Source organism: Pelophylax lessonae (genome assembly GCF_965119305.1).
Source record: "Pelophylax lessonae genome assembly, chromosome: 2".
NCBI classification, from domain to species: domain Eukaryota; kingdom Metazoa; phylum Chordata; class Amphibia; order Anura; family Ranidae; genus Pelophylax; species Pelophylax lessonae.
The window spans coordinates 24,996,403-25,068,491 of NC_138769.1; positions in this window are offsets into that span (position 1 = coordinate 24,996,403).

Here is a 72,089-nt window from a genome sequence, read left to right on the forward strand (position 1 = left end):
TTCTGGTAAATAGAAGTAAAAAGTCCCCACCGCTGACCTAGTCCCCACCGCTGAGTGTTGTACTGTTTTAAATTGTATTTTAAATTGTATCTTAAACTGTATTTTTAATATATGTTTTTTAAAAGTGGATAGCCCCTTGCTTCTCCCGTCCCAGCCAAGGTGGATAAGGATTATCGGTTACTGGCCCCTTTAAGAATACACAACTATATAATTAGGGCCGATGGTATCCCGGGTATATAGGGAAGGGCGTTAGCAGGAAGCAAGGTGGGACCTGAGGAAGGAGGCTCAGCCTCCGAAACGCGTTGTCCATAGTAACAGCAGAGGCAGTGCACCCGTGTCTTGAATCCCCCACCTCGCAGCTCCGTACAACTTGTGGCTCCGGCTTTGGCTGAGGCTCTCCTGAGGCGCTGTAGATCACGTTGGTATAGTGTGCAGGCGCACTAGAACCGGCATCCGGTGACCAGGCAACACAGGAAGTGAAGGAGAGCGGGGATACAGCGGTGGCAGCCGCGGATGAGGAGACCGCAGAGTCACCATCTGGAGGGACGGGAGGAGCGAGTAGCTCCTGTTGGAATGCTGTAAAGCGATTGTCTTAAAGGAAAAGTGTGAGTGCAATTCCAATGTACTGTTTTATTGTCCTTTATTAAAGCGTTATTGCCCGAGGTTGCGTGCGCTTTTCTTTACAGATTTGAATTGTTTTGACCCACCGCTGAGTGCAGGTTGAAAACAAGGACAGAGTGCAGGACCCTCCAGCATGGATGGTGTAAACTGTGTCTGAGCATAGGCCGGTTCCATGCCCAACTAGAAACTCTCCTCCCTCGTCCCAGCTACCCCCAACTGCCCTCTGCAGGCCACGTCAGGAACCCAGGTTTGGCAGGTGAGTAGAGAGTACCTGGAGCTGAGCTTCAGCCTGGAATGGGGGTAAGGCGGAGGCAAGAAGAGGGGGAGTGGGAGGGGGGCCGAGTAGCTGCACCATGGGCCTCTGGTTTGTACTTGCCCCTGGGCCGAAAGTTGCCAGTCAGCCCCTGGCCACGGCTGTGTTTCAGCCAATCAGGAGGGAGACTCCTGGATGGCCGAGAGACTCGTGGACATCACTGGATAGAAAGATGGCTCAGGTAAGTATTAGGGGGTGCTGGGGAGGCTGATGCACCCAGAAGGATTTTTATCCTAAAGCGTTCCGGCCTCAAAACCGAAAAAAATCAATTTTGGGCCATCCGCTTGCTAGGGGCCAACTGAAAAAGAAATGGATGCTTCCAATTTTTTTTTTTGGTCACTTACCTTGATATAGAAGAAAATATACTCACCTTCCTTCCATTTCCTTCCTCGGCGGCCACGGCCCGCGCCATCACTTCCAGCTTGCGATGACTCCTGGGAGCTGAACGTCATCGCTCCTAGGAGTCAATGCTCCTGCACCAGCCCCGCTCGTCACTTCCGGTGCAGGCGCGTCATTCCCTGCTAAACAGCTTCTGGGCATGCCAAGAAGCTGTGCAGGGATGTCGCGCTTGCACCGGAAGTGACGAGCGGGTCCGGTGCAGTGCATTGTGGGACTCTGACGTCACCGAAGAGGCCGCAGAAGAGGACGCCCTGGCTTCAGCTGCCCACACCTGAGATGGCAGCGCTGGAGAAGAACTTTTCAAGGTAAGTATTTCTTCTTACAGGTAAGTGCCACCCGGGACAGTTCAGAGGCTATCCATTGTGGAATGCACTAGCCCTGACTGTCCCGGGGGTATTTTTATCTAAATTTGACCCCCGAGGCCGGAACTCCGCTTTAATGCATAGAATGCACCTTCTGCCTTTACAACTTCTTTAAGGGGAGTACTGAGGCAGGATGCTGTGATGTTTTCAGGAAGCCATGTTCAGCACCCTGCTGGCCTCTCCCACTAGACATGTGTGGCTCGTTTAGGTTCAAATCAAAATTCGGACAGAATTTAGGTTATTTGGAGATTTGGATGTTTCCAAGTTACAATAGTAACAAATTTTAACAAATCTGAAGCAACTAAACAAAATTTCATCCCACGAAATAAAAGTCAAATTAAAGTCGAAACAAATTTGATAACACATTTGCAAAGGAATTATATTGCTGACTATTGCTGATTTCCTTCAAAGAATGTGTATATTAGAATATAGACATGATCCCAAATTTAATTTTCAAAAAGAATAGAATAAACCAGAATAGAATAGAATATAAAAGTATATAATAGAATAGAAAACAGAAGAATAGAATAGAAAAAAAAAGTAATTGTAATGGAACCATGACCCCATAATATGCTTGTGGGTTTCCGTCAGAATACCGCTTCCTCCAGTTTGAACATAGATATCAGATATTACAGCCGCCCTACATACAAAACTAGCCAGAAGATCTGGAAGCAACAACAACTTTTATTGAACAGCCCAGACTCACACACAATATATACCACACAGGAAGACATCCCCCTCCTGATCAAATTACCCCACCCTGTCAGGTGCCTGATTACATTATCCTATGCAGATGAAATTTGTGTACAGAAATATAATTAACCTGAACTAATTACCTAGCCATCTGGACAGGAACAATAGGTGAATGGAAATCTACATCTAGGCAATGTTATAATTAACATGTTAATTAACTCAGCACTGCAACAAGGCTAAAATAAAATATATCACACATTATCGTAAGTATAAACACAGAACACGCAGTAGACAATAGGTGAGTAAATCAGCATAATCACAATGTGTGGAAGACAGGTGGTTGAACTGATGACATTAGCATCTGCTATGAGTCTGACTGTGTAAAGCAGTCTCTTATTGGCAATAGGCAGCTAGGCCTTTAACATGGATCATAGGCCTAGAGTCCAAGAATCTTCATATATTCCTTGAGATATATTGTTGACAAATATTACTGTCCCGTTTGAGTAATCCAAACCACATTCTCAGTGTCCATTAAGTAGTTGTCCATCCTTTCCTTGGTCACCCTGTGTCCCTAATAGACACAGGATGACTTACACATAAGAGGGGCCTAGGGAGCTGAGAGAGGGATTTCCCAACCTCTCGAAGGTAAGCTGGGTTCCACAGGCCCTCCAACCAAAGTGACTCCCATCACAGTAATAGAATAGAATATAAAAGAATGGAATATAAAATAAAAGAATAGAAAAAAATGTAATAAAAAAATAATAGAATAGAACAAAATAGGATGAATATAACCGCCTTTCGAAACTCAAATTTTCAAAATTCGAATTTCGAATAGAAAAAAATAAAATAGAATAAAATAGAAAGAATATAGCCCTCTTGCCAAATTCAAATTTTGAATTTCAAATAGAATAGAATCAGCTATTCTTCCCAAGGAATTTGGATCGAATCGATATTTTCAATTTGAATTTGATTCAACTATTTCTAGTCCATTAGAAAAATGTGAATGCGGTCGAAAATAAATTTGAAATGTAAACAAATTTGCTGACTATTGCTGATGTCCTTCAAAGACTGTGTTATATTAGAATATAGCTGTGTTCCAAAATTCTAATTTAGAAAAGAACAGAATAAAACAAAAGAGAATAGAATATAAAAGAATATAATAGAAATAATAATAAAAGAATTTAAAATTTCAAAATTCGAATTTTTAATAGAATTAAATAAAATAGAATAAAATAGAAAGAATATAGCCGTCTTCCGAAATTCAATTTTTGAATTTCAAAAAGAATAGAACCAGCTATTCTTCCCAATCAATTTGGATCAATTTGATGTTTTCAATTCAAATTCACTTTAACTATTTCAAGTCCATTGGAAACAATCTGGTCAAAAACAAATCTGAAACAAATTTAAAAACAAACTTAAAATGTAAACATATCGCTGACTATCACTAATTTCCATCAAAGACTGTGTATATTAGAAAACAGCTGTGTTCCAAAATTAAAATTTTGAAAAGAATAGAATAAAACAGAATAGAATAGATAAATAAAAAAATAGAATAGAAAATAAAGTAATGACATAGAACAGAATGGAATAGAAAATAAAAGAATGGAATAGAAAATAATAGAACAAAAAAAAAAAATAGAATAAAATAGAAAGAATAAATATCTTAAAAAATTCAAATTTAAAAATTTTAATTTCAAATGGAATAGAATAAAATAAAAAAGAATATAGCTGTCTTCCGAAATTCGATTTTCGAATTTCAAATAGAATAGAACCATCTTTTCTTCACAATTAATTTCGATATTTTCAATACAAATTTAATTTAACTATTTAAATTCATTGAAAAAATTTCAATCCAGTCAAAAACATATAAATATGAAACAACAAAACTATATGAAAAATGAAACAAATTTAATGAATTGGTCCGAAACAAAACACATTTTTTCATTCTGCATACGTCTACCTCCCACCAGCCATGATCCACCTGCATTGCATAGGAAAAACACAGAGACCCAATGATGATGCCAATGGGTCTAAAGGTACAGTTTCTCACATTTTTGTAAATATTTTATTATATCTTTTCATGTGACAACACTGAAGAAATGATACTTTGATACAATGTAAAGTAGTGAGTGTACAGCTTGTATAACAGTGTAAAATTGCTGTCCCCTCAAAATAACTCAACACACAGCCATTAATGTCTAAACCTCTTCCTAAGTGGAAATGTCCAAATTGGGCCCAAAGTGTCAATATTTTGTGTGGCCACCATTATTTTCCAGCACTGCCTTAACCCTCTTGGGCATGGAGTTGACTAGAGCTTCACAGGTTACCACTGGAGTCCTCTTCCACTCCTCCATGATGAAATCATGGAGATGGTGGATGTTAGAGACCTTGCGCTCCTCCACCTTCTGTTTGAGGATGTCCCACAGATGGTCAATAGAGTTTAGGTCTGGAGACATGCTTGGCCAGTCCATCACCTTTACCCTCAGCTTCTTTAGCAAGGCAGTGGTCATCTTGGAGGTGTGTTTGGGGTCATTATCATGTTGAAATACTACCCTGCGGCCCAGTCTCCGAAGAGAGGGGATCATGCTCTGCTTCAGTATGTCACAGTACATGTTGGCATTCATGGTTCCCTCAATGAACTGTAGGCTCCACAGTGCTGGCAGCACTCATGCAGCCCCAGACCATGACACTGCCACCACCATGCTTAACTGTAGGCAAAACACACTTGTCTTTGTACTCCTTACCTGGTTGCCGCCACACACACTTGACACCATCTGAACCAAATATGTTTATCTTTATCTTCATCTTTATCTCATCAGACCACAGGACATGGTTCCAGATTGGGCTTTCTTGTGCATCATCTTTAGAAGAGGCTTCTTTCTGGGACAACAGCCATGCAGACCAATTTGATGCAGTGTGCGGCGTATGATCTGAGCACTGACAGGCTGACCCCCCACCCCTTCAACCTCTGCAGCAATGCTGGCATCACTCCTACGTCTATTTCCCAAAGACAACTTCTGGATATGACGCTGAGCACGTGCACTCAACTTCTTTGGTGGACCTTGGCAAGGCCTGTTCTGAGTGGAACCTGTCCTGTTAAACTGCTGTATGGTCTTGGCCACCATGCTGCAGCTCAGTTTCAGGATCTTGGCAATCTTCTTATAGCCTAGGCCATCTTTATATAGAACAACAATTCCTTACTTCAGATCTTCAGAGAGTTCTTTGCCATGAGGTGTCATGTTGAACTTCAAGTGACCAGTATGAGAGAGTGAGAGCGATAACACCAAATTTAACACACCCGCTCCCCATTTACACCTGAGACCTTGTAACACTAATGAATCACATGACACGGGGGGGGAGGTTAATTGGGCCCAATTAGTATATCTTCGCTTTGGGGTGTACTCACTTTTGTTGCCAGTGGTTTAGACATTAATGGCTGTGTGTTGAGTTATTTTGAGGGGACAGCAAATTTACACTGTTATACAAGCTGTACACCCACTACTTTACATTGTAGCAAAGTGTCATTTCTTCAGTGTTGTCACATGAAAAGATATAATAAAATATTTACAAATATGTGAGGGGTGTACTCACTTTTGTGAGATACTGTATGTCTACATACTACAAGCTTCTAAAACGCATTTGGCACCCATGTATTGGCCAACCGGTCAATTGATGTTTCAGGAATTTGTCACGGGAAATTCATGTCTCGTTAACATTTTGTGGTATTTATAATACTTTGTCTCTTTTATATTCATATAGTGCTTAGTGAAGTCTTCTGCAGCTGGCAGACAGCAGACGCCGGCCCCTCCCGCGGTATTTTCCGCACGTTGGGTGTATACATTAAATCACACTGCCATTATACACCGTGGGTGTAATATTTTCCCTGACACCGGCAGGCTCTCCAAAACCGGAGACCCGTGATTACACCGACAGTTCAATAATAAATCTGCGGCACCGCCACCCTACGCGGGAATATAAATGAGGCTTAATCCTTTAAAGTGTGTTTATATTCACACATACGAGGCCAGGTCTGCCTGATTTATCCTTATCCATTAGGAAAAATGTCAAATTCCGCTTTAAAATATATCCCACCGCAGCTCAACTGCTCAGGGCTGATTATACCATCTTCTTTGCGTCTCTTCTTGTCACCTTCAAAGTCACCTTCTTAAATTAGCAGGAGGCTTTCCGTCTCTGACACCGCCGCTCTGCAGATCGCCAGGTTCAGTATCAGCCGCTTCATCCGCAGCGGAATCGCCTACACTGATGTGTGAACACTTGCTGTATTAAAGCAGAACTTTTAAAAAAATGGGCTACGTTCGGCATGGTTTACACACAACCCAACAACATAAAATTCCCGGGGGTGATAGGAGAATTTATACACGAAGAATTCTATTTATGTGTCTGTCGTGGCACTAACAGTCGCGGAGTTGTGCACAGCCATGCATCCTCATAGCAGTTATCTTTGAACAGGTTGGGCATAGAAAACACCTTATATCCACATACACTATATCGCCAAAAGTATTGGGACGCCTGCCTTTACACGCACATGAACTTCAATGCATGGGCGTCCGCAGGTAGGGGCAAATGCCCCCCCCGGAATCTCAACTTCCCCTTTTAAGTGGTTGTTAAGCCACTTTATACCATCCTGTCTGGTCTGTTTAATAATCCTGTGCACGTGTGTCTGCGTATGTGTATTAAAAAAATAAGCCATTCTTCAGGGCTCCTTACGCCTTGACTTCCTCCATGCAGACGACTATTAAGGCCTGGTGCTGGAAGCATACCTGAACACCACTGTCTCCCCCAATGCACCTTATGGATCAACCCCACTCTGCCGCATTTGTATTCCCTTCCTGACCCAGAGGCTTGGACCAAATTTGGCATAAAAAAGATATCAGATTTGTCCTCGGACCTTTCCCTCCCCACGTTCAATTAACTCCTTGACTCCCACGGGGTGCCCCCTTCCCATCTCTTTCGCTATTTAGAGTTGTCCCATGCCTTCAGAGCCCAGTTCCCACAAGGGGGGGGGGGGGGGCGCAGGCGGATCTGGAGCGGGTGCTCCGTTATGACTGCTCCGAGCGCGCCGCCTCTGTCCTGCACGCCCATCTCCTCCAGGTGTTCTCCCCAGAGCTCTCGGGTCTCCACAACTGGTGGGCTCGGGATGTCCCGGACATGGACTCGGAGGACTGGCAGCAGGTGTGGGATTCTCCTTTCAAGACCCTGGTCTCTCTCAGAGACCGTCTGGTCCAATACAAAATTGCTCACAGGGCACACAAGATTCACAGCTCCCACTCCCCGGACTGTTGGCGGTGTGGCCGCACTTCAGATGACTTCATCCACATCTTCTGGACCTGCCCGGAACTTTCTGTTTATTGGTCGCGGGTATTTGCAGTTGTGAACGGCGTCCTTTAGGTCTCAGTTGACCCCTCGCCCAAAATAGCCCTGTTGGGCCTGCTTGATGACCTGCTGCCCAGGGTGGCGGATCGTACCCTTATGGGCTGAGCCGGTGCTAGACTATTTTGCACCCTAGGCAAGACCAGCTCCTTGCACCCCCCCCCCAAAAAAACTGTACACATCGCCCCCCTTCCTGTACATAATGCCTCCCCTTTCCTCCTTTTCTCCCCTTCCTGTATACACTGCCCCCTTTAATCCTACACCCCCCTTCCTGCGCACACTACCCTTCTTTAATGCTACACCCCCCTTCCTGCACACACTGCCCCCCTTTAAACCTACACCCCCTTAATTTACACACTGCCCGCCCTTAACCCTACACATCCCTTCATATACAAAGTGCCCCCCCTTTAACCCTTCTTGTACACACTGCCCCTTCCTTCACACACTGCCCTTCTTTAATGCTACACCCCCTTCCTGCACACACTGCCCCCTTTAACCCTACAACCCCCTTCCTGCACACACTGCCCCCCTTTAACCCTGCACACCCCTTCATATACAAAGTGCCCCCTCTCTAGAGGTGACCTCCACTGGGGATTTGGAGATGGCAAGAGAGGAATGGGGTACTGGCCATGGCTGTGCCCTATGGGGGCAGTGCGCCCTAGGCGGCCGCCTAGTTTGCCTAGTGGTAGCACCAGCCCTGCTTATGGGTCTCCTCCTTTTCTACGCCAGAAAGAATATTGTGCTTCACTGGAGGCAGCGGTCCCCCCCTTCACTCCAGCGGTGGAGGGCACTGGTAGACTCGGTGATACCACTGTACCGGAACACTTACCATCACAGGGGGTGCCCTAAAAAACATGACAGAGTCTGGGCCAGGTGGTTGTCGGACTCTTCCTTATCTCTTGCCGAATGCTTGAGTACCGGAGGTTCGGGGGATGGGTGATTGATGGATTGAACTAAAGTGATGTGCCGCCTGTCTCCCCCCCCCCCCTCTGTCTGCCCTATCTGTTGTTATACTTGCCCCATGCGAATTATTGCAGTATTGCTATGTTCTGATGCCTTCACTTTCTCACCCCTGCGAGGGTACTCTGTCTTTTTTTTTGATCAGCGCATGTTGTACAGCTGTTGAGTGAACCTTATGCACATGTTGTTTTTGTTGTTGTTTGGTTATGTTTAAAACAAATAAAAAGATTAAAAAAAATAAAATAAAAATAAGCCATTCTTTACCAGTTTTCAGAGGGCCGAGCGCCACTCACGTGACCCGTCGGCTCTCTCCTCTCCCCGTCTGACAGCTGCCTGCAGCGGGCAGGGATGAGGATTTCTCACTGATGTCAGTGGGGAGGGGAGGAGGAGGGGGGAGAGGAGAGAGGCTGCGGGTCACGTGAGCGGCGATTGGCGCTCTGAAAACTTGTAAAGAATGGCTTATTTTTATAAAACACATATACGGTGGGCACACAGGATTATTAAACAGACTGTAGACAGACAGGATATGAAACTTTAAATGAAACTTCAGCAGCAGGAGGGGAGGGGCACTGACAGAGGAGCAGACAGGCAGGGGGAGGGGGGGGGGGGAGAGTACAGAGGAGGACAGGAGGGCTGCGGATGACGGAGGCATGTAAACTGACCATGGTGTTAGGGCTCAGCAGCCATGGTATACCGTGGTCAGTTTACAGAGGGGAGGACATAGTCATGCAGGATCAGCCAGGTATTTTAGGTGACAGAAGGGGCCGAATTACACAGCAAAGCACTGTGCCATATAACATGCTTTAAGGGAACAGGATCAACTTTCTTTTTTTTTTTTTTTTTTTAGGTTAACAAATGCTTTAAAAATAAATGCTGCTGTTTGCTCTTTAACTACCTCAATACTGGGTACTTAAACCCCCTTGCACAAATAAAAAAAGACGGAAAAGTTTGAAAAAAAAAAAAAATTTTTTTGTTTAGGTTATAATATTTTGTAAATAGATATGTTTTTTCCTGCACTGATGAGCACTGATGACGCCACACTGACAGGCACTGATGAGGAGACACTGATGGGGTGGCACTGATGGGGTGGCACTGATGGGATGGCACTGATATGCAGCACTGATGGGCACTGATAGGTAGCCCTGATATGCAGCACTGATGGGCACTGATATGTGGCACTGATAGATAGCACTGATATGCAGCATTGGTGGGCACTGATAGGCAGCACTGATGGGCACTGATCGGCGGCACTGATGGGCACTGATAGGTGGCACTGATGAGCGGCACAGATCGGCACTGATGGGCACTGATAGACAGCACTGGTGGGCAATAATGGGCACTGGTGGGCAGCACTGATAGATGGCAATAATGGGCACTGGTGGGCAGCACTGATAGATGGCATTGGTGGGCAGCACTGATAGGGAGGGCACCACTGGCAGGCTCTCTGAGCCCTGTGTGCCATCCCTGGTGGCCATGGTGGGCATCCCTGGTGGTCATGGGTGGGCATCCCTGGTGGCTCTAGTGGCATCCCCCCTCCCAGGGCTGCACTGGTAATCAATGTTCTGATTACCAGCACAGACCCCCCCTGTGATCATTGAGTAATTAGAAATACTCACTGATCCCCCCGGCTGCAGTACAGATCCTCTCTTCTTCTCCTCACTGACAGGATCTGTCAGGAGGAGAAGAGATTGAAGCCGTTACAACAACTGTGTTTACATTACATGACGACTGTGATTGGACACAGCCGTCATGTGATCAGGAGGGCCAATCACAGGGCCCTCCTGCCGCATCTTGTTGCTCTGTGTCCGAGGGACACAGGCACATCGAGATCGCGCCACTGCGCGTGGCCGCGGCGGCACGATCTCGCTCCTTCTGAAGGACATTCCGGAACGTCCGATCAGAAGGACGAGACTCCCACCCGGCCGTATATGAACAGTGGCCGGGTGGGAGGTGGTTAAAAAATAAATACTCACAATAAGTATAATGACTAAGCCCCTCCCCTTCATGACATTGTTGAAAAGGGGTGGAGCATGGGTGACTTTAAATTCATGCCCCCCCCCCCAAAAAAATTCTGCGGACGCCCATGCTTCAATGGCATCCCAGTCTTAGTCCATAGGGTTTATATTGAGTTGGCCCACACTTTGCAGCTATAACAGCTTAAACTCTTCTGGGAAGGCCGTCCACAAGGTTTAGGAGTGTGTCTATGGGAATGTTTGACCATTCTTCCAGAAGCGCATTTGTGAGGTCAGGCACTGCTGTTGGACAAGAAAGCCTGGCTCGCAGTCTCCGCTCTAATTTATCCTAATATGGGGCTGGCTTTGTACGCAGGGGTACAACCATGTTGGAACAGAAAAGAAGCTTCTCCAAACTGCTTCTGCAGGGTTGGAAGAGCACAATGGTCAACAATGTATTTGTATGTTGTAGCACTAATGGTACCTTCCATTGGAAACACAGAAACCTAATAAATGGTGGGGTGTCTGAATAGTCTTGTCCATAGAGGAAGGTGTAATGATCAGATGTAATGGTAAGGTTTAATTCTCAGGCTCCAAAGGGCAACTATGATCTCAATGGTGGTACACAATATGGACAAAAGCTTGTGGATACTCCACCAATTTATAAAGTCCAGGTGTTTTCAGTGAAGGGTATTGTTAATATTACAGCATACAAAGACATTTTAGATCCAACCTTGTGGGAACACTTTGGAGAAGGTCCAGCATGCGCCCCTTAGCACAAAGTCAGCTCCATAAAAACATGGTTTGATGGGTTTGGTGTGGAGTAGCTTGAGTGGACTATATAGAGCCCTGACCTCAACTCCACTGAACACCTTTGGTATTGGAACACCAATGGGAGCCAGGTCTTCTCCTCCACTATCAGTACCTGACCTCACCAATGTTTTATATGTAGTTGAATGGGCACAAATTCCCACATCAACACTCCAACATCTTATAGAAAGCCTTCTCAATGAGTGGAGGATGTTAAAGCCACCCAGAGGGAACCAACCCTATATTATTGGCCATGGTTTTGCAATGGGACCTCCAACAAGCTGATATACATGATGGTCAGGTGTTCACAAACATACCAGCCCAGACATAAAAGAACTATCATTCGACTACTATGTTGTACCATTGAAGGGGCCGTATTATTGGAGGGGCTATGCCAAGGGTTGGGCTCTCTCCAAAGAGAATAGTGATCTGGATATGTGGGATGATAAAACAAAGATGATTAAAATTAGATGGAAGAGAATACCCCATGTATTTAGAAGTGGCCTACAAGAGGTGGACGTGGACACTAGAGACTGTAAACCAATCAAAAAAAAAAACTATAATAGCTTTATAGCTATATACTGTATATGGTTTTTTTGGGTGCTAAGAATATTAAAGGAAAACCCAGATAAATAAAAGGTATATTACACAGAAGCAGTCTATAAGTGAGCAAGCAGTGCTGGGCTTTCTTAGTAGAAAGCCCACAGGCACTGCAAGCCAAGAATCAGTGAGTGTGTTCAGTGGTTTCCTGTATAGATTTTATAAAAGCCAATTTGAAAAAAAAAAAAACAAGACATCAATTTATATTTATGTGAGCGTGAAAAGTGTAAATATACGTAACAAGAAATAATAACGCTTCCCAATACCTTCTAAGGCCCCTTTCACAGGGGCGCTTCCATTTTGCAGGATCCGCTTGCTCCGCTGATTGCTGTGCAGAGCCCCTTAATGATCAGGCCATTTTTTGCGATTCAGCACTGCGCTATTTTAACAGACAATTGCACGGTCGTGCGACGCTGTACCCAAATAAAATTGATGTCCTTTTTTTTTCTCACAAATAGAGCTTTCTTTTGGTGGTATTTGATCACTTGTGCGATTTTTTGTTTTGTGCGCTATAAACAAAAAAAAAAAAAAGTGACAATCTTGAAAAAAAAAAAACAATATTTTTCACTTTCCGCTATATAACATTTCCCCCCAAAAAAATAAAAAAATTAAAAATCTAATTTTTTTCAGCATTTTAGGCCAATTTGTATTCTGCTACATATTTTTGGTAAAAAAAAAAATCCCGTTAAGGGCTCTTTCACACGGGCGATCCGATCAGATCCGCCTGTCAGTTTTTTAGGCGGATCTGATCGGATCCTCCATGCAGCTCTATGGGGCAGCGGGTGTCAGCGGAGACACCTCGGCTGACACCCGCTGCCATCCGCATCCGATCCTGTCCGTGAAATCTGGACGGATGGAAACCCTATTTTTCCATCCGTTCAGTAATCGGATCAGGCGGTCCGCTCTCATCCGATCCCCCATAGAGGGCAGCGGGGGCTCTGACACCTCCCTCTCCGCTCTGCAAGCGGAGACGGAGCTGTCATCCGCCGGCTCACGGAGGCGGACCGTGTGAAAGAGCCCTAAGTGTATTTTAATTGGTTTGGCAAAAGTTCTCGCTTCTATAAACTAGGGGAAAGATTTATGTCATTTTTATTTATTTATTTATTTTTTTTTACTAGTAATGGCGGCAATCTGTGATTTTTAGCAGGACTGCAACATTGTGGCAGACAGATCGGACCCCTAACTGACATTTTTGACACTTTTGGGGGTACCGGTGACATTACTACAGCAATCAGTGCTATAAATATGCACTGTTACTGTAATAATGACACCGGCAGGGAAGGGGTTGCCCCAGGGGGCCATCAAAGGGTTAAGTGTGAGCCTAGGGTATGTTTTCTAACTGTGGGAGTGCACAAAATCACGTACATGAACGTGATTTTGCGCAGCCGGGCCGCACTATATATGTGGTGAGCGGTCCAGGAACTGGTTAAACACAGACTATACAATCGCCAGGTGAGGAGATAACCGATTGGGCACTTGCTACTCTTTGGTGGCAATCCATGGTGGAAGATTTTGATACTGTGGAAGACTTACCTGTACTTTTGGCACATAAACTATGGTAGTGGTTTTTCTTTTTTTTTTTAAACTTAAAATCTAATTGAATGATATATGAGACTGTTCTCCCGTTTTTTTTTTTAACTTACTTACTTACAACCTAATTGGATGATGTATGGGATTGTTTTCACGTTTTTTTTACTTTTCTCTGCACATGATTTATGATGATTGTGTAATTTATGAGCTTTGTTGTTTATATGCACATTTGAGTCTGCATTTGTTAATTTATATTAAAAGAGAAGTATGGGAGATATATATATATATATATATATATATATATATATATTTTTTTTTTTTAGATTCATAATTATCTAGGTGGATGCTGCATCTGTTCCCACCAGGTCTAAGGCTAAGAACTGAGCGATCAAACACTGCTGATTGCCTGGTTCTCACAGATCCCTGAGCAGAGAGCTGGTGACTGTCAGTCACCGCTGTCTGCTCTGCTCCCTTACCCCCTGTGCTCACTGGAGTGCTGGGCTGTGATGGGGTGGGAGTAGCTGGCTCAGGTTCTCAGTGGCTTGCTGAGAGGCTGAGCTGGGTCCTGGTCCAGGCATGTGGGTGAATCCCGACCAAATGGTCGCAATCTTTCCTGAGCCTGGACCGTGACGTCAGCCAACAGGGGGATTCAGCTGAGCGATCAAACACCACCGATTGCTCGGTTCTCACAGATCCCTGAGCAGAGAGCTGGTGAGTGTCAGTCACAGCTGTCTGCTCTGCCCCCCTACTCCCTGCGTTCACTGGAGAGCTGGGCTGTGGAGAGGGCGGGAGCAGCTGGCTCAGGTTCTCAGTGGTTCGCTAAGAGGCTGAGCTGGGTCCCGGTCCAGGCATGTGGGTGGATCCCGACCATATGGTCGCAATCTTTCCTGAGCCTGGACAGTAACGTCAGCCAAAAGCGGGCTTCAGCTGAGCGATCAAACACCACCGATTGCTTGGTTCTCACAGCTCCCTGAGCAGAGAGCTGGTGACTGTCAGTCACAGCTGTCTGCTCTGACCCTCTACCACCCTTGCTCACTGGAGAGCTGGGCTGTGGAGAGGGCGGGAGCAGCTGGCTCAGGTTCTCAGTGGCTCGCTGAGAAGCTGAGCTGGGTCCCGGTCCAGGCATGTGGGTGGATCCCAACTATATGGTCGCAATCTTTCCTGAGCCTGGACCGGCTCTGTGACATCAGCCAACAGCGGGCTTCAGCCCGCTGTCTGCTGAAAACGGGTCATAGGAGTGCATAACAAACTGCACTCCTGTGATCCACAAGAGAAGTATAGCCAAACGAGCTTTGGCCCTATAGTACTTCTCCTTTAAGCAGTGCTTCACTGTTAGTAGGTTTACAAAATAATTATGAGATTTAAGCACCACACCTCGTTTAATTGGTGGTAAACCCTTAAATATACCCAGTAAAGTTACTGGCCTCCTGTGGTACACAGAGATGAAGCAAATCCTCCTAAATAAGTTGTACCTGTTTATCTGGGGCCCCTACATCCCTTTAAAGTACAAAATCTACACAGCTTGTCTGAGCTTTCAGAAAGCAGGGAGTAGGGAGCTGAAGTTACATACTGCAGAGCTCAGTGGGAGTTGATTTGAGGGAAGGGACATCCCTCCCTCCTCTCCCAATCTTTATACAGAACACAGGAACAGAGCTGAGGTTGTCAATCACATGCTGTGTGCTGGAGCTCCCTCCCCTGTCACCTTTTTATCTCTCTGTGTCAGATAAACCTGTCAGAAGTGACTCATGCGGATAGCAGAGGAACAAGGCAGCAGAGAGAAATTACACTTAGTGCTCTGGATTGAGACAAGTACACACTATAGAGGGATATGCTTTGTTCATATTTCATGTCTGAGGTTTACAACCACTTTATTCATCCATATATATATATATATATATATATATATTTACTTCAATATAAAATCAGATAAAAGACATTATCACTGAGCCAGCAGATTTCAGGGGTCAGAGGGCACCTCCTTCATCAGGGCTATAGAAATACAACAAAGGAATATATATAAAGCATTGTATAAATAATATATAAATGTATTTTATATTGTTACGTCATACATGTCAGGAGATGTGATGAGGATGAAGTGCAATGTATCTGGTCCTCTGAAGACTGTTGACTTTGATGATTCAATATCAGAGAATTTACCTTTCAATCTATTTGCAGACAATGTGAGAGTCCAGTAATAATTTATCAGCCGTAGTGTCATTGCAGCAGGAGGCGGCCTTTTGTGTGCGAATCCCCGCCGTGATTGCTTAAACTTTTATCAATACGAGTTCAGTGGCTTTTGTGCTAAATGAAAACCTCAGTGGCTTCCATTGGAATGAGGCAGATGGGTTTCTTTATACACTGGCATTCCTTCTGGAAAAAGGAGAAGCAATGGGAATAAAACATAAAATACCATAAAAAAAAAAAAAAAAAAATGACAGTGGTTTTTCGCTTATTATTGTTAAAGCTTAAAGTGATTGTAAAATCTCCTTATTTTTTCTATTAAAATAACAAACATGTTATACTTACCCCCTCTGTGTAATGGTTTTGCAGCTCTAATGCTCCTCTTCTCAGGTCCCTCTTCTGGCCCCTCCCTCCTGTTGAGTGCCCCCACAGCAAGCAGCCTTCCATGGGGGCATCCTAACCGAGCTGAAGCTTCATGTATCCATTCAGACATGGAGCTGCCATTTGGCCCTGCCCCCTACCTCTTCTGATTGGCTAAGTTTGGTTGACAGAAGAAGCTGCCAATGGCACCGCTACTGTGTCTTAGCCAAACAGGAGAGAGAGTCCCGGACGGCTGAGGCACTCATGGCCATCGCTGGATAGAGAGGGGGCTCAGTTAAGTATTAGGGGGGCTAAGGGGGCTGCTGCGCACAGAAGGCTTTTATCGTAATGCATAGAATGCATTAAGATAACAAACCTTCTGACTTTACAACCCCTTTAACTCAGTGGTTCTCAACTCCGGTCCTCAGGACCCACTAACAGGCCAGATTTTAGGTATTACCTTGGGGAGATGCAGACTAGAATACTGCAATCACTGAGCAGCAAATTAGATCACCTGTGATGTAATTTAGTTATCTTGCAAACCTAGCCTGTTAGTGGGTCCGAGGACTGGAGTTGAGAACCACTGCTCTAAGATAAGCAGATATTGTCCAAATACAAGAGCCATGTGTATTCGTCCTTGAACCTTGGTCTTGGTCACATCTGTGCAGTATTCCAGTGTGAAACGTTGGCTTCCTTTAATAATGACCACTCACTGCTACCCTTTCTGTTTGCCCCTTTGAAATGAGTTCTTGCCAGCTTGAGTGCTTCCGCCAAAATACAGCTTCTTCCACTCTGGAACCAGGTATTATAGCTGAGAATTGCACCTAAAAACTAGACGACACTAGCTTAGGTGCAAACTGGAACTAACTTTATTGTAAAGTCACACAGAATATTTACCACACAAAATCAGGCAAGAACTTGATCACATTGTCATAAACAATGCAAACTGTAAACAGTAATAGCAGTACATCTAATGAACACCTAAAATAAACAAACAGTAATCTTATCCAACAGTAGTCTAAGGGGACACAATACTAGCAGACCGACAGAAACAATAGGTGACTCAATTAACAATGGAATTTACACCTAGGAGGCAAGCAATGGGGGAATTATACCTTAAGAGAAAGACACCTTAATAAACAGATTAGCGTAGGAGACCCCAGCATCAGGTTGTTTTGAGCTGAATATTTTAACATCTGTTCTGATTCTGAGTCTGGGGGGGGGGGGGGTGAAGCAGTCATTGCTGATTTGGGCACAGAGGCCCCAATCTGTATCCAGGTCCTAGGTTTAACAGGGTCTGTGTGTTTTGGGGAGACACTGACTTGTATCCAAAGCAAAACTACTTCAAGGGTCCCCCAGGCACATATTGCCAGGGCCCATATTCAGTAGGGCAAGAGGCTACCATGCAGTCCCCTCCAAAAGCCCCTGTCCTGGTTGGGTATGTCACATTGCCTTTTTGCCCTCCTCTTGGTATCTGTAATTGTAATAAAGGTTTTCGACTCTTGAGATGATGGTTTTGTGCTCTTTCTCCACTCACTTATACATTGATTTCGCAATTTGGTTGACCCCTATTCCTTGGAAAGTCCACTATTTTGTGAAGAGCTGCCTAATCCAAGCCATTAGGACTGACCAATACATTTGTTTGATGGGTTAATGATCTGAATACAGTGGCTCACCTTTTCTTCAGTTTGGAGTGTCTATACCTGACTGTGCAGACCAACAGACATCACAGTCTCAGGGCACTCTGTAATCTGGAAGTCATGGTCAGACACACCCACTCTCTTCCTTTGTACCAAACGGTGCTTGTGGTGGAGTGTCTACATATAGATCAGCCAAAAAAAGAGCGCCAAATATTTGTCTCAATAGTCCTCAGTACTTTATTACAATCAAGGTATTAACAAGAAGGCAAAAGGGGAGCCAATGTATTTTGCCCTCAAAATGCCTTGGCTGCCATTTTCCTTCCTATTATTACCTGTTGTAATAAAAGACTTTGGACTTTTGAGACAATAATTTGGTGCTCTTTCTTGGCTGACCTATACGTAGATTTCGCAATTTGGTTGACCCTTATTCTTTGGAAGGTCCCCTATTTTGTGGATAGCTGCCAAATCAAACCCAGTTAGTCATATCCAGAAACAAACCCCCTTCCTCAGACATACCTCTCTCCACCTCTGTACTACAAGTTGCGTGTAGTGGAGTGTCTAAATATAGATAAGCCATAAAAAGAGAGCTGCCGAATCCATGCCATTAGGACTGACCAATGATTTTTTCGATGGTTTGAGGATCTAAATCCAGTGCCTTACCTCCACTTCTGCTTGGAGCAAGGGTCTTCAAACTATGGCCCTCCAGTTGTTCAGGAACTACAATGCCCATCATGCCTAGTCATGTCTGTGAATGTCAGAGTTTTACAATGCCTCATGGGATGTGTAGTTCCGCAACAGCTGGAGGGCCGTAGTTTGAGGATCCCTGATTTGGAGTGTCCAAATATGACTGTGCAGACCAAAAGGCTCCACAGTCTGACTGCACTGCCCAGAGCACTCTGTAATCTAAAAGTCATGGTCATCTCTACTTGGAGTGTCTAAATAGGACCGTGCAGACCAACAGGCACCAAAGTTTGACCACACTGCCCAGAAAATGATAAATGGTTTTTAAAATTTGTACAGCTAAATATCTGAAAAATGTGGCATGCAATTGTATTCAGCCCCTAGTCACCTAATTAGTAGAGTCAACCTGTGTGTCATTTATGCTCAGTATAAATACAGCTGTCCTGTGAAGCCCTTAGATGTGTGTTGGAGAACCTTAGTGAACAAACAGCATCATGAAAGCCAAGGAACATATCAGTCAGGTCATGAATAAAGTTGTGGGGAAGTTTAAAGCAGGATTAGGGTTTAAAAATTATCCCAAGCTTTGAACATCTCACGGAGCACTGTTCAATCCATCATCGGAAAATGGAAAGAGTATGGCACAACTGCAAAACCTACCAAGACATGGCCGTCCACTGACAGGCTGAGTAAGGAGTAGGGATGATCGAACGGTTCGGTTCGACCATCGGTTCGACCCGAACATTGGCTGTTCGAAATTCGGCCGAATTTCGAACTTTTTGCTAAAAAAGTTCGGAATTCGGCAACCAGAACCGACCAAAATGCAATGGGACAGGAACCGGCTTTAAAAGCCCGTGATTGGACCAGAACCATCAGTAAAAGCCAATGGGCAGGAGGATGCTAGGAATGTGATTGGAGTGACTAGGGGGTCCAGAGGCCAATCAGTAGTGAATAGGCCCCCCAGTATATAAGATAGCCCCGCCAAATCTCTAGCATTGTAATACAGGGGCTGTGGAAGAGAGTGGGAGCAGTTCTGTTACTCCTGCTGCAACGTGTCATTTAGCAATTATTAGTGTGAGGAAAGGGATATCTAGTGTAGTTAGGGTACTATTTTCCAATATAGTTAGATTCAAAAATCTAGTTTCTGTAGGGAAAGTGTTAAGTGTCAGGGTGACCGTAGTGTAGTGTAGGGTAAACTGACTCTGACTGCTATGGCAGGGTGACCAAACCCTTCCATGTCAGGGTGACCGCCATAGAACAAAGATCGTTTCTATTAGAATTGCAATAGAACAGGATAGTGGCTTCGCCCTTGTGACACCCGGCTTTTTGTTGCAGGCGTTTTATTGGGCTTTTTTGTGGACTTGTTTGGAGGCAGGCATGACATCAGAACTTCTGTGTAGGGGTATATATACACACACACATGTATGTATATATACACCTACACATATATAGGTGTGAAAGTAGCAGAACACTATGCCTGCGCTAATGAAATAATTAACAGGCATAGGACTACGCTCCTATCACACCTATATGTGTGTATGTGTATAAATACATATAAGTGTGTGTGTATATATACCCCTATACAGAAGTTCAGATGTTATGCCTGCCTCCAAACACGTCCACAAAAAAGCCCTATAAACGCCTGAAACAAAAAGCCGGGTGTGAAAATAACGAAGCCACTATCCTGTTCTACTGCAATTCTAATACAAACAAACTTTTTTTCTGGTTCTTCACAGGTACACTTTTTAGACCCCCCAGACATTAAATCCAAAGAAATCTCTTTTTTTTTTTTCAATAATTTTTTCAATAATTGGCTCTCTATCAAAAATGACAATTTTTAAGAACTTTTTTTTGTGTGATTAATAGTCCCTGGGGCATGACCCAGAACCCTAGGCACTTTTTAGGGGCATTTATTGGGTTTCAGGGCTTCAAAATGGTGTTTTTTGTTTACCGAAGTTCGGGTCCCATTGATTTCAATGGGGTTCTGAAATCCGGGCCGAACTTTCGGGAAGTTCGGGTGTTCTGGTCGAACCAAACTTTTCAAAAGTTCGATCCTCCCTAGTAAGGAGAGCATTCATCAGAGAAGCAGCCAAGAAGCCCATGGTAACTCTGGAGGAGCTGCAGAAATGCACTGCTCTGTCCACGGGACTATTAGCCGTGCACTCCACAAATTCGGCCTTTATGGAAGAGTGGCAAGAAGAAGTCATTATTGCAAGAAAGCCATAAGAAGTCCTATTTGCAATTTGGGAAAAGCCATATGGGGGACACATCAAATATGTTGAAGAAGGCTCTCTGGTCAGATGAGACCAAAATTGAACTTTTTGGCCTCAAAGCAAAACACTGTGCGTGGCAGACAACGATCACTGCACATCACCCTGAACACACCATCCCCACCGTGAAATGTGGGGGCAGCATCATATTGTGGGGATGCTTTTCTACAGCAAGGACAGGGAAGCTGGTCAGAGTTGATCGGAAGATGGATGGAGCTAAATATAGGGCAATCTTAGAGAAAAACCTGTTTGAGTCTGCAAAAGACTTGAGACTGGGGCGGAGGTTCACCTTCCAGCAGGACAACTACCCTAAGCATACAGCCAGAGCTACAATGGAATGGTTTAGATCATTTCATTCCATTCTTCAAATGACAGCCCTCCATCTGTTGCGGAATTACACATCCCATGAGGCATTGTAAAACTCTGAAATTCACAGACATGACTAGGCATGATGGGAATTGTAGTTCCTGAACAACTGGGGGGCCATAGTTTGAAGACCCCTGGTTTAAATCAATGCATATTCATGTGTTAGAATGGCCCAGTCAAAGTCCAGACCTAAATCCAATTGAGAATCTGTGGCAAGACTTGAAAATTGCTGTTCACAGACACTCTCCATACAATCTGACAGAGCTTGATCTATATTGCAAAGAAGAATGGGCAAAAATGTCCCTCTCAAGATGTGCAAAGCTGGTAGAGACATCCCCAAAAAGACTTGCAGCTGTAATTGCAGAAAAAAGGCGGTCCTACAAAGTATTGACTCGGGTGGGGTCTGAATACAAATACACTTTTTACATATTTATTTGTAAAAGCATTTTGAAAACCATTTATCATTTTCCTTCCACTTCACAATTATGTTCCACTTTGTGTCGGTCTATCACATAAAACCCCAATAAAACACATTTACGTTTTTGGTTGTAACATGAAAAAATGTGGAAAATGTCAAGGGGTATAAATACTTTTTCAAGGCACTGTATATATAGTATACACACACATTAAAGATTATTGTACACATGTTTTTCGGCTTTAGAAAGATAACAGATTTACTTTATCTTGATTACCTATTCCAGTAGTGTTGAGTCTCTATTTGATATCAACAATCAGACCGTTCCCGCGCTATGGTCTAATATTCGATAAATCCATTTCTTACCATCTAAATTGCCTGGAACTCCAGGAGTGACTCTTTCGTGTTTCATCTGCTCTTGAACCTGTCAAGTCATATTTTTTCTACATCATATCACTGGACAGAAATATGTCGCATAGTACACCATGCGGTCCCTGAAGGTCTTCAATTGGTCTATGTCTTCTCAACTGAAACGCTGGTGCTATTCCTAATTGTCAGGGGAGTTCACTGAGCCCCGTTGGATGGATGAAAGATAGAGTTATGTAAAAAAAAAATAGTTTGTAGTATAGAAATGTAATTTATCACTGAAATTATTTCTTGGATTGCTTTAAAGCTTTGTTATTTTTTATTGAATTCAACAGCAAGGGTCATAAAGCATCATCACATTAGCATTTTATTAGAGCAGGGGTCTGCAACCTACGGCTCGCATACCACACCTGGCCCGCCACCACCAAATGTCCGGCCCATCAGTGCCTTTAATAAGTTCACGTGCACCCAGCCTGCGGACATTTTCGCCGCTCTCCTCCTTATTGGACAGCGGCCGGTATCACAGGGCTGGATGGAGGCGGGAACTGCTGGAGTTAACTTTTCACTTTAAATAGCAGGTAATTTGTTGCCAGGCAATCCTAGCAACCAATTACCAGCCTGGTAATGTGAAAAGTTAACTTCAGCAGTTCCCGCCCCCATCCAGCCCTGTCATACTGGCCAATCTCTGCTCTGCTGTACAGCTGTGTAAGGTAGGAGACCTCTACCTACACAGTGTGTGTTTGTGTGTGTGGGGTGGAGTGCAGGGGGGCAGAGAACACTATGGGGGTACTGAGGACACTACAGTGGGGGGGGGGGGGGTTGCAGAGGACAAAAGAAACTGCTTTGGGGGGAACAGGAAACTGCTACTGGGGACAGGGACACCTTCTACCCTGGGAACAGGGTCCCCATTACCCCTGGGGAAAGGGACACCTTCTCACTTGGGGAGAGGGACCCAATCTTCCCTGGGAAAAGAGACTCCCTCTCACCTGGGGACAGGGAGCACTTCTCCCCTGGGGACGGGACTCCTTCTCAGCTGGGGACAGGGACCCTATCTCCCCTGGGGACGGCGTAAGGGCATGAACCCCATTTTCCATAGGAACAGGCACCCCATCTCCAAACTATGCTGGCTGGGTGTCAGGGTGGGGTAGGGTGGCAGAAAAATCAGAAACACCTTAAAGTGAGGTAAACCTGTACTGCTATTCTTACTATGTTAGGATTAATATTATCTTCATTTATTAGCAGGTGAATGCGGCCCTCCATGCATTCACATACATTTAATCTTGCCCTTAAGTGGAAAAAGGTTGCTGACCCTTGTTTTAGAGCAATGGCACTTGGGGGTCCCAGGATAATGATATCCTAACGATATCCTAAGATAGTGACACATTGACTTCCTACAATGTCAACCCATTATTGCTTATGGATCCCGAAAACTTAACACCTTAGGGCCCAGAATCCTGACGCAGTGACATGTTGAGGTCCCAGAACACTGATATCTTAAAACTTGGGGTACCAGAAAACCAACACCCTGATACTTTGGGTTCCAGAACACTGACACATTAATATTTGGGGATCTTTATATTGATACTCAGGATCCATAAACCCTGACATTGATGTGTGGGGTCCTAGAACACTGATACATGGACATCTCAACTGATAGAAAGATAGAGCTGACCTTCCTGTACCCCATACGTTTAGCAGGGGGCCCAGGGGCAGAGAATGGACTCTATAAATACCTTTGGATGCATACACAATAATCCTTTGGGTCATGGCTGCCAACAATTAAATAAAAGCTCTGTGGGACCCGACCCATCAATTCAGCAGGGGCTAGGGCCAGAGAGGAGACTAATAATATTTGGGAGCAGGTTGAGTAATCCTCCATGCGGTGGCTCCTCACTAGTGAAGAGCCCAACAGTCTTGGGTACTGTTCAGCAGGGGTTCACCTAACTTCAAAGATGTTGAACTTGAAATCAATGGGAGCCACTGCTTCCTTAACAACCATTGACAGCATTGCCCAAATCTTTCCATGTGGCCATATTTACTCAGTGATGTAACCCGCTCCATTCCCTGCCCATTTGCTTACGTGGCCAGTGATTTTTCAACTTTGTAAGTGAATGGGCTGGGTGGTGTCAGTGGTGTGGTAAGGACCGTATTAACCACTGACAGCCAGTAGCTGTCACATTCTTCATCGAAAACCCTATACGTTCGGACAAACATCCAAACAATGTTCAGTCTGATCTTATGTTTGGACCAAACACCAAACTCATCCCTACTCTCCACAATTAAATTTCAGTTTGGCCTCTACTTCTATATCAATCTACCAGACCAGGGTGGCATTGTAATTGGTGGGAGCTGGCACAGAGGATTACTCCACTTGCTCTTAGAAATAAAGAGAAATAGTCTCGTCTCTATCCATGACCCCTGCTGCTAAACTGAGGAGGCCCAGGGAATTTTTATTTAATTACCAGGATCTGTAGTTGGTGGAATTACAATATGGTATTCAAAGTCCCTTCTGTGTGTGTTTAGGTTATGTGGGGTTCCTGTCAGGTAATTTTAGGGGGCTCTGTCCAGCAGGCTGTATGGGACCCCACAATTTCTAAAGGTGGCCCTACTTGGAGGCCTCAGAACTTTGATATACTGACACCCGTGGGTCTCAGAATACATACATGGATCCTTGAGGTCCCACAACACTGACACTCTGACACAGGGGCATAACTACAGGGAATGCAGGGGTTGCAATTGCAACCGGGCCCCATGCTCCAGGGGGCCTTCGCGGCTCCTCTGTACACCTGGATAGGAGGAGTGGCGGGGGCAGCATGTAGAGAAATCACTGTCCTCCTTTTTTCTCCTGTAGCTGCAGGAGGAAAATGGAGGAGATTGATTCCTCTGTATGCTGCCCCCGCCACTCCTCCTATCCAGTTCACTTTTGTTCTGCTGTCTCTGTGCCCATGTGTGTTCCCCTGCCCCCCCCCCCCCCACTGTGCTGCCCCCCCCCCCCACTGCGCTCCCTCCCCTCTCCTGCTGACTGCTGCAGGGGATGTGTCACAAAGGTCACACTTGCAACCGGGCCCTGGCATTCCACCACCGTGGGGAGGCCCCAAGATGGCAGGAAGGGGGCCCACTGCAGAACCTGTGAAAGGGGACCATAATAAAGGGCCCCCGTAATGAGAGTAAAGGGCCCCAGAATCAGTGGGAAAAGCCCCAGGCTTGAAGGGAAGGGACCCGGCCAGGGGTCTGGGGGGCCCTTCATGGTTTCTTGCATCGTGGCCCTGAAGGTTCTAGTTACGCCTCTGCTCTTTCATAAAGGTTCTTCGGAACATTGAAAGATGCAGCTCCCAGAGTAATAAAATGTTTAATCTGGCCATAGATGGATATTTTGAACAAAAATTCTTAGGAAAAGTCTGGGGAAAATTTGTACGCAAATTCTCAGAACATTGAATGTAGTTTGAAACATTTTGTTGCTTTTAAGATTTGATTTTGGAATAAATGGACTTAACAAAACGAAAACCACATACAATACAATTTGTTCTTTCGCAAAAAAATTTCCATTCTACTCCTTCAAATTTTCTTGTCACTGAGATAAAAAAACGAATGTCGATTGACCCACTAATAATTGCAAAAACAAATAGTTTCTTACAACATTTCCTAAATATTTTTGTTCAACATTTTTTTTATCTATGGCCAGCTGGTCTGTGTTGAAGGACTTTAGGGTTGTGTTGTGGAATCACTTTGAGAAACCTTTCAGAATTTTCGACCTGCAGTTGACCCCCTTCTGAATTGCATTTGACTTTCTTTAAATGGGTTTTGCATTCCCTTAAAGTGGTTGTTGTTGTGGAAATGTTATTAATATTTGTGTGGACATTTTTCAGAAAGTGTTTTATTTAAATTGCCATTATGTCTCCCAGTGTCGGTTTTCCGATATCCACTATGCACAGCGAATATGGCTTTAACTAGCATTGAGGAAAGACTGTTAGTTGTGCAAACCTTCCATTAAATGGAGACTGCATACCACTCGCCTGATCTTCCGAGCAGCTGGCGCTCTGCTACCGCTGGAGCGAACGCTGGTCAAGATCTATGGCAGTGCAATGCAAACTCCACCGCGCAAATGTATATCAGTCAGCCGGGGCCCCGGTATTCGCTGGCGGAGATATGTTGGTGATGTGGAATTATTATCGTTTTGATAAATATCTGCCCTTTTGCTGGAATAATGGCTGGTAGCTTTCTATTATGCTTGATCAGCATGATTGAAACACTGCTGCTATTTCCTTTGCAGATACAGCCTCATTTACTGGAACAGTGGCATCATCACTATCACATATGGTTTTTATGAACTATAATATATATGATTCACTCTAACAGGTTATGACGGGAGTGCATGTGTATGTACTGGCGAGTAAGTACTGCACTAGAATCCACGCTAGTTCCATTGTATGGTACTTGGCAGCCGTTTTAGCAATAGTACATTGTTTCGCTTTCACTTGACAGTTGGGAACTCTTGCACATGGTCAGGTTTGTCCATAAGCATACACTCCCCTTTCCTATTGTACTTTTGAAAGTATACATGTCTGTGATTGTTTGTGTTGACGCCACCTCCCCTTGTAAACTCCTTTTGTTCTCTGACTATAAAATAAACAAGAGTGCTGTCTTGGGGAGGACTGTTTCTATGGACATCGATCATGACACAGCTTCTTTCCTGTTTCTCTCTTTGTCGCCAAGCACGCTAGGATAAGATTATACAAAAGAGCTGTACATTGTACTTTTCAGGACAAGGGATTAATGGCGCTTGGCGCAAATTATAAATTCAGCCCCGGAAGGTTTTTCCCCCTTCCTGACAAGGGCCTATTTTGCGATTCGGCACTGAGTTACTTTAACGGCCAATTGCGCGGTTGTGTGACGCTGTACCCAAACTAAATTTACGTCCTTTTTTCCCACAAATAGAGCTTTCTTTTGGTGGTATTTTATCACCTGTGCGATTTTTATTTTTTGCGCTATAAACAAAAAAAGAGCAACAATTTTGAGAAAAAAACAATATTTTTCACATTCTGCTACAGGACATTCCCCAAAAAAAAACAATTTAACAATCTAAATTTTTTAACAAATTAGACCAATTTGTTTTCTGCTACATATTTTTGGTAAAAAAAAATCGCAATAAGCGTATTTTGATTGGTTTGCGCAAAAGTTATCGCGTCTACTAACCACGGGAAAAATTGATGTTATTTTTATTGTTTTTTTTTTATTAGTAATGGTGGCGATCTACGATTTTTTGCGAGACTGCGACATTGGGGCAGACAGATCGGACCCCTAACTGACATTTTTGACACTTTTGGGGGTACCAGTGACATTACTGCAGTAATCAGTGCTAAAAATATGCACTGTTACTGTAATAATGCCATTGGCAGGGAAGGGGTTAACCCTGTGGGTGATCAAGGGGTTAAATGTAAGCCTAGGGGAGTGATTCTAGCTGTATGGGGGTTGGGCTTCTGAAATGACCATAGAGACATGTGATCCTATATAGCAGGATCACATGGGCTCTGTGATCATCCCGGGGAGAAGGACAGTCGGCTGTGTTTACAACAGCCGAGCGTCCTTCTCTCTCAGCAGGAAACGATTGCTAGTGTCAGGGCGCCTGCCCACTCTATCGGCTTTCCCGATTTGCCTGGGAGCACCTGCCGCAGTAAACCGGTTAGAATCCGCAAGTGCGCTTTTCCGCGCAGCGAAGTTGTTAGCACACCAAGCTAATTTCTATGCTCAAAACTCCATTAACCACTTAAGCCCCGGAGGATTTGGCTGCTAAACGACCAGGGGGTATTTTGCGATTCGGCACTGCGTGACTTTAACGGACAATTGCGCGGTCGTGCAACGCTGTACCTAAACGAATTTGATGTCCTTTTTTTCCCACAAACAGAGCTTTCTTTTGGTGGTATTTGATCACCTGTGCGATTTTTACTTTTTGCGCTATAAACAAAAAAAGAGCGTAAATTTTGCAAAAATAACAATATTTTTCACATTTTTTTATATGAAATTCCCCAAAAAAAAATGTAAAAATCACATTTTTTTAACATTTTCGGCCAATTTGTTTTATGCTACATATGTTTGGTAAAAAAAATCGCAAAAAGCGTATTTTGATTGGTTTGCGCAAAAGTTATCACGTTTACTAACAAAGGGAAAGATTTTTGTCATTTTTGTTGTTTTTTTTTTAACGCGTAATGGCGGCGATCTGTGTTTTTTTTGCGGTACTGCGACATTGCGGCGGACAGATCGGACCCTTGACTGACATTTTTGACACTTTTGGGGTTACCAGTGACATTTCTACAGTAATCAGTGCTATACATATGCACTGTTACTGTAAAAATACACTGGTAGTGAAGGGGTTAACTTTATTTGGGAGGGAGGGGCTGTGTGTGTCCCTAGGGGCGTGCTTTCTACTGTGATTGGCTGTGGCTAGAGCTGTAAGGACACTGATCAACGGTTCTACATAGTAGATCCGTCTGATCAGTGTTTTTACACCGAGGAGAATGACAGGTGGCTTGTTTACACAAGCCGCCTGACTTTCTCCCTCTCCCCCGATGATCGCCGAGTGGTCACGGACCCCCCCCCCCCCGCGCGGGAGCGCGCCTCCGCGGGCGCGCGCTCGCTCCCCAGACCCTCCCAGGCTAGTGACGTTAATTAACGTCGCAGTAAATCTACTTGCGGCGGTCGGCAAGCGGTTAATTTCCACCACATTGTAAAGGCTGAAGGCTTTGTAAATTTGTACATGCATTCTCTACATTAAAGTGAAAAAACCTTCTGTGCCAGAGGATCCCCCAGCCAGCCTTATACTTCAGCCCTATCCTGATCCAGCGCTGTACACAAGAACATCGGCAATCCCGGCTCTCTTCCTCCTTACTGGGCAGATTAATAGCAGCAGTAGCCATTAGCTCCCACTGCAGTATTTCCGACTTTGTGATGAGGGGGGGCAGAGAGCTGGGGAAGATCCAAGGGAGTCCAGGGCCTGTAATAGGCTAGATAGAGAGCTGAGAATTAACTCGTAAGGGATTGAGACAGAGAACAACTACCGTGAGGAGTGGAAGGATGTTGCTCATTTCTATCTGGATGTAAAGTCATCAGAACTTGGGGTTCATCCCAAAGACACCAGCTGCTGGAGAATGCCTCTAATAGACTGTAATTTCATGGACATTACCTTTGCAGGTATGCAGGGGCAGCACATAGCCTGTAGTTAGGGTTAGGGATGTAGGAAAGAATTATGTCTTTGAATGTTAAACTTTGTAATGCCTTTTGCACTTTTCTAAATAAAGTTTTGGAAACCTTGTCCCCGCCTGGTCTGAAGTTACTCAAAGGGCTGTAATGCAAGTAACCGGCACCATCTCATAGTACAGGTCACTGAAGTACTTGGGCTATGAAGACTGAAGACATCAGTATGGAGGTAAAGCAGTGTTAACACACCAGTGGTTACCTAGGGTAGCGTAGTGTGTGCCTGTTACAGGTGGAATGGCCTCTACCAGTGAATGGGATGTTGTCGAGACTCCTTCTCCCAGAGCAACAGGAGCGGATTCATGCTGCAGAGGTCCCCATCCTGTGCAGATGTACGAAAGTTCAAGAGTTCAGTTCACATGTGGAACCCGCACAAGGTGCACAGTGGGGTCCACTAAGCTACTGGGGAATAATAGTGTAAAGCGCTGGGCAGGTGGTTGTTGAGAAGGCTCAGTGTGTCCCTCCAAAATACAAGTTACGGAGAAGGTGTACACTGTCACAGGGACCTGAGAGTTAACTGGAGAACAGTTGCAGTTCAAGTATACATGGTGTACATCATCTCTAAAAGCAGAGGCCTGCCTTAATGTCGAGTATTCCCCCACAGCAGCCTCAGCTGTAACCCACTTGTAGCAAAGTGAACCTGCCACAGGTGTCTAGCGTAGCCCAGAAGAACCCACCCGGGGTAGGCCTCTCATGTGACCCTCACTAGGTGCCCAACGAGGAGGGAAACATGGGAAACATTGTCTTTGAATATGTGGGGTTCTAAGGTCACCCCACTTTCCTCTTTTTATACAATTTATTATTAGTTACCAACTTTTCACCAACCCCCAGAAGAAGCTGCAAACCCAACAACCTCCCCCCCCCCCCAACTCCCAAGCCCCAAAAAATTGCTTCTATAACAATGTCACCTGTGGTTCTGTGTTTTAATAGATTTGGGTCAAGTTAGAGGCGGGCAGGACTATTTTTTCACCCCATGTTGCACCATGGGAACATTGGCATGTGTAGCTAAAATGAATTACATTATAATGTACAGAGCCTCAGTGGAAATGTTACATTTTTTTTTTGGGCAGAAATTATTTTCTTTGCTGCTTTTCGGAATGTATCATTATGTAACCTTTTCTCTTATGTGTCTCCTGAGTACCACTTTCGGCATCGATCTTAGAGATTTATATCCCTATAATGGTCAGATAAGTCAAGCTGCTGATGTATGATTTAGGAATAAATCAATTTTTTCTTTGGATTGTACTAGTTCCTTCTCAGAAGCTTTTCCTATTAACTCATCATGAGCATACATGGACCTTAAAGGGAGGCAGCCACCAACAGCAGAGGACTTTGATATGCAGATATTTTAGTTGAGATTATTGGTATTCAGATTGAAAGAAGCTATATTGAAAAGATATACAGTCTTTAGACTCATGTCAGAGTCCATTGCGCTCAATCCTGTACATTCATTACGCTCAATCCTGTACAGGTGAATGTCCATATTAAGAGCCCTGACATGGTGGTACATATTCATTATAAGTCAATGACACATCAAGTTCTGAAGAAAGGACAAAGACGACGATCCAGATGCATGCAGCTTTAAAAAAAAAAAAAAAAAAAAGAAATGAAATAGCAGTTCCAATATCCTGACAGATAAGAGCACCTGTCATTTCATATTAAACAAAATCATATAAAACAATGTGGTTTCATTTTACTCAAATTGAGAGGTTTAGCTTTTCGGGCTCATTCAGCCCTTTGGCAGCCCTTGCCGCCCTTCTAAAAAGCAATCCGCAGTGGATCACTTTTAGGAGGGTGGTTGACAGGCATCTGGGAGGCCATACAGCGTCTTCTCACCACCGGTTTTAACCCTTAAATGGCCAAACCATAGTGACACAACTGTGTGCAAAGCAGTTGCCACGGCCCTAAAAATTAAATGGGTTGTGTTTGGTGGCGGTAGTGCCGGGGGCGGAGTTTACAGCCCTAAGCAGCTGCATGTCCTTGGAGCAAAAGCAAGCAGCCACACTCGGATAACATACCAGGGATCAAGGCTTGACTCCAGCATAAACCATAGCCACAGTCCCCTCTTGGAGACTGCTCACTAGAGTGGAATAAAGCCTTGGTCATTGGTACGTCATCGATGTGTCGCCGCTTTGCTTTTTCCTTTGGTTAACTCCTTTTAAGCCCAGCACTGAATTCCAGGAGACAGCGGGAGCTTGCACCTGTCAGCGAAGGATATTCACATGCAACTTCAGGCTGCATGTTTTGTTTTTTGGTGATCCATCAGGAGGTCGTAAAACCATGTCTCAACCACCTACTTTTATTACCCTTATTCAGCTTCCTGTTTTACCAAACTCTTCCACAATCTAACCTCTTACCAAGTAACTTTTTGGCATCCTCTGAACAGGAAGCTCTCCACTACTCAACCACAGACCTTGATCAACTATCATTTGGAAGCAGACTGTGCACAGGGTAGTAAGATATGCACCTTTATCCATCTATAATATACAGTAATAGGCAAGTATAGAAGTACTGCACTTTCTTAGGTGCTATCCTTATAAAAACATATAGTACTGTATGTAGCACCCTCCTAGGTAGGTGCTAGAGAGGGAGTATAGTCTATGGCTATGTCTGCCTATCAGAGGAGCAGCAGGTAAATTCTATATTTCTCACTGCTTAACAGGGAGCAGGATCTGTAAGTTAGGTCTGCTCAATGTGCTCAGTGTGTGATTCATGTGGTCTGAGGGAGTGTCCCCACTGGTCCAATGGGGAGGCACATTGCACAGTGGAGGAAACCTGGCCAATGTGTACACAGGCCTTGATACACCCCCAGGGATTGGCACAGACTGCTGTCTTGGTGCATTGTGGGGTGTAGTATAAAAGCCAGGAGCACATGTGCTGGGGGTCTTTGGCTGGTGAGCAGAGTCCCGGAAAGAGGGTGGCGGCTGCATCCTCTTCCGCAGTGGTTGGTGTATGGTCACAGGCAGTCGGCTTGGTGAGCCAGAAGTGTGGCGCTGAACCCAGAGGTCCAGAAGAGCTGACTAAGAGGAGTTGAGACACTGGGGAATCTAAAATGCAGTATCCCGAGTACAGGGGATTGTGTCTAAGTGCCTGACCAGGAAGTGGGCCACTCCGGAGTAGAGTAGTCAGAGGACGGGTGTCAACTGGTGGAAAGAAAGGGGGTACTAGGCGAGTACCCTGAAGATAAGTGCTCAAGAACATTATTCAGATTCATCTAGTGGCAGGATCAAGCTGCGGCCTTGCCGCATTCATAGATAGAAGTCCTCAGCATTGTGAATAGTTCAAGAGTTGGATTATCCCACTCATCCTTCTCCCATCCCCATATACAATAAAACAACAACAACCCCTAGACTGGTCATTGACTGAGCCAAGAAAGTAAAGTGTTAAGATTCTGCATGCAGTGGCTATCGGTAACCCAGGGGGACCCGAAAGGTGAGAAATCTAGCAGCCCTCAAGGGGGCAGTGCTACATGTACATCCATATTTGTCCTGTTATGTAACAGCGGCAGTCTGCCTACAAATCCCATTGGATCCCAGTTACCACGTTAGGTGTGAGGAGCCTGCGGTCTTTGATCAAGCACAGACTTTCTTTGACTTTTATTACTTGTATTGGAAGTATGTTGGTGCTAAGTGTCTCTGTGCTGTTTGCTTGTTACCGGGGCAGCACTAACAGATGGATAACTCAAAGTACAAAAAAAAATGAAATGCTCAGCTGTTACTTTGTATCTGACAACATCATGGCAAGTGATTCCACAATCACATAAATCATGGCACTCTTCCACAATCGAACTTATTAATAATAAGTAGCTTATACACAGTGGCAGAGCTTAAAGCGAACCTTCATCATCCAAGACAAATTTAGATGCTGTAGCACCTTTCTCCTGTGCTCAGAGACAGGGCCCCCCATCCAACCTATTCAAAGGGGTTGTTCCACAAAACTCACACTTGGCTTCCCAAATGGCCACGGCCTTGCTGCCCTTTAAGCCTGGGGGTGTCTGTAGGCACTAAAATCAAAAAATAAAAAGAGGGCGCACCGGCCTAGCGCATTATCCTCAATAATAGGCTTTATTAAATGTAAGTGCATATACGCACAAACAAAAGTTTAAAAAGGCACATCAAATCTGGAACAGTCTGTATCACGTTGACAGATACAATATCCTCAATAGATGATGGTTAATGCGTTTTGAGGCTTAGCCTCTTCTTCAGAGCCAACAGACCATGTCTAAACCACTCATTTATATAGCAAATTACCTTTACCACCTAGGTGTGGTCTAAAACAACTCCTCCCCAGTAGGGATGATCAAACGGTTCGGGTCGACCATCGGTTCGACCCGAACATTGGGTGTTCGAAATTCGGCCGAATTCCGAACCTTTTGCTGTAAAAGTTCGGAATTCGGCCACCAGAAGCGCCCAAAATGCAATAGGACAGGAACTGGGCTTTAAAAGCCCATGATTGTCCCAGAAACATCAGTAAAATGTGATTGGAGTGACTACGGGGTCCAGAGCCCAATCAGGAGTGAATACGCCCCCCATACGCCCCCCAGTATATAACATAGCCCCGCCAAAACTCTAATACAGAGGCTGTGGAAGAGAGTAGAAGCATTTGTGTTTCTACTGCTGCTTGTAAAGCTCCAGTGTCATTTTGCAATTATTAGTGTGAGGAAAGGGATATGCAGTGTAGTTAGGGTACTATATACCACTATAGTTAGATTCAAAAATCTAGTTTTTGTAGGGATAGCTTTAAGTGTCAGGGTGACCGTAGTGTAGTTTAGGTGACCTGACTCTGCCATGTCAGGGTGACCGTAGTGTAGTTTAGGGTGAACTGACTCTGCCATGTCAGGGTGACCGAACTCTGCCATGTCAGGGTGACCCCACTATGCAGATTTTGGGTTAGGGGTATACATATATACATATATATATATATATATATATATATATATATATATATATATATATCAAAAACGACAATTTTTAAGAACTTTTTTTTGCCTGATTCATAGTCCCTGGGGCATGACCCAGAACCCTATGCACTTTTTAAGGGCATTTATTGGGTTTTAGGGCTTCAAAATGGTGTTTTTTGATTCCAGAAGTTCGGGTCCCATTGATTTCAATGGGGTTCTGGAATCCGAACCGAACTTTTGTTAAATTCGGGTGTTCTGGTCGAACCGAACTTTTCAAAAGTTCGATCATCCCTACTCCCCAGTAGGTGTACATCCAAATGGTGTTAGCCCCTGCGGTCCGACCCGGTCTAACCATGTCTCTAATTGTTCCGTTAGAGGTTCTATTTTCATAATAATAGATGCTACAATGAATCATGTATACATGTACTCAATATACTGAAATCACTTACCCAAGGTTGTCCAGAGGGATGCTGCATCTTATGATAGACTATTGGTAAAAAGCATGCTGTGATTATCCCATGATCGTGGCACATTCCTTGGGTATCACTTTGGGGGTGAGCAAGACATTTCTAGGGGACCTTGACGGATTTAACAATAATATATAAGTAAGATGTCAGTACGAGACTGAGTTGTGTCTGGTCACAGAAGGTTGTCAGCTGGTCAACGCTGGATCTGGTGGCTGGATGAGTATCCATACTCTGCCTACAATACCACCAGGAAAGCAGAGGGGAAGGGGGGGGGGGAGCTGAAGTTCCTCTTTAAAGTTAACCTGTTGGAGATCTTCACTCTCTCCTCCTATTATTTTTTTCCCAGCTTACCTGATGCTGGGTTGTCCTCAATTCAGATACTCACCCACCCAGCAGATCCAACGTTGTCCTGCTGAGATCCTCTTCTCAACAGCCGCTACATAGGCCCCGCACTGCCATCTTCACCTGTGACATCATCGGGAGGCTTCTGCCTCTTCCTAGTTCAGGCGCAGCCTTTCCTTGACACGCAGCTAGGCCCCCCTCTTGCTTCACTGAATGGAATGACGTGCAGTGCTCCAGTGCCTCCTGGGATATGCACTTCACATATCCCAGAAGGCACCACGGGCACTGATGTCATTTGCCTTACATGATCTCAGGAATGGGGGGTGGACCCAAAACTCTGCCAAGAAAAAAAATAAAACAAAAAAAAAGCCCATTTGGCGGAAGGCAGGGGGTGGGGCGGCTGATGGGTGAGATCAAGAGAATTAAAATTGATTTTAAGGATGAAGATCTACTAAAGTCTCAAGCCCAATAAAGGAGTGAGCTCCCCAAGCCTGGAGACAAACTTCAACCTTCCCCACCCCCACCTCCACCACCTCAAAAATTAAAGGACGACCAAACGTATCTGTTTTTGGTTTGCGGAGGGTTTAACAATTTTGCAAAAAAGGAGTCTGGGCACTGCCCCAAAGCAAAAATTTAAATTGGGGACCCCATGGAAAATACAAGAAAAAAACAATGTGGGGTACTCCCCATAATTTATACCTGGCCCTTTAGTTCTGATATGAATTGTAACCCTATGCAAAAGAAAAAAAAAAAGACGTGAGCCCCTGCCATCAAATTTATACCAGACCACTTAGATCTGGGAAGGATTTTAAGGGGAACCCCCATGCTAAAAAAAATGGTGAGGTCCCCAGATAAGGGGGGGGTGATTGTGGTCCCCCCCCCCCACCTAAGCTGTACCAGGCCACATGCCCTCATTGGGGAGGGGGGTGGTTGTGGGGATCTGTGAGTGGGGGCCTTGTAGGAATCTCCAATCCCCTTTTAACAATAAGGAGGTACCCAGATACTAGCCCTCCCATGTGAACAAGTAAGTGGTACATGGTATTAATAATACAAAAAAGGCCCAAGATGTAATTCCACCAACAATCAGGCCATGTTTGGTCAATGATGATGTTTTTGCTGAGCTGCCACCCTCAGTCGAGCAGTCATCAGGACCAGGTCATGTTGGTGGGTGGGTTTTGTTTTTTTGGAGGGTCAGTTGGCGTCATTCATTGTTATTGATGTACATCTGTGTGACCGATGGCGTATTTCCATTGTGGGATTTTTTTTTAAGAACTTGTGAATAATAGAAATCTGTTCTGGAAAGGCTGAAATCTAAGAAATATTTGATTGTGGTTTTTGCTCAGAGCTCTTCAAAGTAGTTTAAAACACATTTTATTTAGAAAACCTCACCCTGTGAGATGTAATAACTTGACTGAACTGACAGCAAAGGTGTCCCAGTTCAAGAGGAAAGGCAAAACTATAAACAGAAGATATTCTGTATTTTAAATAATAAAGTCTGAATCCAAAACCCAATCGAAATGCTGTGGTGTAAACTAAACCAAGTTGTTCAAATAAAGTAGCTGTGAACATACAATGTTACAGGCACTTTCTAATACAGTTATACCTATCCAGGTACCATAACTGCTTTTGCTTAATTTTAGATTTGAGCAGAGGACAAGTTTAAGAAGCAGGCTGTCGATGTGACGGGGTGTGTGTCATTGGCAGGCTGTGACTGGGAGGGGGTGTGTGTCATTGCCAGGATGTGACTGGGAGGGGGGTGTGTGCCAGAGGCAGACTGTGATTGGGAGGTGGCCTACCAGAGGTAGGCTGTGCTTGAGCAGGAGGTGTATTCAAAAGGCAGGCTGTGATTGGGAGGGAGTGTGTGCCAGAAGCAGGCAATGATTGGGAGTGGTGTGTTTCAGAGGCAGGCTGTGATTGGGAGGGGGTGTGACCTGGAGGCAGGCTGTGATTGGGAGGGGGTGTGGTTAGGAGGGTGTGTGGGCCAGAGGCGGACTGTATTTGGGAGTGTGTGCCAGAGGCAGGCAGTAATTGGGAGGGTGTGTGTACCAGAGGCAGGCTGTGAGTGGGAGGAGTGTGTGCCAGAGGCTTGTAATTGAAAGGGGTGTTCACAAAGCAGGCTGTGATTAGGAGGGGGGTGTGTGCAAGAGGCAGGCTGTGATTGGGAGGGATGTGTGCCAGAGGTAGGCTGTGATTGGGAGAGATGTGTGCCAGAGGTAGGCTGTGATTGGGAGGGATGTGTGCCAGAGGTAGGCTGTGATTGGGAGGGATGTGTGCCAGAGGTAGGCTGTGATTGGGAGGGATGTGTGCCAGAGGTAGGCTGTGATTGGGAGAGATGTGTGCCAGAGGTAGGCTGTAGTTGAGTAGGGGGTGTGTTCAAAAGGCAGGCTATGTTTGGGAGGGTGCGTATGGCAGAAGTAGGCTGTAATTGGGAGGGGTGTGCTAGAGGCAGGCTGTGATTGGGAGGGGTGTGTGCCAGAGGCAAGCTGTGATTGGTGGGGCATGTGCCAGGGGCAGGCGGTAATTGACCAGGGTGTGTGTTCATAAGGCAGGCTGTGATTGGAAGGGGGTGTGTGCCAGAGGCAGACTGTGATTGGAAGGGGGTGTGTGCCAGAGGCAGACTGTGAGAAGGAGGGGGTGTGTGCCAGAGGTAGGCAGTGATTGGGAGGGGTGTGTGCCAGAAGCAGGCTTTGATTGGTGGGGCATGTTCCAGAGGCAGGCTGTGATTGGGAGGGATGTGTGCCAGAGGTAGGCAGTGATTGGGAGGGGTGTGTGCCAGAAGCAGGCTGTGATTGGTGGGGTATGTGCCAGAGGCAGGCTATAATTGACCGGGGGCATGTTCAAAAGGCAGGCTGTAATTTGGAGTGGGTGTTTGCAGAAAGGTGCCTGTGATTGAGCAGGGCGCATGTTTAGGAGGCAGGCTGTGATTGGGAGGAGGGCATGTTTAAAAGGCTGGCTGTGATTGGGCGGGATGTGTGCCAGAGGTAGGCTGTGATTAAGAAGGGGTGTGTACCAGAGGCAGGCTGTGATTGGTTGGGAGGCATGGGGGCTGAACAAACTACCCAGTACAATCATGCAGTGTGTCTGCACAGTGTCTTGTACCTTTGAATGGGAAGCTTAAGGATAAGAACGGACTACACTAACACAGATCAGCTTCTTTGCTTTGTGTGGTCAGTTTAGAACAAGAAAACTGATACAAACTAAGATTTATAAAATACACATATTGAACACACATATGGAAAAAAAAATATTTAGGGGAACATACACATTAGGACACTTCAATAAAAACCTGAAATTAAAACAGTTTTGCTTACATGATTGGGCAAAAATATCTCCAAACTGCTGTTTAAATTTGCTATAAATGTGAAAGTTCCCAACTACTTCTCTGTCTACCTTTCATTCTATGGATATACATAGTGCATTTATCACGCTAAAGGTGATTATAGCCATATTCATGTACTATAACAATAATACAGTTGAGTACTGTCTGTGATCATTTATTTGTACTAACAGAACCAAAAAGAGAACAACCTAAAAGCTTGTCCTGAAAATGCAATTGTTAGTGCCATGGGAAGATTAGCTTACGGTAGAGTTTCCAATGACTCAGCCACTCGCCAGTTCCTTCTTTTAAGTGCTTTCTTTTCCCAGTTTTATTAAAAGAAATTTTGCAAACACAAAGGGTTTCCCACACAGGGGTTTTCCTCCTCATTCCTCTAAAAACACGTAAAATTCTTAAAGTGGTTGTAACTTCTTACATATACATAAGGAAATGATTAGCCTCAGTCGATACACAGAGATGAAACAAATCCTCCTACATAAGTTGTACCTGTTTAACTGCAGCCAACTCTTCTCTGTGACATTATTGACCAAATATAGTCAAGTCCATGTTTGGCCAATGATGTCAATCGACAAGATGTTTTTGCTGAGCTGTCATCTGCAGCCTTCAAAGGAACCTGATGTCATACATTGCACAACATAGAGCTTGGATCTGAGTGTAATCTGAGACCTGAATGGAGGGAAGGAACACATGCCCTCTACACAGTCTCATAGGCAATACTGCACAGCTAAGGCTGTCAATCAATTTCTATGAGTTGGGGTGGTGGTGGTGGGGGGGGGGGGGGCTTCCTCTTGCAATTGGCTGTGTCGGGATAAATGATCAGAAGTAATTCATGAAGTTAGCATGAGGGAGAAGAGGGCAAATTGGAACCACACTAGGTGCTTTGGACATAGGCTAGTACACACTACAGAGGGATATGATTTGTTCCCTTTTCATTCCAGAGGTTTACAACCACTTTAACTTCAGCCTCCAGGCTATTTCGGTCCACTCAGACTCTTCATTTGCTTCCACAGAAGCTATCAAACACCCTTAGTGTGTGCACCCATGCTGCTCCCTAACAGTCACATGGACTCCTTGGGGAGGGATGAGTCCTGAACCCTTGCGAACACCCAACTCAATACCCAACATCTGCACAATCAATGTGCTGGCTTCTGGCAATACATGGTCTCATGATAGGGTTGCCACCTGTTTGGGATTTACCCAGACAGTTCAGGTTTTGAATCATGTGTCTGGGTTTCAGTCCACCAAAGACCGGACTGTGGTTGGGGGTGTTGGGGTGCTCAGTGCCAGTCGAGGAGAAGGGACCAAAGGTCGGTGGTACTGCAGACCATGACTCATCATCTCTGCCTGGCTCCGGTCAGTCACTGACCACCCCCCACCCCCTTGGATCACAGTGGGCTTTTACACCCAGAGAGGAGACTGAGGGAAGGAGGAGTAAATCATTCCCAAGAGAGCGGGGTAGGAGTTGGAGCCTAGGAGTGGACTGCTGCAACTCTGCTGAGACACAGGGTGGATACTGGTTGGATCCTCTTGCTGTCTCTGGAAGAGCTGGTCGCTCAGTTCAAGGGCAGTTGGCTGTCTCCAAAGGCCCTGCTGCACCTCTATATAGATGTAGCACCACCCCAGTAAGTCAATGAAATAACAATAAACAATGACTCAGACAGTAATGACCAACAGGCCTAAAGAGAACCCATGACCCCGGGTGAACAAACAGCTCCCATTAAGAGTTAAGAGGCCATTGTGTCTCTTAACCCTGATGCCACGGGCCCAACAGGATAAAAGGCACAATATGTGAAAATTGCAATAAGCAAAACCTGAATTTAAGTTCACTCTTAAGATGAGCAAGTGCTATAGCTGAGTCCTTTTGGATTGGGAGGAGTCCTTGATGTAAGGTGCCCAAGATCTTCAGCTAGCTCTGAAGGAGCCCAATATGTTGCTGTGCAATGACAACCAGCAATGGTGGATTCAACTTGTATTGTGTTTCTCAGAGAAAGCCTTGGGTGTAGCAAGAAGAAGAATAAAGGTGTCTGCATGCAATGTCCCTGAAAAATGCTAATGGTGGGCTTCTGCCCACTCACCATTCCTGGAGATAGCCAAGCTCTTTTATGTAGGATGTCTAGAATCGGCTCTTGTAGATCCTGCAGTCAGATGAAAAATGCCCGACTGGTCACCTGACAACCCAGGGATTCAGGGGTGTCTGATTCAGTGTAAATAAAGGTGGTCCAGTATGACCACACTGCCGAAGGAGACCGAGTAGTGGAGAGTCTGCTTCCAGGAATAAGGCTCACTCATGTAAAGCACTCTGCTCCATCCAGGCCATGATGCCCGATCACTTCCACCGGAGCTGCCTAGTCTCTGCTCTGCGGCTGTAGGCCGAGGTCCCAAGAGACCTCTCCCAGGACTGTTCTATTTATCTCCTCACCTAGAATTCCTTCGGGCACCAGCTGGCTGGAAATTGTAGTTTGTAATAACAACAGGTCCATTGAAGTTTCGGCCCTCTGGACTATATATCCCATGATCCTCTGCTTTTAGTGGTGGTCTCTCTCTCTCTCTCTCTCTGCAATCAGGAAATGATGACACAATCCCCATGCTGGACATTAAAAGGAAAAAAACTCCATATATAATCTGTGTTAAAACATGTCCCATGATGGCAAAAGCGATTGGCTACATAGAGAAGGTGATAATATCTGCGGGAGTCATTTACTGTCAAAGCAATGTAATCCAGAACAACCAATCAGCTTTTTACATTCATTATCTAATTGTTTCCAGCCTGCTCAGTGCTGAATGCTGATTGGTTTGTCAATGTAAAGATACTCATAGCAATAAAATTATCATAATTTTTTCTGATGGACTTCACCTTGATCTAGGGTTGCCACCTGTCCAGGACTAACCCGGACAGTCCGGGTTTTGAATCATGCATCCGAGTTTCAGTCCACATTATTAAGACCAGACTGCGCCTCAGAGCAAGACCTGGCTGGAGGGTGAGGGGAGCCTGGGATGGGAGTGGAAGTCTGGGGATGGGGTGATGGTGAGGAGAACAAAGGAGGAGGTGGGGGGACAAGTCTTTGTCTGGAACATTCAAAATGGCTGCAGGTGAACAGAGGACTGTCAAGCTTCGGAGAGCCCACGCCTCTCTACTACGCACTCAGGGCCGGGACACCTGGAGGGGAGATGGAACATACTGGAGGTGCGCCTGAATCATTTCCAGGTGAGCAGGCAGCATGGCGTTCTGGGAGAGACATGTACCCACTGAGCCAGTGGACCGTACAGCCCACCGGGACCAAGAGTACCTACCAAATCCTGTATGACTAATACTCCAATACTACACCCCCTTTCCCATACTGTACACCCCAGAGGACTACCCTATCCCCCAATACTACACAAGGAGACCCCATCCCACCCCCCCTAAAATTACACTGGGACATCTCCCCCCCAAACATCACACACTCCTACACTGTATACACTGTATTGTACATTACAGTTGCTGGTTGCTAAGCAGCCCATGACTATTTTAATGAAGGTCTTCTTTAGGGTAAGCTCAGATAAAAGCCCTCTCTAAATATTTTCAGTGTACACAAAATCATATTTAATGTAGGGATTTTATTTTAAAAAAAAATAAATATTGTGCTGAGGTTTATACATGACTGTGAGACACCTGCTTGTGGCACAGCAATATAAGAATATTTTATGGGTACAAGAATATCTTTATTTTAATTAACCATGCCTCTTTAAGCCCCTCCCACTGTTAGCACAATTTGGCCAAACCCACTGTTTGGCATGGCACGCTATTATTCCTTGGGGCACCCAAAGGTGTCCCAGGTCTTTTACAATCCTATAGTGTATACTACTACTACTACTACAAAAAAGTATTCCGTGTGCCACTAAAGTGTTTGGGTTTGCCTTGAAGAAAAGATGGCAACCCTAACTTATGCCTGGAGACCTCATCCCTCCTAAGTTTCTGCAAAGCCCCCAGGCTCTAAGACGACCCATACCAGGACTTACTAATCTCAGAGGACACTGAACAACCAGTTTCACCTGTACCTAATATGCTTCCTAGAGCCCATCAACTTGCAAGGTTGGGAACCCAGGGCTGGTCCTTGGTCCAAAAATGAAATGCTGCCCCCCCCCCCCAAAAAAAAAAATAAAACAAAAAATTCACACCCACCAAAAGGCAAACATCCATTATTTTATAAAATGATGATTAAAACCAGGGCTTTTTTTCAGCGGGAAAGCGGGGGAACGCAGTTTCGGCACCTCCAGCACTGACTGTATGTAATGGCAAGTGGTTCACGGTCTATTAATGCTAGCTGCTGGGGGGATCTATTTTTGTTGGATGAGATCTACTTTTGTGGGTTGGGGAGGGGCGTCTACTGTTGCTCAGGAGGTCTATTGTTGTTGCTGGGAGTCAGTTGTTGCTGGGAGAGATCTAGTGATGCTGGCTGCAGGGAAATCTGTTGTTGCTGCTGGGGGTCTATTGTTGCTAGGGGAGGGGGTATTTTGTTGCTAGTGATACATTGTTGCTGGGGGAGGGTCTATTGGTGCTGGCTGCTGGAGAGTCTATTGGTGCTGGCTGCAGGGAGAGCTGTTATTGCTGCTGGAGATCTTTTGTTGCTGGGGGAGGGGGTATTTCCTTCCGGGTGGTTCATTGTTGCTGAGAAGATCTATTGTTGCTGGCGCATGTGATCTAGTTTACTGTTTTTCTTGTTATTATTAAAAAATTCCATACAAATTACTTAGTACCACAATTGTTACCTGGTACCGTATTCTCTAAAAGGAGCAGTACTTAGGGGGTGGAACTAAGGAATGGTGCAGGAGGTGAGTAGGGGGGCGGAGACAAGGGGTGACTCGGAAAGGGGAGTTCCTGCACCTATCGTCTGAGAAAAAAAGCCCTGATTAAAACTAAAATTAAATGTATCAGGATGTCAGGTTCCAGAGATGTATAGTAACTAAGTAGAACTACTTCACTACTGTACTTAAGTACCGAAAAGGCGGTATCTGTACTTTCCTGGAGTATAAATTTTTTCTCCTACTCCCACTTTTACTTCACTACATTTTTTCAATGATTTCAATACTTCTACTCCAATATTTTGTGCTGCATAGTTACTCATTACAATTATAAAAATGACCACTGCCAGAACAGTAGATGGCAGGTTTCATGAAGCTCAAAACATGTGTATTATCAGCGCATACGAAAATAAATGCTACTGTATGTATAAATAAAAGCTGCATTTGAAATAATAAAAAACAATATGATGTTCAAACTTTTGACTTCTTTCTTTAATAACTACATAACACAGTACTTGTACTTTTACTTTCAGTACTTGAGTAGCAAAATTAAAAAAAAAAAAAAAAAAACTACTTGCAATACTTAAGTACAAAAAATGTTGAATACTTTAGTACTTCTACTGAAGTCACTTTTTGATCGAGCACTTGTACTTTTACTCAAGTATGGGTTTCGAGTACTTTATACAACTCTGTCAGGTTCACATGCACAATGCACAATTATATGACATACCATTGTGTTCCAATTCCAAACCACAAACACCAGTATTATTTTGTTTGTCTGAATGTCTGACGTCATTGTGCACACCACAATCACACAAGGAACGTTCCCCGGAGGAGACCCTCTGCCTCCTCATCCTCATCAGTTTGCACTACGGGCGGCAGTATGAGATGGGGAAATGCCACCCGTAACGTGCCGCAAACTGATGACACACAAAACTTCTGGAAAAAGAATCTTGGGCGTCAATTTGCCGCCCCTTTCAATGTTCTGCCTGGGTCCCATGGTAGGGCCGGCACTGCCTGGGGACCACCTCCTCTTCTCACACAGTGATAGGGTGTTATACTGTCACAGTGAAAATTTAAAAAAGGCATCACAGACAGTACACAAACTTTCCAAGTTATATTCTTTATTAACTGGAACTGATCCGACAATCACATTATTTCTTTTGAAGACAGAAAAGAACAAAATCGAACATCTCAGTTTTAGGAGGCCCTTTAATAAATGTAAAAAATGCTTCCCCAGAAAGATGAAATGTTTGCACTTTGTTTGCATTCTTAGTTTGATCCTTCTGCTTACCTCATCCCAACGATGTAATCTGCTTTACACTTCTCATTAGTATAGTGAGCTATAAATATGATTTATTAGACACTTGTAGCCCGCTTTTTGCATACCGAGCGTATGCGTAGATTTTACTATGCTTCTCCTGCAATGTCCTCGATTCCTCACTATGGCGCCCTCCCCCACTTCCCCCCCCTCCGTACGGTTTTGTGAATGCTGTCCTTGATTCTCGGTGAGTCATTCTGTTTCAGGGATATGTATTATATATGATTGTCGCGAGCAGAGAAGGAAAAGCTTGTTAGGTGGATGAAGATCAGATTTGGACTGGTAATGTTTAGCTCCATTCGATTATTCGTGAATATCGCTGAGATTTGAAGTTCTTGAAATACAAGGTTGCTACTTTTTGTCAGGTCAATATTAGTGATCGTCCGATATCGGTTTTTCATTGCCGATACCGATATTTTGGTTAATGCATATCTGTATATATTTTTTTTTTTTATTACTTTACAGGTACTGTAGCGGAGGGATCTTGGGGTTTAAAAGACCCCAAACCCCTACTCTGCACTTAAAAGCATTTAAAAGCCAAGTTTGGCTGTTTTGAATGCTGTCATTTTTTTGAATCTGGCGCCAGACAGTACCTGGAATTGATGTCACTCAAGACATCACTTTTGGGTTTTTGCATGGAGACCCGATCAGAGCCAAATGCGGCTTTGATCGGGTCTTCGGCGGCCGTGCAGGCTGGTTGCCCGAGTCTCCCGGTGGGACAGGAGACCCGGGCGAGCCGCAGAAGGCCGCATCGGTTGTCATTACAAGACAGCCGACCGTCGGATATGGACGCCGGTACCGGGGTGATGCCTCTAGCTGCAGGCATCACTCCGGTACAGCACTTTCCCAAAATATCGGCAATATCTGTAACCTCCGGGCCGATTCCGATATATCGGGGAAAGTGCATATCGGCCCTAGATATATCGGCTTTGCCGATAATCGGTCGATCTCTAGTCAATATGTCACCATAGCAGATTGTTCTGTTCCAAGACTGGGCTTGCATTGTAACTATCAGGGGTCCATGAATATGGGCCCCTGCCCCCCCAGGACAGGGGTGTCAAACTCAAAAGTGTTACTAAAGCCACAACAATAAAGTCAGTCTGTATATGCAGTAAAGCATACTTGGTATACTCACTGTCTCCAAAAAAAATAACCTGATATTTACAGAGCCAGGGGACGGGCTGCACATGCTCAGTTTGGTGTGTTTTTTTTCTTGGGATAGTGCCAGGGGCTGACTGGCATATTGGCCCAGGGGGCAAGTACAAACCAGAGGCCCATGGTGCAGCGACCCGCCCCTCCTCCCACTCTCCGTCTTCCTAACCCCCATTCCAGGCTGAAGCTTCACTCCGCGTACTCTCTATTCACTGGGCGAGCTCAGGGCTGGATGGGGAGGAGAGTCTCCAGTGGGGCATGGAACTGGCCTCTGCTCAGACACAGTTTACACCATCCATGATGGGTGGGGGGGAGGCCTGCACTCTGCCCTTATCTTCATCCCGCACTCAGTAGGTTGGCGGTGGGGAATTTCTACTTCTCTTCACCAGGAATCTTTTAGGCATGTCTGCGACAGAAGCAGTGCAGCCTTTTTACGGGGCATCAGAGCCGCCCAGGGGGGCAATTGCCCCCCTGCCCCCTGGCCCAGTCCTCCCCTGGTTAGATCTGACCTCTGGCCTTCCCTTCAGTCTTGCACATTTGTACAGACCCCTCTACTCCTACAAGCTTTACTAGGAACTGATAGAAGTCACAAGGCTGCTATATACTGCTGAAGAGAAAAGGTATTTATCAGTTTATATTTACTAAAAAATTACATTTCCATGTTCTGTGTAGTGGGAGACCAGATATAGTGAATGCGGGGTCCTGGGTCTAGTAACACTTTAATTTCTGGCCACATCAGCATTATAGTTTCCCTCGAAGGGCTGGGCATATCTGAAGGACTAAATGTTCTGAGCAACCCACCCCACCTTACATCAGAAGCCAAGAGTCCCCCACCCTCCCTTACATCACAGTGCAACCCCCCTTACCTTGTGCTGCTGGCAGGAAGAACCTACGTAGGAGGGTGGGAGCTGGAAAGTGCAGGGTCTGGAGGAGGGCTGGAATCAGCTGCCAGAATCTGCTGAACTCTGAGACCAAGGGAGGTGGAGACGAGGGGGTGCTGTGGCGGACGCCGGAGAACAACAGTCTGCTGTATTTACAACAGCAGATCGCTATTCTCTCTTCACGGGGAGCAATCGCTGGTGCCCCACAATTGCGGCCGCTGACCCCGTGGATTGGCTTCCCCACTGGCGAGTGGGCATGTGTGTGCACCTCCAGGATCGCTCCCGAAACCGCCATACAGGTACGGCGATTCGCGGGAACCTGTCGACCTGCTGCCATATAACTGCGGCGGCTGGTCAGTGAGTGGTTAAAGGAGAATTATATATATATAAAAAAAAAAAAGATTAGTTAAACCCACAAATGCTCTTTTTTTTTAATTTTTCACTTCATTTATATTGGCTTTTGAAATATACAAATGTAGCAATTTAGAAATTGGATGAAAGATTTAGCACTGGGAAACACTTTTTGAAAGATAAAAAGTGCATTTTATATACAACTACAATATATAGATCAGACAAAAATGAGGAACAAATGAGGAGGAAAGAGGGACACACCAGGTGCGGCCCGTCTATTGGGGGCGCGGAGGCACCGCCCCCTCTATCCATGCATCCGGCCTGGTAATCTACATGCAGGGCACCGGACGCATGGATTCCAATAGGGTTTTTCTTTTTAAGCACCTGATTAGAGCCAGAGGCTCTAATAGGCTTCAAAAAGGGTGGGCTCTGTGCCCTGAGCCCACCTAGTTGTATGACAATAGCGAATGAACATTCGCTATTATCACACTGACTCTACTCCCAGCTAATCAGAAAGCGGGTTGTGAGTCCCCTTTCCAGATTGGCTGAAAAGACAAGCGATTTTACTGGCCATCAGCCAGGAAGAGGGAGGAGACGCATGGCCGGAGGAGACTCACAGCCACATGGGGGAGGAGGAGGTAAGGATGTTGGCTGGCCAGCCGTTAGTCCCAGGGGTTGTGGATTTGACTTCCGGCTTTCCCGCGCAGGGGGGGTGTTGGTTCGGCATCCCCCCCAAATTATCATGCACCAGCCGCAACTGGGACACACGACTTCCAAATCAGAGACAGTCCCTTGAAATCAGGGACAGTTGGGAGCTATGGTTATGGGGTCCTTTGGAGACCTTAGCAGTTACCTTGTTGCTATCCTCTGTATGGGAAACTTTGTGTCATTTAACAGTTGAGTACTGTCTGTGATACTTTTTTAATTTGCACTAAAATACAATTTTTCAGGACAAGCTTTCGGGGTAGGTCCCCTTATTCAAGGTCCTAGCAGTACTATAGAGCACTAATATGGCTACAATCACCTCAAGCATGCGCCATTTAGAAATCCATGTGGAATAAGAAAAAAGAGCCCCAAATGTTTGTCCTAAGAGACCATAATCGTTAAATTTTGATAACAATGCGATAGTCTCCGTCAGAAGAAAAGAACAAGCTGTCCCAATGGACATGTATTAAAGATACCGTTGTCAATACAGATTCATTGAGTCCTTTTCTCCTGACAAAGATTATCCTCCAGGTTTTTTTTTTTTTTTTTAACAGAATACAATAAATACAATTATATTCAACAAAAGGTACCCCAATTAATGCAATTAGCATGTACATAAAACCATTTTTTTATCAATATCATCTAAAAAGTACAAATACATCTCCAGGATAGTAAAATAAAATAAAAGAGAAAGAAATAACATTGAGATACAGTCACTGTAGCACCTTTAATTACAAATTGTACTCATCTATTAGCTGAGTAGGTGGTAGACTGGTGATTTTACTCTCAACACAGATAGGACTCCACAATGTGATAAATGCTATTTTTACTATTCAATGACTGCAGGCTGCAAAGTGCATATTTTACAAAGGAATCCCCAAAGCAAGCACATGGGCACAAAAGGGACAAGGACCCCTGAGGTTGTAAAGGGCATTAAAGTGGCAATGCTCTTCTGCACAAGCTTGAAGTTACCCAAACTACATTCCCAAATTCTTTCAAATTCATGTAGTATGTGTGGGAATGTCCATGTCTAACAGGATACTGGAAGCTTATCTTTCAAATGATTTCCTCCTTAACTGGGATTATACAAAAACCCTCCATAGGTTTGGCCCTACTCAGTCTTGGGATCGATGGGTTTCCATTATCCATGAGACAAGTGGTATGTCACATATTATTAGCGGCACGCCACAACATACTAGTTAATTGGGGCACTCAAAACTCCCTTAATATATCAGACGTTAGATTGGCGGTTAATCGTAATCACCTGTTTGAACGCTTACTAGCCATTAATCAGGGCTCATGTGCAGCCTTCGATAACAGATGGAAGATATGGACTGACTTTAAAGGGTAACCCAAAAAACAAATTGAAAAGGATTAAAAGAGGTGCATGGAAGCCAGCCAGCCCCCAGTCTGATGTACTCACCCTCCAGTCTGCCACCAACCAAGTAACCCAACTGACTGATTACTTTACTACTTACTAGAGGTTGGCCTTTTGTTACAATTGGGGCCTGGACGGGAAGCCGATGTTACCTCCCCTCTTGTACAGCTAGTACCCATTGGGGGTGCAGGAGGGGAGGGGATGTCGGGGGAACGATCGGCGCATCGCCTCCACTTTCAACAAGATATTATCTTCTTTCGTGTCTAAGTCCCGGTTCACACTATTGCGACTTGTCAGGCGACTGGTCAGCCTGACAAGTCGCGGTCCATTCTGTGCTACGGGAACCGTTCTAATAGGAGTGACTTAGAAAATAGTTCTGTACTACATCGGGTCGACATCGGAGCGACTTGCATTGACTTCCATTATGTGAAGTCCGTGCAAATCGTGCCGAAGTCGGGGGGAAAAGCGACTTCACATTTCCCCCCGAAGTCGGATCGCCATAGTGTGAACCGACACTTAGAGGCTCCTCCACCATGATCCTCATGGTAACATTAGATTCTGATACATTTGCTGACTGTATTGCATTTGATAATTATATCCTGTGTATTTTTGTTTTATTTGTGCATGTTGCACTACATTGAACTTGTCATGTTCTTTGATTATTGTCTGTTTATGCAAAACCAAATAAAAATGTATTGATTAAAAAAAAAAAAATAATAATAATTCATGTAGTATGGCCCATCCTGTTAAAAAAAGACACTTCCGTGTTGAATTCTTTGGTGCAACACCACTTGTTAGGATGGAATATCCAAAACAGAGGTTAATTTAAATTGGATCCCAATAGTCCGCCCTGCCACCAATTCTACAGGAAAGAAGCAACCCCGAGCAGCATATATAAAGATGGGGAAAGAGGGAAAGGGAGAAAGCCTAGTCTTTTCTGACAGTGCCAAATCCCAATGACACTACCACCTATTATTTGATGGGTGAAAGATCGGAGTGCAGTGCCTCACATCTTTCCATCCAGCAACCCTGTATTTGTGCATCACAAAACACTGGCTGCAAACTGGACAATAAACCAGTGGTGGCCCGTCCACGGGGGCGCAGGGGCACCACCCCCCCTATCCATGCATCTGGCCCCCTAATCTACATGCAGGGTGCCAGGCGCATGGATTCCAATGGTTTTTTTTTTTTTTTAAGCACGTGATTAAAGCCAGAGGCTCTAATAGGCTTCAAAAAATGGTGGGCTCGGGGCGCAGAGCACTGCGTCCTGAGCTCACCCAGTTGTGTGACAATAGCGAATGAATACTCACTATTGTCACACGGATTCTCCTCCTGGCCAATCCTGAGACCCGTTTCCCGTGGCCGAAAGGAATAGCTAAGCTATTGACCAAGGAGGAGGAGGAGGGAGGAGATGCAGGGGAAGCCTGACCCATGGAGGAGACTGAGGGGGAAGCCGCCGTCTGCCCTCCACATGTCAGGGTGAGTGATCCGGCGACCGGGGGGGTAAGGTGTGCGGGCTGGAGCTGGTGTGGCCCGGCCCGGGGGGGGTATGGTATGCAGGCTGGTGTGGTATGTCTGCCGCCCCACATGGAACACCAGCTGCCACTGCAATATACTGTACATGAGTAAGAAGTGGGTAACTAATACAATATGTAAATGACAAATGGGCAGTTGTGGCAATCAGGCCCCTACTGGGCATAAGGCACGATGGGCATTTTCCCAGTGGGCCAGGGCCACTGGGAAATACTGAAATACTTCCCAGGGAATACTGGGAACATGCCATTGTGGTACATACTGCAAATTCACAGAAGGGGGCAGAATCCACCTGACGGAAAGGCATGACTAGGGTATAAAAGATGATTTTGTCTCTGTGAACTGCTTGACCAACACTCTCCCTTATTTCTTTACCCAAGTAAAACACTGGACACCATAATTGGAGTTTAATGGCCAAAGCAGCCTTTTATTAAACCAAATTGTATAAATAACATACATAAATTTTACCAGCAACAGTAAGTACATTCTGAAATTTGGAGCCCCCAAGGTCCTTGTAGGCACCACTACTTCACGTACCTGCTTAACCAAACTTAGGCCTCCAGACGCAAAACACCGACTCGGAGACAACACCACTATTAGCAGGTACAACCCAGACAAACCACAGGGAGCCGTACGGTCACGTACCTGCTTAACCAAACTTAGGCCTCCAGACGCAAAACACCGACTCGGAGACAACACCACTATTAGCAGGTACAATCCAGACAAACCACAGGGAGCCGTACCCAAGACGGGTCCCTACCAATTTTTATTTATCAAATAAAGCACATACAAGGACCTTGTACCCCGCCAGCTGCCTTTGACATACCACCCAGGAAAACAGCCCAAAATCACACAAGAATGTAAACACCAAACAAAAGGGGAGGGAGGGTGGGAAGTTGTTTCAATGCTGTCTCTCTCGTGACTGAAGACCTCTCCAGGACCCTCCTACTGTTTGAGCCCTAAAGCCCCACCTATTCCCTACGCTCCACCAATCCAGTAAGTTTCCCTTATTATTTCCATTTACCCTCCTTAAATTGCCACTCCAAACCCCCTTTTAACCCTGTCATGTCTGCCCTCCGTCTAGGTTCTTCTTCCCTTACTCCGGGCCTTGCTTGACTAGGGTATAAAAGATGATTTTGTCTCTGTGAACTGCTTGACCAACACTCTCCCTTATTTCTTTACCCAAGTAAAACACTGGACACCATAATTGGAGTTTAATGGCCAAAGCAGCCTTTTATTAAACCAAATTGTATAAATAACATACATAAATTTTACCAGCAACAGTAAGTACATTCTGAAATTTGGAGCCCCCAAGGTCCTTGTAGGCACCACTACTTCACGTACCTGCTTAACCAAACTTAGGCCTCCAGACGCAAAACACCGACTCGGAGACAACACCACTATTAGCAGGTACAACCCAGACAAACCACAGGGAGCCGTACGGTCACGTACCTGCTTAACCAAACTTAGGCCTCCAGACGCAAAACACCGACTCGGAGACAACACCACTATTAGCAGGTACAATCCAGACAAACCACAGGGAGCCGTACCCAAGACGGGTCCCTACCAATTTTTATTTATCAAATAAAGCACATACAAGGACCTTGTACCCCGCCACCGGCGCACAAACATGACACCTCGTGTTTGAGCGCTCCACCACACCCGCAGGGCTCTCTGCTCGCCCTTTACCCATCAATACACCTTGTGAACCGGTGAACACCATCACCACATAATTACTGTCAGGTGTCCTACTCCAACTCCCGGGTCTGACCCCCAGACCACCCCCACTCACCACGATAACCGACTCCGAAGAGATATCACCCGCACCCTTTGTAACTATCAACTAATGGAGCCACACCCAATGAGCATGTGTTACCGTCTATGACCATGAAAGAGAGGGAGCAGGGAAGGAGAAACAATGAAGTAGACAATGTATAGGAAGACCCCCATCAGCTCCGACATGGAGAAAAGACCCCCAACATCGTCCCCCTCGTGTGCCGGTAACCTGTCAGTAGCTCCGAGGAGGCACAGGAATTGAGGAAAAAAAAAAAACTCTCCCACCACACGGCCGCACAACCCTCCCGGCACTCTCTAATGGAGAACATTCCCCCGTAAAAGGGTAAAACGGCCGGTTCGGCCTGTTATTGAACAAAACCTGAAATCACCTAATACCCAAAACAGTCAAAACCAATCCAGATAAAAGAATGGTTTGCCGGATCCTCAATGAGACCACCTCCCACAACTTCGGGGTATGCGGTACCATTAAAGTAGATTCTTTCCCCCAGACGCAGAACGCCGCCCCTGGGACGATTCTCACTGACCATGGGCCCCTGGCACCTGCGCAACCCGGTAGGTCTGGACCGAAACCAGACCACCCATGGGACTCTGTGCCTGAGATGAGGCCCCACCATGAGTTCGGTCAACACCATTTTCCTGGAACCCCTTCCATGGCCCCAACTGCCCAGCAGCGCAAGTTTCAAATGTACCACCGGTCTTGAGGCGCACCCTGCCAGCAACAGCACCTCCTAATGCAGAAAAACCCAACTTCATTGTTTACCACGGCCGCGCAGGCGCTACCTAGCCCCCCAAAACAAAGGAATGCTCCTTGAAACAGCAAAACCAAAAATGGGGGGGGGGCAGGGCTCACAACCAAGCACACAAAGTACTAGGTGTGCCAAAATTAAAAGAAAGCTCTCCCCTACCAAATTGAAACAGACCGGGGCAACACACGACCAGCGATACAAGGACCGCCCTCTATGAACATAAGTAAATCAAGCCGCAGTTGTAATTGCCCCACCCAGAGATATCCTAGAGATATTGAGTGCAGCCGCAACAGCCCGACACCCCATGGTAACCCCCCTCAACAGGCATTCCACAGTTGACTCCATTCCGTAGATGGGTCGATGAACTGATAAACATGGCCTGTGATTTGTGCCCGCCTCCAAAGACCCCAAACGCCAGGGACAGGACATGGGGATACTCTGTAATGGATGTGTTCCCTTCATTGGTGGGCTCAAGTACGCATAAACAAAGGGGTAACCCCCAACGCAGGATGGGCATCGGACCCCAGATCCGCACAAAACACGCCCGCCACCCGCGTCCCCTTTGTAAACCCAGTATGCCCTCAGGCCGAAGCACCAGGGCGAGCCACCGGGTTCTGAAAAACTGGCCAGCCACGTTAAGGGGCACTGACCACTGGTAAACAAGGCAACATGCCAGCCGCCTGAAACCACACCACAACCTAAGGTGCTGAACCGCCATCCTCCAATGCTTGCCACAAAGGACATTCACAATAGAAATTAGAAATGGCCCCCGCGAAGGCCAGGAACAAAACAACAGCCCCGAGTAAACCCTGTATAAGCCGCAGGGCCAAGAGTTCCTCGGTGTAAGCACGCTGTCTCAGCAGTCACAGACCCGAGCAGGACCATGACTGCCCAAAATTAGAGTGGACCTGGTCCGCATGGACAACACCACCCCACCCCATGAAACCCAATGAACACTCACACTCCACCCAGGAAACTGACCAGAGATGCTGCCGACCGATTACGAAGCAGCTCCAGCGCCTCTGACAGACCAAGCAAGATACCCCCCCCCAGTCCCCACCAAGGACCCTGACCGCCCGGTTCCACCCCCAACCTGCGCCCACGGAAACCGAGAAAGACATACACCTGAGAGCTAGTACCACCGGGCGTAGGTAAGGCGTGAAAAAGCAGCGATATACAAGCGAGACAGAACAATATGGCACAATGAGGGAAACCATAGAGGAGAAGATGCCGAAACTCTGGCACTTGCAACCATAGCGACCTCAGCAACCCAATGAAAACAGGCCTGCAGATTACCAAAATAATCGCCAAAACGGCAGCAAGCATAATGGAGAAAAAACCCTCCCTGGGAACTGGAAGGAAACCCAAACCCCTCATGGAGGCCCGGGGAAAGAGTCCCAACGCCCAGTAGTTGCCCACCATGACACGCAGCTCCCCACGAACCACACCAGATGAAAATGCCGGTAGCCTCCCCAAATCATGCCGACCCAACCATTGTATGAATGCGGTATGCAGGATGGAAAAAGCAAACTCTGGTGTGGCCAATGGAACGTAAACCGCTGAAAGCAACGGAACCACTCTAATGATTGTCCCCCGCAGAGCCTAGCAAGGCAAAGAGTGTATACTCCGCAGGGCAGCCGTCCATGGCCCCGGGTTAAGTAAAATTGCACAGAAAGCGGAAAAAGTGGCAAATGAAAACTAAGGAATGAAACAGTGGTCACCCGCAGAACAGGTGGGAGAAGCCACCACCACCAAACTAGGACCAAAGGAAGGATGCCCAGTCCAGACAAAACAAAGGCACAGCCAATGCTCCCCTCCACGCATGAACCCGCAAGGCAGTGCACCCAAAAACATAGCCAGACCTGAACAAAGACCCACCAAGAATACATAGAGAATCCCTGGTGCAGTGGGCGCAACCCTCCCTGCAAGGAATTTAAAAATTGCAAGAAAGGACAAGAAGGCAAACCCCCGCCGCGGCAAGGCCAGGCTGCAAGCACCTGGCCATCACGCCCACCAAAGATGAACTCCCCAGTCGAACCGGCAAGCAATAGGATGGAGTCCGACATATCCTGACATTGCACGGAACCTTGCGGGGGGCCGGAGTTGAAAAGATACAGCACACGGGCAAGATACACGATGAGTCAACCATTTTTTTTTTTTTTTTTCTTATATCATTAAGTTACACAACTGGGGACGACACCCCAAAAAGAGGGGCCTAGAAACCGTCCCAGCAAGGGGTCCGAATTGGACCGGCCATGTGACCCAAGTGACCGTCCTGTGGACAGCTCGGCCAAATCAAAAAGGCCTCCGGGCATGACCGCAGAACATCAAGAGCCTGCATGAAAGGAACAAAAGAAGGACACACTAACTGACTGAACCTTGAGCCCAACCCCTGGACACCGAACGAACCGCACAGTGATCTGGCTCGCCGCATCGCAAAGGAATCATCCTCGGCACCTGCTGCACACCCCTCCCTGTTGGCCTAAGGATCCCCAGACACATTGTGACCCCGTAGACGTCCCATAAACCCGGGAGCAGCTGCGCGGGCTCCCGAATAGCGTAAAAACCATGTGGAACGGCGGTTCGTGTTCATCACCCCCACGCCCTAGTAAAGATGGCAACTGCATGTAACACTAATATCTACCTTTCCATGTAGTCTTCCATGAGCTTGGCATACATACCCTTGTTCTGGTTGCACTGTTCCCGCAGAATCAACGGAAAATACCAAATACTCACCCTATTTAATCCAAATGTCCAACGCCCGCTTGAGACACGGCCCGCCGAAGCCCCGAACACTGCATGTCCTACGAATCAGCAAAATGGGTAAAAAGTGCAGCCCAAATGTGCCCCAAGCATCCCCCAAGCAACACGGCGCCAGGCGCCGCCATTACGCGTGTCACTGAAACTGATAGTGGGAATCGAATCCGACAAGAAATGCCCCGCAGCCCGCCACCCGGAATACAAACCCCGTGTGAGACAAGGCATCCCCAAACCCAATGCAAGCGATAAATGCAATGCCCGCAGACCTAGCCGAGAGGGTGTCTACAGCAGGCTGTTACCACGACTTCTCTAAAGAAGACACTGATCCCCCACACTGCATAGTTCCTAGAAAACCACCACCCACTGCCCCAGTAACCTGAAATAACCCCCCAGTAAGAAAAGAAGAGAGAAAACATACATTCAAGGCTGCCCAGGACACTAAGCCCCAGCAGCCGCAGGTCCTGCCTCCAAGCTGACAGCGCCGGGTCCTCGCCTCCAAAGTCACCGATCTGCTTCCGCTGTAAAGATGCTGTCCGCCATCCGCAGTGCACCCACAGGAGCCACCGAGCGATCCGCTGCCAGTGACATCGCAGGGCCCACGCCCCGCCCCTTACCGACATCATCACCGGCTGCCCTCTCGCTCAGTCCTCCGCAGAGTGCCCGGAGACTAGCCAGGGCGCTGTCCCCAGCTAGTGTTATGCAGCCTAAGGAGCCGCACTGCTGCGCTCCGGATGCTGAGTAGAGACACTGTAACAGGCCAGTTCCTGCGACCACAACACACACATGCTGGCCCAGTCGAATGTCCGCCTGCCGTTCCCGCCATGCGGAGGGGGTGGGGGGAGGGTTAGAGAGAACAAAGACGACTCACCCCCTGCAGGCTCTGCAGACTATTCCTCCCTAGCCGATCACGCTGTGTCGAGGTGAGGGACTAAAAATCCCAAATGTGGCTCCCCGCGCTGCCTAGACCCCAGAGAGTCAAACAGCCAGCACGTGTAGCCGTACTGGGGCTACAGGAGAAGCCCGCAGCCTGCCTTCCCCCAGCAGGCAGACCTGGGCAGAAGTTGTTTCAATGCTGTCTCTCTCGTGACTGAAGACCTCTCCAGGACCCTCCTACTGTTTGAGCCCTAAAGCCCCACCTATTCCCTACGCTCCACCAATCCAGTAAGTTTCCCTTATTATTTCCATTTACCCTCCTTAAATTGCCACTCCAAACCCCCTTTTAACCCTGTCATGTCTGCCCTCCGTCTAGGTTCTTCTTCCCTTACTCCGGGCCTTGCTGGAGTTGTAAAGCCAGCAATTTGGACAAGCTGGAATTTAGATGCTGGGCATGTGGGTGGCAGGGAGTGTATTCTTTTTTTTTTTTTTTGGTTGCAGCAGCTGGGGCAGAGAAATTTGCCTGCTATAGTCTACAGCTGGTGGTGTGCTGCTGGCAGACATGCTGCAAGGACCCATGACACCCTTTGCTATACCATCATCCCTGTCAGTGGAGGCTGCTGAGAGGTCATGAGACATAGCGGGGGTAGACTGAGGTGAGGAGTGAGGAGAAGAAGAACTGTGTTCCTTGTGTGTGGCTTTCAGGTGCTCTTGCCAACGGATGAGTGGTGGAAGGTTAAATGCCTTGTCAAGCATGTGGTACCCAAATGGCTGGTGTTTTTGCCAAGCTTTATCTGCTTGCAGCAGAGATTGCAAATTGCAACAGTGCAATCAGCTGCACATGTGCTAAAAAGGCCCAGAGCTGAGCTGAGCTGTGGAAAGTGGGCCGGTAGATAACAGCTCCACAATCTGATGGAATAGGGTGGCTGCTCCCTACTCTTCCATGATGGCTGCCTCTGGAGGGCATCCAGCCTTGTTTGGGTTGTGTATCACCCTCACTTTCCTCCTCTGCTCTATAGGGCACCCAAGTCATTATTATTCAGTCATTATTAATCATCATTATTCCAACCATCCTTTTCATCACTGGAGTCAACTTGGCAATACGCTGCGGCTGGGGGAACATTAGTGCCAATTTGTTGCTTATCAGTGTTCTCCCCTCTGTGTAGGCTCATGTTACTTCCTTCCTCTACCTCATAACCTACATCAGACTCAAGTAATGTCTGTGCATCCTCAAGAAGCAAGTGGCTGACGCTGTGTTCAAATGATTCAGCTGACTCCTCCATATATGAGGCTGGGGCTATGGCAAGAGTAGCTGTGGACAAGGAGGCAGAATACGCCACTCTGGCAGCTGCAGTGGACTGCACACTAGTATCAGCTTGGGTCATAGAGGATGAGGATGGTTTAGTAAACCAGCCCACCACCTCCTCTGCATTCTGTGACTGGATAACAGGGGCAACATCACTAAAATGAGACAAATGTGCCCTGCCTGAGGACCACATTCACCCTTGTCTGTGGACACAGATGCTGCTGGCCCCCTCATAGTGGCATGGGGACATCTGACTCTCCTTGTTGGCCTCCCAGACATGATGGGGGGAGGGGTAGCTTATCACTCAAACTTAATAGAAACTGCAAAATGTGTGATTGGATGCGCCATATTAAATGAAAAGTACACTTTAAATTGAGGACTGACGCTGACAGAAATGTAAAAAACTATGAAAAAATAAAAAAACAAAAAAGGAGGAACACCAGCGTCACAGTCAGGAATACTGCAGCTGACAATGTAATAAAGAAAAAAAAAAAAAAAAACAGGAACCAAAAAAAAAAAGGGTATAAAGCACTAAATGTTACATAATGGTAAACACTGCAGTACACTAACACACTACACTGACACTACACTTTACCGACACACAATATACGCCCCCTTGAGAACGTCCATCCGACGAAAAGCTTCGGGGAGGAGCGGAACGAGCGTCACTCCGTCATACCCGGAACCCGGAAGTACCCTGTACCGTTCCACTGCCCATGATGTGGCTAGAGGCTTGATGTTATTGTATTTGGGTGAGTGTAATATTATTTCCTACCTAATAAATTATCAAGACAGTATCACGCTATGGGCCGTTTTTGTCTTTTTCCATATCACACTCTGAGAGTGGGTCCCTAAAGCGTCAGCATATCTTTAACATTGGTGAACACCGTATGATTGGATTCGTACTGGAGTTGATTTGCTGGATACAGGCGAAGTAGTCCTCTAACTACTTACCGTGTATGTCCCCTCTCTCTCTGGTAAGAGGCTATATGTGGTGAAGGGCTTCACAAGCGTCTGTCTGCATTTTACACCAGGGTGGAGATTTACCTTGCATTTTCATGAACTGTATACTCATCAAGGCTGAATGTGGTTGTGATGTGATTCTCAGTTATTGCTGCTCATCTTCCATGGGATATATTGACTGTTCTACTGAGCGCGACTCCTTTTTTATCATTTTTCTTTTATACATCCAGCTGTATGAGTTCGCTGCTATAAGGGCGCGGGTTTTATATACTTATTTTACACAATATACTCACACACTACACTATACTCACACACTATACTAACAAAACTGACACTACACTATACTCACACTACACTGACACTACACTATACTCACACTACAATGACACTACACTATACTCACACTACAATGACACTACACTATACTCACACACTACACTGACACTACACTATGCTCACACACTATACTCACACTACACTATACTCACACACTACACTGACACTACACTATGCTCACACACTATACTCATACTACAATGACACTACACTATACTCACACTACACTGACACTACACTATACTCACACTACAATGACACTACACTATACTCACACTACAATGACACTACACTATACTCACACTACACTGACACTACACTATACTCACACACTACACTGACACTACACTATGCTCACACACTATACTCACACTACACTATACTTACACACAATACTGACACTACACTTTACCCACACACACTATACTCATACTACACTGACACTACACTATACTCACACACTACACTGACACTACACTATACTCACACACTATACTCACACTACACTGACACTACACTATACTCACACTACACTATGCTCACACACTATACTCACACTACACTATACTCACACACTACACTGACACTACACTATACTCACAGACTATACTTACACACTACACTAACACTCTACATTGACACTACTCTACACTCACACACTACACTAACACTCTACACTAACACTCTACACTCAGAGTCACAATAAGTGAACACACTAACTCGCTAGTAGCAAACTGAAACCTGCTCTATCAATCTCCACTCCAACACAATTCAAAAGCTTCCTATGGGAAGGAATATTTTATAGTGTGGGGTGGGATGATGAGCACTGAGCCGTGATTGGAGAAAGTTGTCATCACCCTGTCCAATCAGGGCTCTGACAGTGCTCACTGCCCTAATTGGCAAAGCCTTGCACCTTAATTTTCTTGGCACATGTATGGGTCCAGCATCCTTAATAAAGTCTTCTGTAACTATCAGTAGCCATTTAAACCCTCCCCCCAAAAAAAACCCTCCAAAAAACCTAAATAAAATTATAGGCAACTTTTGGCAAAGCAAAAATTCTTAATTTTTTAAATTGCTATCCACAACAAAATTTTAATCTCAGTGTCAAGAAGAGTGACCACATTGTATGTTGTATGGACCCTTGGTGCCTAACCTGCGACCCAAGGGCTGCATGCAGCCCTTTGGTATATGACGTGCAGCCCTCGGACCTCAGCAGTCTGTAGTGGGGACATTGATTAGGGCAGTGTTTCTCAACGTTTTTTCAAACAGGGCACCCTTCAAAATTATGGACAATCTCAGGCACCCTCTAAAATTATAGACTGTCTCGAGGCACCCCATTCTAAAATGCAAAAAATTACTCTAATAGTTTTACATAATGCATCAATATCCACACACGTAGGACACCCAACATTAGAGGTGATGAATTCTTTCAAATCCAATACACTTTTGTACCCTGGTACTGACTAGTATCCCAATGTTTCTCTTCTCCCTCAATTTTTTTTTCCATCACTCAGCTAATGTGACCCCAGTGCTGATAGAGAGGGACAGGTGAGGGTCACTGGTTGTTGGGAAGCCGGTGGCTAGAAGGTCAAAATGATGCACAATGAAAACCTGAGCCTTTGTGCAACTAAAAGGCAGGCATCATCTACAGTATCTGCTGGCTTATATACAATTTTGGGGCTTTTTGTAAGCATTTTGCCAAGGCACCCCAGAAGAAACATCAAGGCACCCTGGTTGAAAAAGGCTGGATTAGGATAATAGCATTGATCTATACCAGCCTCATGTAACATGTTTGCAGTTTGGTATTCTCTTCTGCAGCATATCCCCATCAACAAAGTATCCTGTCCACACCCTCTGACCCTCATTTCCTCTACTAGGTCTGCGGTTTCTGACAGTCCTCTCAAGCATTACTTATATTTAATATTATGTGCGGTCCTTTGGTGATGTCAGTGGTGGCATTTGAGGCCCCCTTTAGCTCATACATTGACAACCACTGAGCTAGACCATGTCACTTGTATGAAAATCTCCCCCCAGGTGACGCTGTGCGAAATGCAGACTTTCTTCTCTGCAACCGGGAATCACCTCCCCGTCTATCATTAGTAAAATCTGTGGCATCCATTTGTTGCCATGGCAACAGGTTAGCGAAGCAGGCGTCAGAAAGGTACCATGTCTGCCTGTCGCTGTGGAGACGTGATCGGTGACCTCAGAAGCAGCTGACATTTCTGAGTCAGCTGGTGGCTTTAACTCCGGGATTTATGTCCCTATCACCTGTACGGCTTGTACAAACCCTCAGGATCACATCCACAGCGGCGTGGAGGAAAGTGATTGCTGCTGTGAAATAAATCACTAAAACGCCAATAAATTGCCGGAGTGGAAGGGTCTAAAAATCCCCCCTTAGGGGTGGTGACACCTTAACCACTCGTTTACTATGGCAATTTTGAAAAATGTGTGCACTAATGTTAAAAATCTACCTATTTTGCTGTGTCCCTATAGAGCACATGTATCAAACACAAGGCCCGCGGGCCAAATCCAGCCCTCCAGGCCATTTCACGTGGTCCTCGCACCCAGGGGAAGTGAAATGTGAACAGCCTGTGAAAGATAGCGGATTCCTGCACACTGTGCATAGCAAATTTCTAAACTACTACTGTGTTCATTCAAGAAATGAAGGGGCCAGTAAATATGACATGTTTACTGCCCCCCTCCCCCCTCTCCTTTATTCTGACACCTAGCAGTGCTGCAAGGGCAGCACAGAGGGGTATTGAAGCTACAGGAAGGGATGGTTGCGATTGTGGAGGGGGGTGATCAGAATAGCAAGGGGACACATTTGCTGGAACCAAGCAGGAGGAAAAGATATCTGCGATGCAGGGGGAGTCATGGGGGGGTCGGTTCCAGTAATTTCTCCCCACCCTGCCAGTTTAAGGAACTGCCATGAAGCTGTATGGGCCCCTTGTTGAACATACTGGGCCTGGACCCCATACAGGAGGAGCTTATCAGCGGCCCTGGGTTCACACCGGAACGTGGTGCACAAAATGGTACTCTGGAACCCATTGCTCTTGTGATCTTCTGCAAGTGCCAATGTGATGTTAACGGAACCCCAAACATAGATTGCAAGGGCAGTGTGGTTGCGGGCTCCAGATTGCATGGTACAGTATGTTTTTAAAAGTAGTGGATGCGCTACTTTTTCTGCGTTCCAGTGCAATTTTCAGCCCATTCAAGTAGAGGGGAACGCAGCACGTGTTCCTGTCCGATTCTGCCCTTAGAACCCCGCAAAACAATTACAGTGTGTTTTCTTAAAGCAGAGAAATTAAACTGGTGGCAGTTGCAATTTTTTATGCCGCATGATATTTTCGGAACAGTTTTATCAAACTCCTATTTTCAGCCTCCTCATCAGTGTACTGATCATCCGTGCCCTGGTTATCAGTGCAGCCCCATCAGTGCCAATCAGTACCCATCAGTGTTGCCTATCAGTGCCCATCAGTGTCGCATATGCAGCCTCATCAGTGCCTCCTCATCAGTGCCCTGGTTATCAGTGCAGCCCCATCAGTGCCAATCAGTACCCATCAGTGTTGCCTATCATTGCCCATCAGTGTCACATATGCAGCCTCATCAGTGCCTCCTCATCAGTGCCCATCAGTGCCGCCTATCAGTGCCTCCCCATCAGTGCAGCCTATCAGTGCCCATCAGTGTCGCATATGCAGCCTCATTAGTGCCTCCTCATCAGTGCCCATCAGTGCCCCCTCATCAGTGCTGCCTATCAGTGCCTCCCTATCAGTGCCCATCAGTGTCGCATATGCAGCCTCATCAGTGCCTCCTCACCAGTGCCCATCAGTGCCGCCTCATCAGTGCTGCCTATCAGTGCCTCCCTATCAGTGCCCATCAGTGTCGCATATGCAGCCTCATCAGTGCCTCCTCACCAGTGCCCATCAGTGCCGCCTCATCAGTGCTGCCTATCAGTGCCTCCTATCAGTGCCTCCCCATCAGTGCCCATCAGTGCCACCTCTAAGCACACATCAGCCAAAGAGAAAAATGACTGCAGAACTGACGTCGCGTTTTGAAGTCTTCTGCACTACCCATGATCCACTCCCCAGTTTCTTTGGACAATGAAATACAGAAAAAGACAAACCCCCCCAGACTGAACAATGAGCCGGAGTGTATGGACTGTTGCTGTGTGCCTGGCTGCCTCTGCACTGTAGTAAAAGAGAGCCTAGGAGCATCTGCAGCCCTTTTGGGGGTCCCGCGACATTTGCATGACAAAACTAGAGTCTCACTTTAATGGGAATGAAAAGAGCGCACATTTATTAACGAAACATCTATTAATTAATAGCTGGTAATTTTATGTAAAATTAACTATCTCACTGGGCAAGGCACGCCGGGGAAATAGAAATGCATGTTCCAGTCTTTTTGGATATAGTTCCCCATAGGCACCAGCTGACGTTACATTGATCAGAGACTCTCTTTCCATGTGAATGTGAATGATATTCGAGGCCTCCCCCCAGGCTTTCTTGGTGCTGCAGATAGTATCGCGGGAGGCCGGCTGTGTGCCGGAGTATTGCGCTCATTGAGAGTCTGCTATGATACATCATGTGTGCTAGACAGAGATTAGAGGAAAATTTCCTAGAAATAGGCATCTCATCTTTCCCATCCAGGAAATTAATATTACGGTGACCCAGTGCCATCAGCTCTTCTTTTAAAGGCAATTTATTCTCATTTTAACAACATTTTCTTTGTAGTTTTTTTATGTTCAGTACTAATGAAATAACAAAAAAAATAAAAATAATTGATACGTCTTTTTTAATCAGTATAATATGCTTAGGGAGATATTTCATAATTATCACTTGCAAAGAGAAAATGATCAGTTCAAAGTGAGAACACCAGCATTTTTAAAATTATGAGGCAATCATAGGGCCCTCATCCGTAATGTAAATGTAGCACTGTCCTCCTGGATGAAGGCTTGATGGCACACGGTTACCTTGAGATATAGTTCATTGATCCCTCCTTACTCCCGATGGCTCGTCACACGATAAACAGTCTAGGGGTGTTGTTTTTTTTATGTTTATTTGGAACTTGGATAGTAGAAGGGAATAGTGGGATACTCCAATTCGAACTATATACATCAGCTGAGGACATCTATTTCTAGACCTCACAGGTTGAATGGAAACAGCTGGGCTGCTTGATCCACACCGCCACAAGTGTAGAAAGGGTTAAGTCTCTATGCATTGGCGGCAGAGCCCTTGGCTATTGCCATAAGGGTGCATCCCGATATCCGTGGTTTCCGCAGGGGTTCCCTCATGGAAAAGATCAGCATGTATGCTGACGACACCATGCTCTACCTGGAAGACCCGGACAACTCTCTGCTAACGGCCCTGTCCCTTATAGAACGCTTTGGTAGATTCTCGTGCCTCCAAATCAATTGGGATAAATTGCAGATCCTCCCTATAGACGCAAACCCTCTAGATGTTACTCCTGCAAACCCTACTCTACAATGTGTCCCCCGTTTCAAGTACTTGGGTGAACACATTACGATACACCCGCAGGACTATGTCTCGGACAATGTCCAACCCCTATTTCCGCTTGTAAGGTCCAAAATTCAGGTGTGGTCCAGGTTGCCTCTGGGGGTAACGGGTAGGATCAATCTGATTAAAATGGTCCTCCTTCCCAAAGTATTGTATATTGTATGGCATTCTCCACTATATCTACCTCTTAAACATTTCAAACAATTGGAATCCCTCCTTAAGGCCTTCGTCTGGGGATCGAGTAGGCATAAGATTTCCTGGCGGAAACTCAAAAACCCCACAACCTTGGGTGGTCCAGCGCTCCCGGATTTTAACCTTTATTACTTAGCATCACAGCTGTCCCAATTGTATCACATTGACAAAACCGATAGAGAACGCTTTCTGACCCTCTTGTGCCCTAAATGGGCTTGTCCATCCCAAGACCCTTTGACGGTTATACTTTGGGGCATACGCAGGACGGGTGAAAGACTCGACCCTAAATCCCTACTCTACCATTACAGCCACGTTTGGGAGGTGGTGATGCACAGACTGAAAGGTCCTTTCCTCCATAGCCTCACACCTTTATGGCACAACAAGACTCTCCAGGAATTCAGCTCGCTCCCCGCCTCCTCCTTGTGGATCAAACGGGGTGTATTCCTGTTGCAACATATACTGGCGGGGGGTAACCTAAAAACATATGCGGAACTGAGAGAGCAATTTTCACTCCCCAACCATATGTACTATAGATACCTTCAACTTGACCACGCATTCCACACTCAGTTTTCGGAAGCTCCACCGAACCCTGAGCCTGTGCCAATTTTAGAACTAATCAAATGCCCAGAACCAAAACATCTGATATCCCTGTTCTATGCTGAACTCCACACGCCCTCCTCCACGAGATAGCCTATGCGCTTAAGACCCGCTGGATTTCGGATGTTGGGCCTATTGAGGATGAGGAGTGGGAGGAGGCGCTGGAGACCTGTCAGAAGGTGTCCCCTAAATTGTCCTATAGACTTACCCAGACGTTCATCGTTCATCAGGCCTACCTTACACCCCTCAGAGTGGCCAGATATCAGACTGACCTCGACCCCAGGTGTCCCATGTGCCACGCAGATGGAGGCACCTTTTTCCACTTGCTCTGGAGTTGCCCTCAGCTCCGGGGTTACTGGCAACAGGTGGTAGCTTTCTTGCATGAGAAAATGGGATCTCCGCTACAACTGGACCCCAAGCAGTGTCTCCTTGGTATATACCCGGATGGGGACATGGACAAATCTACTACTGCCTTTTTACAGGAGACGATGTTTGCGGCCAGGAAATTAATAGCTAGAACCTGGATGCGGAACAATCCCCCAACCTTTGGTATGTGGATACGGGAGGTAAACACCCCTATTCCCTTCTATAAACTGTTCTACAAACACAGGGGGTGTCCCAATAAGTTCGATAAGATCTAGGACAGATGGGTGCAATGCCCTGATACGTGTGTATAGGCATGATGTCGTTAATAATACACCCCGCACCGCCAACGCACTTCTTTTCTCTATGTTTACTAGTTGTATTTTATACACATACACCTTGCTGTTCTTTGTGTGAGTTGCCTGTCCTGATGTACTTGCTCAGTTTGTTTCTAAAGTTATTTTAACTTGTACTGTATTGAAATCTCAATAAACTCACTGTTTGGAAAAAAAAAAAGAAAGGGTTAAGTCTCTTGTTCTTCCCTTCCTAGCAAGCAACCTAATGGATGACAACTTATCCACAGGACATTCTCACTAGCATCCCCTTTCAACCGACACCCGTCCACTGACTATCCCAGGGGCAGGGGTAGCCCCCTTCAGGTCAGGCCCCTTGACACGAGATTCTGTACTCACTGTACTAAAGAGACAGATCCTCCAGTGTCTCCCCTCCCAGTCAGCTCCTCTGGACCTCTGGGTTCAGTTCCTCACTGCTGCTCTCCAGGCCCTCAGGAAAACCCTACTGAGGCCGCATGGCACCTCTACAGAGGAGGAGGAAGTCGCCCCTCCCTGAGGGACTCCGCTATCGAGACGAAAGACCTCAAGCACATGTGCTTTTATACAGTATCCCAGCATGCACCAAAGCACTTCCCCTCTGCAAGTCATCAGGACTGTATCAAAACCCTGTGCACCCATTCTTTAGGTTTCCTACCACTGTCCAACATGCCTCCCTATTGAACTCTCCATACAGAACAAGTTGCATACAGAGCACCATGAGCAGACCTCACTAACAGATCCTGCTCTCTGGTAGGCAGAGAACAATATAGATTTACCTGCAGCTCCTTTGGTAAGCAGACAGAGCTCAAAACTATACTTTCTTACAGGCACCTACCTAGGAGGGTGCAACATATACAAGAAAGCCTCCATATACAGTCTGACAAAAACCTTCTTCCTTTTCCTGAACACCAGCATTCTTAGTTTGTTATGCAAAAATATAAAATATACCTAAAGAGCAGGAAAGATCAGACTACACAGGCTGGTGTGCTGAGACACATTCTCCTTCTTCCATACTAACCAAGAACCTTCAGGCTCAAGTCAGGTATTCGAAGGCTGCCAACAAACAGGCATTGCTGGTGTAAAAAGCTTACATAAACACAAAAATAAACGTTTAAAGGCTTAAGTGAAGTGTTTTTTTTTTTAAATCAACACAAGGGACAGTACTTATATTTAATTAGACGTGTCCCTTGTGCTAATGCTGGCTGGCCTAGAGGAAATTTTCCATTCTCTGCCCCCCACCAGTATCCCCGCAGCAGTAATCTTAATACAGCCGTTGGCCCTATCATAGCACCCGCCTGTGCCAACTATGCCAGCGCCATTTCCACTCCCTTCTTCATTCATAGAAGCTGTACTATAGCTTCAAGCAATGAAAAGCGATCTATATATCTTTGAGGCAGACCTTTCATTCATCATCTGAAAAACCCTTCATTGCTGGAAGCTATGATACAGCTTCTATGAATGGAGGGAGCGGGTAGAAAGGGCGGGCATCAATGGCACTCTTGATTAGTGTCCATGATATGTCCAGTGGCTGTATAAACCCTTGTAGCACCAGAAATTTACTATTGCGGTGGTATGGGGGGGGGGGGGACAATTAAGACAGTTGGCACCACCACAAAGGACATTTCCAGTGCCGTCACTAGAGTTGGTGTCGCCAACCATTGGGCTTTCTCTCAATGGTACTTGTAGAATTTCTGCCAGGGCTGCCAATGGTATCTGCAGAATCCCTCCCAGACCTGCCAATGGTACTTGCAGAATCCCTGCCAGGACTGCCAAGGGTACTTGTAGAATTTCAGCCAGGATTGCCAATGGTACCTGCAGAATCCCTCCCAGAACTGCCAATGGTCCGTGCAGACTACCTGCCAGAACTGCTAATGGTACTTGTAGAATTTCTGATAGTACTTCCATTGACATTTAAAGAGTCCCTGACAGGACATACAGGACTTTTAAATACATGCCAGGACTTCTAATGGTACTTACAGAATCCCTGCAAGGATTTCCATATTAAATTACGCTGGGCGTGTCCTCTGACTAAAAGGGTGTTTAAGTTTCTTTTGAAGTGGGTTGTGATGTGTCTTTCCACCACCTACTCCTTGCTAAAAAGAACTATAATACCTACCAGCAAGATTGTTTGACTTTTGTGACCCGGTGTAACGTTAGAAAAGCATACCCCGTGAGAAATCCATACCCACGTCACTTCCTGTGAGGAACAGCTGAGCAGCGTAGCAGTGCGCATGCTCACAGCCCCGGATACGTAATTGAACAGCTGAAGAGCTCACTAGTGCGCATGCACGGAGGGTATGAAATTATAACGGTAGTGTGTGTAACGTTACACCGCCTCAGCCGTTGCGGCGGTTACATTAAAACAGCTCGGTTGCAATATGAGTCATCTCCGCTCCTACCCCGGTCACTTCCCTGATTTTGGCTAGTAAATATAAAAGCGTCGGCGGGTGTATGAAATCTAAATGAACAGAGATCTCAGCTCCGTGATTTATCTTTTAATACACCCGCCGCCGCTTTTATATTTACTAGCCAAGATCAGGGAAGTGACAGGGGTAGGAGCGGAGATGACTCATATTGCAACCGAGCTGTTTTAATGTAACCTTTAATGTAACCGCCGCAACAGCTGAGGCGGTGTAACGTACACACACTGCCGTGAAAAATCCATACCCCCCGTGCATGCGCACTAGTAAGCTCCTCAGCTGTTCAATGACGTAGGTGCTGACGTAGGTGCACCGGAAGTGACGAGGGTATGGATTTTTTACGTGTATGGTTTTTTCACGGAACACCGGATTGACCTGACTATTCTTGTTTGCTGTTTCCTTCAACCCTTTCCTGGATTTGACTATTCTCTTGTTTGATTCCTGCCTGTCCAGGTTACTGTCCTTCAAACTTTATAGGGGCTGGACAGTGGCCAGCAGGAGTAAACAGTGTCTGCTCTTTGGTAAGGGGAGGAATAGTGCCCCATCATTGGTGTCAGTGGAAGGAATAGTGCCCCATCGTTGGTGTCAGTAGGAGGAATAGTATCCCATCATTGGTGTCGACGGCAGGAATAATGCCCCATTGTTGGTGTCAGTGAGAGAAATAGTGCTTCATCGTTGGTGTCAGTGGAAGGATAAGTGGCCTATCATTGGTGTCAGTGGGATGAATATTGACCCATCATTGGTGTCAATGGGAGGAATGGTGACCCATCTTAGGTGTCAATTGGAGGAATAGTATCCCATCATTGGTGTCAGTGGGAGGAATAGTGCTCTAACATTGGTGTCAGTGGGATGAATAGTGTCCCATCATTGGTGTCAGTGATAGGAATAGTGTCCCATCATTGGTGTCAGTGGGAGGAATAGTGCCCCATCATTGGTGTCAGTGGAAAGAATAGTGCCCCATCATTGGTGTCAGTTAAAGGAGTAGTGCCCCATCATTGGTATCAGTGAGAGGAATAGTATGCTGTTGTGGGTGTCAGTGGCAGGAACTATGCCCCACTGTTGATGAAAGTAGATGGAATAATGCCCCAACAGTCAAATAAAAGCATGCAAAAGGCTGCATCAGGCCCATGGGCCACAGTTTGGAGACCACTGGTATAGAGTGTTAAGAGATATCTGAGCCAATTGGGGGGATTATGGGATGCGCTTGGTGCTTGCTTCAACATTGAAATTTACATACTGCAAGCAATCAAGGTTTGGGGGGCTGATGGGGTACCTTCATCTATTTTTACAGTCAGTGGCACCGATAAACGCTGTGTGGGGTAAACTTAGTTCGGCCTGAAGGACACATACGGTGCAGCTTACTAAAGTGCTGCTGGTTTATTATCTCTAGTGCTGGCTGATCTTTCATATCTAATCATACTTAATGAATCCTCTCTGTTGCCTGATTGTATTTAATTAACTGATTAAAATAGTTGTTACGCTGAGGATTTGTGCCTTGTCTCTGGGTTTTAATTCATGCTGCTGAACACTCCAATGAAAACTGAAAAATAAACACTCCAGTGTTATGTAAGTTGATAGCCTGCTGTGCTGTAAAGAGGCCTGTCTGGGCAGGGCCATCTTTTTACATGGGCACCCCTGGTCACTGCCCAGAGGCCCCAGCGGCATTGGGGCCCCATGATAATCTTGCATAAAATCATACTTGCCAACCATCCCGGATTTTCCGGGACAATCACCCTTTTTACTAAGCTGTCCCAGGATGGCAGTGTCCAGGGCAGTGCCCTTGAACCTCTACTGTGCCCTCCTGATCCCCCCTGTACTGTGCCCTCCTTACCCCCCTACTGTTACCAACTTGCCCCCCCCCGTACTGTGCCCTTAAGATTCCAGTATTGTGCCCTCCTGACCCCCCTGTACTGTGCCCTCCTTATCCACCCTCCCCATTCCGTGCCCTTCTGCTCCCCCCCTACTGTGCCCTTTATTTAAAATACTAATAAATATATGTTTATTTCTATGAACTCTTTATACTTAAATTCTTCAGCTTAAATGCATAAATTGGGGCAGGCTAATAATAAGGGCTCCAGAGTATTACTTTGGGGCCCATGATGCTATTAGTACAGCTCTGCCTATGGGTGCCAGCGTGTATCATTGGCTTGAGGGTCTTTACTGGTCATTGAGGATATCTATCACATTTATTGGCCAATTGGGTGCAGCATGATGGATGGGGTTGGCCAACCTTCATCCCAATTTTGCACCAATATGGAACTTGTGGTGATCCCTTCAATATATGCAAATTAATTACCCCATGAAGAGAAAAATACCTATTGGTCTGACAGAGACCCAGTGTGCCCCATAAACAGATACCCCCCCCCCCTTCCCCCAGCAAAAATCTACCCAAACTAACCCCCACATGGAAAGGTGCCCTTCAGAGCATCAGAGCCCAGGAGGTGCCTAGGAGAGTCTTCCTTGACCCCGAGCCACAGTTGTGGTATCTAAGGTCCACAACAGGAACACACAGCAATAAAAACCTGATAGGATCGTTATTCCTTTCATACTATATCCAAAACTGAAAAAAGTGACTTTAGATATATTTTTAGCCCCCGTTCACACTAAGGCGACCTGTGAGGCGACTTGGTCGCCTCACAGGTCGCCGTAGGTCGCCTCCCATAGGGAAGCTGCGGACCCGTTCTAATAGGAGCGACACAAGTCGCTCCGACTTAGAAAAAGGGTCCGGAGCTTCTTTGGGGCGACCAGGAGGCGACCGCCATAGACTTCAATGTTATGAAGTCCGTGGCGGCCGCTCCGAGGTCGCGGCGCGCTGCTCACACCGCGACCTCGGAGGTCGCGGTGCGAAGTAGCGTCGCCCCTATGTGAACGGGGGCTAATAGTGATTTTTCTGTCCCGTTTATAAATATTTTCTTCCATGTTGTCATCTAGTGGCAGTTTAGAGCCACTACAACTTGTTTATTAATGTGAATGGTATATCCCTCTAACCTCCCCTTCTATTTAGTGCTAGTTAGTTTAGTTCTAGCTAGACCCTCCTAATTTCTTTCAAGTTCCCTCGTTGGTGTTAGTACTTTGCAAAGTCATTGTCTTCTTACACTTCAAAAGACTGGAAAACATCTTCTGTACTGCAATTATCTGAAAGCGGATCTTCAGTCTCTTTTTCAGCTTCCTTTTATTAGCATTCTCTCCCCCTCTTTAAATACCAATAGGTGAAAGAAATTAAAATTTCTAATTCCAAATACCTTTCTTATACATAATTCCTGTTCACTTTCTGCTTCTCCTACTTAGGCAAATCGTTTTAAACTCTACTTCTGTTGACTCCTGGGTAAATTTTGTCAGAAATCCCAGGAGTCTTCAGGATTTTTTTTTATTTCTTTTTTTTAGGGTAGCTGGAAGAGGGAGAAGTAGAGTTGGAGGAGGATGGAGAAGAGCTGGAGGAGGGCAGAGAAGAGCTGGAGGAATATGGAGAAGAGCAGGAGGAGGGCAGAGAAGAGCTGGAGGATGGCAAAAAAGGGATGGAGGAGGATGAAGAAGAGCTGGAGGAATATGGAGAAGAGTCGGAGGAGGGCAGAGGAAGTGCTGGAGGA